The sequence below is a fragment of the Vombatus ursinus genome, unplaced genomic scaffold (genome assembly GCF_900497805.2).
Source record: "Vombatus ursinus unplaced genomic scaffold, bare-nosed wombat genome assembly UNPS02014793.1, whole genome shotgun sequence".
Classification (NCBI taxonomy): domain Eukaryota; kingdom Metazoa; phylum Chordata; class Mammalia; order Diprotodontia; family Vombatidae; genus Vombatus; species Vombatus ursinus.
In genome coordinates this window covers 14,718,771-14,790,859 of record NW_020954571.1, presented here as the reverse complement: position 1 = coordinate 14,790,859, position 72,089 = coordinate 14,718,771, and the positions used below count along the sequence as shown (strand labels likewise).

Below are 72,089 nucleotides of genomic sequence, written 5' to 3'. Positions count from 1 at the left end.
CTCTTCCAAAAAGACTTTTGTTTTTGGACCAATTCATCTTCCCCTTTGAGCTTTCCATGTGGGTATTTTGACATTGTTGTCCTCTTCTGAGTTTGTGTTTTGATCTTCCCTGTTGCCATAGTAGTTTTCTATGGTCAGGGATCTTTTCTGTTTTGTTTTGTTTGTTTGTTTGTTTTTTAACTCATTTTTAGCCTATTTTGTGACTTTTAAAATTGAGCTCTGCTCCTGGGGCTTAGGGGCCATTGTCCTAAGCTTCTTGTGCTGGGGGCCAGAGGACTGGTCACTGACTTTCTGCACCAGGGCCCGAGTGCTGGCAGCTTATCCACTGTGCTGGAGTGGACTGGCCTAGTCACACCTGTTGTGCTGAAGGTTCCCGGACTGGCAGTTTGCCTTCTTTGCTAAGGCTGGAGGCCTCACAGCTGGCCTGCTGTACTACTAGCCTGCTGAGCCAGGACTGATGGGCCTTGGTTGCTGATCTGTGCTGTGGCTAAGAGTCTCTTGCTGGCTTGCCCAGACACTACCTGTGTTGGGGTGCACTCCCCTTTCACCCAAGTAAGACAGAACTTTTCTGAAGTCCTTCTAAGTTGCCTTACACTGGAAAATTGTTTTGCTCTGTCTTTTTGTAGGTTCTGTCACTCTAGAATCCATTTAAAGGCTTGATTTAACTTTGTTTCTGAGGGAAATCAAGGAGAGCTCAGGCACCTTCCTGGCTTTTGTCTGCCATCTTGGCTCTGCCTCCTTCCAGTCTTTTAGCACCTTATTCCCTCCCATGTTCTCTGCGATCCAGTAACTCTGGCTTCTGATGGTCCTCTTACAAGATGCCCCATCTCCTGACTTTGAGCATTTTCTCTGGCTGTCCCTCATTCCTGGAATGCTCTCCCTCTTCACTGATGACTTCTGCCTTCCTTGGCTTCCTTCAAGTGTTAGGAAAATCTCCCCTTGTAAGAAGCCTTTCCCTGTCTTCCTGTCTCCTTATCTTTCCTCTGAGATTACTCCCAATTTTTACCTGTCTGTAAAGCTTTTTTGTACATAGTTGTTTGTATGTTGTCTCCTCCATTAGACGGTGGCTCCTTGAAGCAGAGACTGTTTTTTAAACTTTTCTTTGCATCTCCGGTGCTTAGCACTGTGCCTGGTACATATTGTTGTTGTTTTAAGTCATTTTTCAATCATGTCCTACTCACCATTACCCCATTTGGGGTTTTCTTGGCAGGGATACTTCAGTGGTTTGCCATTTCCTTCTTCAGCTCATTTTACAGATGAGGAAACTGAGGCAAGTGGAGTTAAGTGACTTGCCCAGGGTCACACAGGTAGTAAGTTTTTGAGGCCAGATTTGAACTCATGAATTTGAGGCTTCCTGACTTCAGGCCTGGCACTCTATCCACTGCCCTACCAAGCTGCCCCCTGGTACACAGGAGAGCTTAATAAATGTTTGCAGACTGACTAGTTGACTACCTTTCTAGTCCTATTTCTATATTCTCTACCCTCCAGCCAAATTGAACTACTATCCATCCCCTGATCATAGCCTGCAAATCCTACCAGTGGGCCTTTGCACATGCTATTCCCTAAGCTTAGAATGTCTTCCCTCCCCGTACTTGCTCATTGGATTCTTAGCCATCTTTCAAAGCTCGATTCAAATGCTGCTTCCTTCATGAAGCTTTCCCTGATCCTCACTGCCAGGAATGTTTCTCTCGAAGACCTTACAATACTTTGTTTGCTTCCATGGAATATTGTGCATTATAGCTTTCTGTGTTGGTGTGCCTATGATCTCCAAGATGGTAGGGAACCTATCTGGTCTAAACTCTAGTTCCCCCAGAACTGTGCTGGTGCTGAGCACAAGTCACTTAATAAACATTTTTTTGATTGGCTGATTTCTTTTTTGATAGCCAGATGATTTCTGGCAAGTTGGCCTTCAGAGTGATGTCAAATCCAATTGATAAACATATCCTGGACAGCTACTATGGACAAGGCTGGTCTATACCATGCAGGTTACAGTTGAGTTCTTGCCATTAAAGAGTTTTTAGTTTGGATGAGAAGATGTCTTACAAGTGAGTAGGGATGTTTCTTCCCCTTCCCCCCAACTCTTCACCCATCCAAACCTGCCAAGGAGGAAGTTTCCTGGAACTACAAAATCACATTTATTCATTCATCCATCCATCCATCTATCCATCCATCCAACATTTATTAAGAGATTTTTTGTGTGCAGAGTATTGTCCTAGGAACCAGAGGAGATACAGAGTTTAGATCTTATTTATAAACAAGTATTTCATAATGTGCCAGACTTCAGCTCTGGGGAGATAAAAAAATAGAAAAAAGTAACATCAAAACAACGGTTCCTGTCTTCAAGGACCTCATAGTCTATGGGGAAACAATATATAAGTGGGTATGTGTGAATATAAGTAAGTTATAAGTCTATATACATATAAATGTGGGAGGTGGAATACTGTGTACAAGAACTGACAATTAGGCCTTTTTGACTGAATCATAGAGTGCATGAAGGGGAGTTACATGATGATCTTGGAAAGATAGGCTGGGGCCAGACTGTGAGGGGCTTTGAATGGCAAAGAGAGTTGAGTTGAGTTCATGACCCCAAGGAACTCAAAACATTGTGGATGCCAGACTGTGGCAGCCTGCCTTGTCAGCCCATCATTCTGCCAGAAATTCGTCATATATCTTCACTTCTTCAGTTAACTGGTTTTGATTCAAATTAAAGAACAGTTCCTTCTTGTTAAGCTGCTCTCTCCCTCCCCACTGAGGGGCTCCCATATCAGCCAGCATGACGGAGCTAATAAGGGTTTTTGTGGGCATAGCTTTTTTTTTTTGGGGCAATTGGGGTTAAGTGACTTGCCCAGGGTCACACAGCTAGTAAGTGTCAAGTGTTTGGTCTGAGGCCAGATTTGAACTCAGGTCCTCTTGACTTCAGGGCCAGTGCTTTATCCACTGTGCCACCTAGCTGCACCGACACAGCTTTTTGAATGGAGAGGCTGCCTAAGGGCCTTGGGTGAGGAGAGTCAGAGCAGAGAAGAAGGAAAGGAACCTGTCAAGGAATGAAAGGGAATGAGTTGGAGGTGGGGGAGATAATTCCCAAATAAATTTTATCTATTTCCCAGTTTTGTGACCTGTGTGGCCTCTGCCACAGAATCAGATCAATGTAGCTCATGATGCTGAGAAGTTCTATGGTGATCTTAGAACACTGTGAGTCAGCTGGAAGGGGCCTTAGAACAGAGAACGTCAGAGCAAGAAGTAAGGGTATGCTGGAGCCAGCTAGAACAGGCTCATGAGAGCCAATTGTTAAATTTTCAGCATGAGCATTTATATCTTAGAAATCAGCAAACACCAAAAATTATGGCTTGATTTGTTTTTTTTAAATTATCTATACTTAAAGTGATGGAAATAACTAATATGAAAATGTTTTGCATGATTTCACATGTATAATTGATATATTGCTTACCTTCCCAGTGGGTGGGGAGAGGTACAGGATGTGGGGAGAGAATATAGAACTCAAAATTTTAAAAGAAGTTAAACATAAATAAATAATAAATATTAAAAAAGAAAATTAGAGGAGAAATAGATAAACTGGAAACTCAAAAGACTTCAGAAATGATAAATAAAACTAAAATCTAGTTTCTTTAAAATAACAAATAAAATTGATAAATCTTTTTTTAAGTGATAGAAAAATATTAATAATGTGAAATAAACCTAAGTGTATTATGAGTACATTTTTTTCCTCAAAGAAGCTGATTGTTAAATATTTACAAGAACACTTCTGGCTGGAGGACCCTTAGAACATAATGTCATACTGAAAAAGATGTTAGAAGAGGGTATATAAAATGTTGGCAGGAATTTAGGGACCATTTACCTCCCTCTTCTTTTTTTTTTTCTTTTTTGGTGAGGCAATTGGGGTTAAGTGACTTGCCAAAGGTCACACAGCTAGTGTCTGAGGGCAGATTTGAACTCAGGTTCTCCTGACTCCAAGGGTAGAGCTCTATCTAGTGAGCTACATAGCTGCCCCACTCTTCATTTTTACCAACAAGGAAACAGGGGCCCAGAGGGGAAGTGTCTTGGCTGAGGTGGCCCTCAGGGTCCTGGTTTCCTGGCAGGTAATTTTCCTAAGACAGAGTCCTTTCCATCCCACCACGGCTGTCTCTCCAGAGTCCAGACACTAGCTTTCTTCCATGACTTGGCTGGGGTGGGCTGTCCTCCTTCATTATGGAAGTTCCTTTGAATCTCTAAAGGCTGAGATAGAGTCTGCTTTGGGAGGCAGGTAACCTGCTCCTGGGAGCGGACAGAGAAGAGGCTGCTCATATCATGTCAGTTCCCTCTGCTGGCTTCTTCTCAGAATGCAGCTGACTGACCTGGGATTGCCATTCCTTTCTTTGGTTGAGGAAGCCTTCTTGCTACAGTCATAGACAGGGGGTCTGAATCACAAATTTAGCTCCCAGGTCAGAGGCGTACTCCTCTCTCCATCCTGGCATTGTGCTGTAATAAGCATGTTGGCCTGAGGGATCTGACAGCCTGTCCCCATGTATTGTTCTCACCTCCAACCAGGTACAGCCCTCAAATCACTTCATGAAGTCTTTGGGGCTCTGTCTCTCCCTTCAACCTGTGACCTTTCTCTTTCACTGCCCCCCCCCCAACCAGGATTAGTCTGAACTTCCTTAGGAACTTGTTCATCACTGTCCCTTAGGTTGACCACTTAAGAGTAAGGCAGGATGGTGGTGGTACCTGACATACAGCAGGTATTCAATAAATGTATTTTGGATAAACTTGCTGTTCCCTATACTTTAATCCTTCCTTCCATCCATCTGAATCTTACTTCAATGCCTAGATTAAGCCACATGTCCTTACAACTCCTCCAAAATGCTTTGCTGATCACCACAGCTCACACTGACCTTTCCTTCCTCTGAGATCCTAATCTTCTTCAAGCCCTTCCAGTGCTACCCCCTTCATTAAAGTCTTCCTTGAACCACCCAGGAATCTCCCTTCAAATTCATATCATTTACTTTTATCAAGGAGTTGACACATACTACTCATGACTTAGTATTAGATATTTTTTCATACGTACGTGAATGAGTTCTGCTTTCTGAATGAGACAGAGCCAGGACCATACCGCATTTACTACCTTTGTGTCTACCTTGATCCCTGAGCATAAGGTCTTTTTATACAGTAGAGGCCTCAGCAAATATTTGCTGATTGGTTGAGAAAGAACATGTATTGGACAAACAGTTCAAGAACAAAGAGTTATTCAAATTCATCTATCTATTCATCGAGAGGTGACTGAGAACTTCAATTAAAAAACAAGGACATTTTGACAGCTACATTTCAATAAACTAGTTTCCTTTGCAATCGTATGTATTTTATTTTATGCATTTAAAATATGCATAAAAATTATGCATAGAAACATGATTCTGAGGAGGGGTCCATGCCAGAGAAATCATGGAGCACCACAGTACTCGAGCACCTACCTGAGAAGCTTCTGCCTAGAACTTAATGCAAACTGAATTTAAAAGTGGGCTGTATTCCCCCTACCTTTTTTGGAGAGTCAGTCATTAAAACATTTACTGGCACACTACTGCTTCTCTCCTGCACTTTTTCTGTTGCTCTGTATAGATCTTATCCCCTTTACTAGACTGAGATATCTGAGAGGTCAGGGATACAGGAGTCTTAATTCTTTTTTTTTTTGCCTTTTAAAAAAATTTTAGTATTTTATTTTCCCCCAATCATATATAACAACCAGTTTTCAACATTATTTTAAAAAATTTTTGAGGTCCAAATTCTCTCCCTCCCTCCCCACCCCCCTCATTGAGAATTCAAGTAATTTGATATAGGTTATACATGTGTAATCATGCAAAACATATTTCCATATTAGTCATGTTGTAAAAGAAAACATACACCAAAAAAAACCCCAAGACAAATAAAGTAAAAAAAAAAAAAACATTCTTTAATCTACATTTTGACTCCATCAGTTCTTTCCTTGGGGATGGATAGTATTTTTCATCATAAGTCCTTGGATCATAAGTTGTCTCAGATCATTGTACTGCTGAGAATAGCTAAGTTAGTCACAGTCGATCATCTTAGAGTATTGCTGTTACTTTGTACAATGTTCCAGGAGTCTTAATTCTTCTACTGAATGAATGGTTCAATCCATTTTCTCCACAGTCTTGTGGAAAACCAGAAGCTAGGTTCTGGAAACTTTACCCTCTAAGTTTTCCCCACCTTTCCCCACTTTCCCCTTCTCTTCCCCCTCCCCCAGTTCTGGAACAATCAATCAATAAGCATTTTAATAATTGCCTGCTATGATCCGAAACTGTTCTAATCACTGAGGATACAAGGATAAAGAATGCAGCAATATCTAATCCTAAAGAGTTCACATTCTTGTTGTTCAGTCGCGTCCAACTCTTCATAATCCTATTTCAGATTTTTCTTGGCAAAGATGTTTAAGTGCTTTGCCATTTCCTTCTCCAGTTTATTTTACAGATGAAGAACTGAGGCAAACAGGGATAAGTGACTTGCCCAGGGTTACCCAGCTAGTAAGTATCTAAGGCTGGATTTGAACTCAGGAAGATAAGTCTTCCTGACTCTGAGCCTACACTCTATCCACTGTGCCATCTAGCTGTGCCACATTCTAACCATGATCAAATCAGCTCTGCCATTGTTCCTGGAAGGTGTGTGCCAATCTACTCTAAGCATTTACAATATCCAAAATATTGCCTTTTAGAATGTTTGCTCCTTGAGGGCAGGGCCTGCCTTTGCTTTTTCTCTTGATGCTTAACAGTAGAAACATTGACCCTTTGGGATGGAAGAAAGTTCTAAGATAGTCTCATTTGTGGTGGCAAAAAACTTCAAACAAATAGATACCCAAACAAATTGTGGCACACAACTGTAATAGGATATTAAATACTGCAAGAAACAATGAATTTGATGAATACAGGGAAGACTTATATGAACTGATGCAAAGTGAGATAATCAGGAAAACAATATTAAAAATGACCACAATGATATAAATGGAAAGAACAACATCCCCATAGAAACTGAGTGCTGTGAAATTATAATGACCAAGAAGAGATATGAAAAAATGTACCTCCCTCACTTTTTTTTTTTTTGCAGAGATGGAGGACTATGGGTCTGGACTATTGCATTCATTGTCAGACTTCACTGACATACTAGTTAGTTTTGTTAAACTAATTTTAAAAATTCTCTTTCCTATATTTCGTTGTAATAATAATAATGATGATGATAGCCAACATTGTATAGCACTTACTATGTGTCATGACACTGTTGCTAAGTGGTTTACAATTATCTCATTTGGTCCTCACAACAACTCTGGGAGATAGGTGCTATTATTATCCCCATTTTACAGATGAAGAAACTGAGGCAAACAGGGGTTAAGTGACTGACCCAGGGTCACATGACTAGTAACAAGGGATGGTGCACTAGGTGGGGAGAAAGGAAGGATATATTTGGAAATGAAGGTAAAGTAAAAACAAAAAATAAAAATAATACAGATGAAAAAACTTAACAATCCTTAGGGGTTCTTAACCTTTTTTGTCATGGGCCCCTTTGACAGTATGGCAAATCTAATACTACTGTGGTTTGTTGTCTATATTTATAGTGGAAGGAAATGATAAAGTTCAGTTGGAGGCTAATGAAAAGAGAAATGCAATTTTTTTCCCGTCCAAGTTCATGGATCCCCTAAAATCTATCTGTCGATTTTATGGATCCTAGGTTAAGAACCCTTGATCTAGATGAGTCCTTCTTTCCTTCTCCCATTACTCTCTTTTTACATGGGAGGAAACTGAGACCCAGGGAGGAAAAAGATGCCCAAATCATGGTCGTCTGGTGATAGAGACATGCCTGGCCCCGGGGTTTTCTAATACCCAGTCTAGTGTTTTTCCCCTCCACTACACCTTGATAAACCGGGTGGAGATTTGGGGGAGAACTAGACCAGGAAGCTTTGCTGGAGGAGACAGCTTTTGAAATGTGGGGAAATTGCCCCTTCCTTGTTTGGGTATGTGAGGGTTATCAGATGGGCTTGTTTGTTTCAATAGTACCCAGCCACATTCTCCCAGCCAGAGTCATCTGTGAGGCTCCTGGTCTGCCTGGTAATTGGTAGTTTTGGGCAATACTGGTTAGCTTGTTTGGGAAATGCCCTATTCTTAAAGCAAAATCATCAGGGTTCAGCCCCTTGGGGTTAGGGGTGGAGAAGTAAGTGGTGGGTCACAGCCTCCCAGTAAACTCGGAGGCACCAAACACACTACAGAATTAAAATACTAGGTAGTTGGGATGCTATAATTGGTTGTAATTCCTGTGCTGGACATAATAATAGGTTGTACAAGTGATACAGCTGAAAATGATAGGGGAGAATTCAGTAAATCATTTTCCCGGATGACATTGTGTCCCCACCTTTGCCAGGACAATGTGATGGGACCTGGGAACCCACCCATCTCCAGCCAGAGTGTTTAGAACTGGAAGGACCTTAGGAGTCATCCAGGCCAAACCCCTCATTTTATTGGTGAGGGAGCTGAGGAGGAAGTGACTTACACTAGGTAACACAGTGCATAAATAGCAGGGTCAGGATTGAACCCGAGGATTTGAACTTTCAACTCCTAAGCTAGTGCTCTTTCCACTCTCCCATGCTGACTTGGGCTGTGTCAGGTCGTCTGCAGCGTGGCCCCCTATTACTTCCCCAACCTTACTGCCCACAATCCTGCACGCCCTCTGCTCCAGTCAGATTGTTCTGTTCTTTGTTTCCTGTCCACACTTCCAAGGCACCTTTTTTCCTCTGTGGGCCTTGGTCTCCTCATCATAAAATAGAGGAGGATGTTAGACTGGATGGTTTTTTTTTTTTTAAGGCAATTGGGGTTAAGTGACTTGCCTAGGGTCACACAGCTAGTGTCAAGTGTTTGGTCTGAGGTCACATTTGAACTCAGGTCCTCCTAACTTCAGGGCCCGTGCTCTATTCACTGCTCCACCTAGCTGCCCCTAGACTAGATGGTTTTTTAAGGAACCTTCCATTCCATTCTCCATGTTGCACCTCCTCTTCCACCTTTAATGCTCTCAATCTCCCTTTCTTTGTCTCTCTGAATTCTGACTTTCCTTCAACGCCTAGTGAGGGCACAGCTCCTACAGGAAGCCTTCCCTCTGCAGTTCAGTGTTTGGTGGCCTCCCTTCTGAACTCCCATCATCTGTGCCACTCACTGCACAGGACTGATGATGCTAATTACCTATCTGCTCATGTAGATGCTTTATTTTAAGAGAGCCATTGTGGGGTCAGGGAAGGCCCTGAGGTGGGCATCAACTTAGGTTCTGATGCAATCAAGACCTTCGAGTTTGAGGAACACAAAGAAATCTGAGAAGATATAGAGTAGAACCTGAAGAGTGGATTACACACTCAGCTCAGTCCTATGAAGAAGAATGTATGAACATGAAAAATCCTGAAAAAGTGTAATGATGTTTTACCTGTTGAAATGAATTAAACCAAATGTTTAAATTATTTAAATGAATTATTACTTAAGTGAATAATTAATTTAAATGAATGTTCTAAGCTACCAAACAACTGGCCATCCAGTCTTTACTTGAAGACCTCCACTGATTGAGACTTAGACCTCCCACCCCACCAGACCCATTCAATATTTGGGTAGCTCTAATGTTATGAAGTTCTTCATTCTATTGAGTAAAAAAACCTCTTTCCTATGACATGACATTGGTTCTACCCTGCGAGGGAGAGCAGAACATTCTGCTCAGGGAAACGGGGCAGTGGTGTTAATGGTGAAGAGGACTGAAATGCTGGCAAGCAGGTTTGGGGCAGGTGCGGGGCGGGGACGGAACTGCTGCTTTCCAAAGAAATTCGTTACACGCACAACTCTCCCACCTCTGTACTCCAAACACATACATGCCTCTTTACCGCCACATCTCTCTCATAACCCCACACCCCCTAATGCAGTCACTCCTATACAAAGAGCAGCGCCCTCTCCCCAACAAACTCCAAAGCAAGGTCATACACAAATGAGTATGTTGCACGTCACCCCACACTCGTGTTCCTTGATTCCATTTTATTGCTGTCCATTCTGAAGCCTTCTCCTAGACTGGAGGTGGGGAACCTGTGGCCTTGGGGCCACATGTGGCCCCCTCTGGCTCTATTCTTCCCTACTCCTTTGGTGGTTTCTCCATATCCTTGAGAATATTTCTTCCCCCTCCCCCCACCAATTGGTTTTCCAGAATCCCTTACTATTTGTGGTTGTTTCTCACTCTTCCCTCATTATTTCTTTGGGTAGAAAGAACATTGGCTTTGGAGTTAGAGGACCTGGGTTCAAATTCTACCTCTGATGCTAAATACCTGTGTGACCTCAGACAAGTCACTTGAACCTTCCTCTGCCTCAGTTTCCTTATCTGTGGAAAGTTGGATTAGATGAGGTCTCTTCTAATTCTAGATCTATGATCCTACACTCCCTTTTCCCACCCAAATCAGGTAATTAAACTCACAGAAACTGATTGTGCTAAAGATGTGTCCATTATTCATACAGGGCCTTGTTCTTGAACTCTTTCACATGGATGAATGTTTTCTCTGACCAGACTGTGTGTGTTTTGAAAGCAGACACTATTCCATCGTTATCATTAATTCAGTCTGACCTTGGGCAAGTCTATCTAGGTCTCAGTTTCTTTCTCTAAAATCAAAACATTGTTATAGATAATATCTAAGGTCCCTTCTAGTCCTAATACCCAATGTACTATTTTTTGCTCCCACCTTCTCTTACCAGATGGGCAAGCAAAATAGCTCTGGGAGGCACCTTTGCTCACAGGAAGTCACTAGAAATAAGGCCCATCCTATCCCCAATCCCACCAAATTTTCCCATTTTCCTAAGCTTCCATCTCTCCTCCTCTACTCCAATCTCATATAACACTGGAGATAACTGTCACTCTGAATAATTTTACTTTTTTTTTAAAGAAAGGAGTGGAGTAGGGGATAAAAAAAAGTCTTATAAAGGAGTAGAGCAAAAAACAGGTTACCTGCATGTACTTGTCCTCATTCCACATATTTTTGGTCCTCAAACCCCTGCCCCACTACCTTTTCTAGGCCATAACATCCTGGTCCCCCACCCTTACTAGTGCTTATCCCCTCATGGGTAACCATATCTCAGGTACTTGAACTCTGCCCCACGGGCAGCTGAGAAATACCTCTGACTCTCAATTCTGGGAAGTTTGGCAGAGGCCCTAGATCTGCCACCTGTCCCTCTAGCTACACGCTTAAGGAACAGAATGCTCAAGGCTTGGCCATGTGTATTGTTTGTGCAGAGCAGAAAGAGCACATGTATATGGAAGACAAGTACGAGGGGCACCTGGTACTTTTTGGACGTGCCTCATAATCATTCTTTAAAAAGCAGGGTAAGTGATTTGGGGGGAGCTGATACCTTGGACCCTATTCTGATCAATAAGGAGGTGGTTGCTAAAGTAGAAATGATAGAAACATTAGGGGCAAAGGACTATTCCATCTTAGAATTTGTGATTGAGGAGAAGAGGAAAGACAGGGATACTCTGATACACACAATTGATTTTGGAAGAGTAAATTTCAGAGGGCTTCAGAAAAGTGATAAGTAGGATCCAATGGTCTAAAATTCGTCATGAGAAGTCAGCCCAAGAGGAAAAGGAAGCTCCCAAGAATGAAATTCTGAAGCTACAATTAGACAAAAATTCTGAGCAGTAAGAAAGGGGGAAATGTATTTGGAGACTAATGTGGATATACAGGGAACTCATTGGCTCACTTAGATTTTCACCCATTGACTGAAGAAGTTTTTATTGGAAAAAAAAGGGAGGGGACTCCCAGAAATCCTAGAGTAACTTACTCCCAAAGAGCCCACAATATAAATTCTCAGTGTCAACTCGTTTCAAGAATAACAGTTCCTGTTGCTTAGGCTCTCTCTGAGTCTTATCTCTGCTTGTTGTATTTTCTAGGGCCTACCTGTGCCCAGATAGTGGAAGCTTCAGCCATTGTTCCTGGCTGCTCCTAACCAGTGCTCTCTTGGCATTGCTTTCTGGCTCCATTGTCTGGCAAGGTGAGGGAAAACAACCTTAACAATGCCCTTGTCTGCTGAGAGTTATGGCTTTCTCTCCAATGTGTCCCAGCTCTAGTGATGCTTGTGCTCACAAGGGATTCCCTTTTTACTTACTCAGGTTGTAAATGGATATGTACAGAGATAGAAGCAAGGGTGAGTTTCACAGGATGAATGCATAAGTCTGGCCCAGGCCTCTAAAGAAGGGAGGAAAGAGCATTTATTAAGTACCTCCTATGTACCAGGAGCTTTACAAAAACTATCTCATTTGATCCTTACAACAACCTTGGGAGGCAGTTCTGACTTTACCTAAGTACACAATTCCACAGACCTCTACTTACAGCAGTTTTTATGTAATGCAAATTTGCCAGCCAACACGGGGAAAGGAAGGAGGTAGGAAAGAAGGGGGCCATGCTCCAGTTGGTGAAGGGAGCTGAGAACACGGAAGCAAGAGCAGGAGGAAGAATGGGAAGGGGCTGGGGCCAGCCATGTGGTGGCCTGGCCTACGAGAGAGCAAGAACATGGGGATGGGAGGGAGGCAGACATGTAAGGGCCAGACACCGGTACAGATAGGAGAGGATGGGCAACATGTTGGCGACAGGGACAAACGTGCGGTACTGCGGTTTGGACAGAGGGATGACAGACATGCAGGGGCAGGACACACGGGGGAGTGGCGATGAGGTGGGCGGAGCAGGGTGAAGGTCTCCTCTCTTGTAGTCTCAAGCCAAGTCCACAACCTGTGGAAGCGGAGGCAATTTCTCCGCCTCCTCAAGCCTGTTCTTCTGCTTTTACTTGGAGGGCATTTTATTTTTTGGGGGGTGGGGTTCTTTTGGTGCTGAATGGTAGGCTGGATGAGTGGAGGGGCAGGAGGAGGAGAAGGGGGGGGAGAGAGAGAGAGAGAGAGAGAGAGAGAGAGAGAGCAAGCAGTACTGTACAGTAAGGTTAACATAAGTGGTATTGTGGAATGCAGATTTCTTTCAGAATTCCTCATGTAAAGTCAAACGTGTGTTACACAAATTCACATAAAGCAAGAACTGTCTGTATTATTCCTCAATTACAGTTTAGGAAACTGAGGCAGACAGAGGTTAAGTGACTTGCCCAGGGTCACATAACTAATAAGTGTCTAAGGTCAGATTTGAACTCAGGTACTTCTAACTCTGGGCCCAGTGCTGTACCCATTACAATACCTAACTGCCTTATCTAAGAAGAGCATCAGGAGTGCTAACAGAATGAGCTGAGGGAGATGGGCAAGAACAGCTAAAAACAGCCAAAACTTGTGTTGTAGGGAACAGGAGGTTCCAAGAAAAGACATGACAGCTACTTGGGAAGGACAGGATGATAACAGCAAGCAATGGAGACCAGGGAGGAGGACCTCTAACTTGTAAGGTTCTCAGCCCAGTACTGGTTAGCTGAAAGTTAAAACCCAAACTAATTAAGACAATGGCAAGAGAACACCAACCAGACCTAAATCAGCTCAAGTCATCGGGTCATAACCAACTATACACCAGGGCACCGAAAAACCTGGCAAATGTGATTATTGAACTGCTGTTACTGAACTTTAAGAGGACAGGACAGGTCTCAAATATCTGCACACAAACGCATGAATAATGGGTAATTAAAATGGTGAACTGGAGATCCTAATGTAAGGAGGCACATTCCACCCGATAGTACAATAGTAATTATGTGTAATACTATTTCTGTGATGATTTGGGGTATAATCACCCCAGAATGTAATGTGGAAGTGGAAAGGCATTTGAATAAATTAAAGACATCCAGAATAAAATAATGCATTCTGCTGATTGCTAGTTCCTCAAGACTGGTGGTGGCGGTGCTGGTGGTTGTTCTTTGTGGGGAAAGAGGACCAAAATGACACCACTATGTTGGGTCAAGGTACAGTGTGTTTGACTGTGACTGATCAGTAAGCTCAAAAGGTTCTACCACAGGTTGGGTATAAATAGTCCTTATGAACATTTGGAGGGGAGATATCTCTACATCTGCACATCTCATGTTTCTTTTGAGATAATGCAATTCTGCTTTATAGAGCACAGCACCTTTTTTGATGTGGACCCACCATGCTGGGCAAATGAAGACAAATGAAGATCGATTTTTTAAAAAAGGGAGAGGGTAGAGTCTATGAACTACAAACCAGTGAAATTTACTTTAATTAACAGCAAAGTTCCACAATGGATTATTACAGGAATGGTTTGTGAGCATACAGAAAGGGAAGCAATGTAAGAAGCAGCACAACTTTAACAAGATTTTTTAACACGTTCTCAGACTAATCAGAGCGGCATCATGTCATGTAGTTGTTCAATCATTCAGTTGTGTCTGACTCTTCATGACCCAATGGACCATAGCATGGCAGGCCCTCCTCCATATCCTGATATCTCCACAATACTGGACTTAGAATCAGGAAGACATGGGTTCAAATCCTGCTGCTGATATTGGCTCTATGACCACAGGCAAGTTTACCCTCTGAGCCTTAAGCAACTAAGATTGTAAGTTATTGATGAGTTGCGATTTGTACCCCAATGAAATTACAGGTCCTCAATGTAGATAAGGGTAATGTTGTAGATATGGTTTGTCTGGAGTTTAACAAAGCATTTGATGAAGTTTCTCATGCTCTCCTTATGGACCACAGGGAGAGATGTGGCTTAGGTTATAGTACAATGGGGTAGATTTAGAACTGGTTGAATGAATGGATCAAAAGAATGATCATTAATGTCAACTCGGAGAGAGGGCTAGAGTGAATGCCCTGGAGATTTGGCCTTGGGTTTATGGTGCTTAACACTTTTATAAGTGGTTTGGATGAAGACATAGATGACATCTTCATCCCATTTGTAGATAACATTAAGCTCGGGAAGGTAGTTAACACATTGGACCACAGAATCAGAATCTGAAATTTTTGGCTAGAATGATGGTCTGGATCTACTAAGATTAAATTTAACAGGAATAAATATAAAGCCCTCCACTTGGATTTAAAAATCAACTTCACACACAATAGGGGTGGTGTAGCTGGATAAAATTTGTGTGAAAAAGATCAGGGGTGGGGGGAGGTTTAGTGGACCACTGCGCAACATGGCAGCCAACGATGCTGATCTGAAGTTGTTTTTCTAAAATCATCATATCTAGAACAGGAGAGGTGAGAGTCCTGCTGCTCTCTGTCCTGGTCATATCACATTGTGTTAAGTTCTAAATCCCACATTTTAAGAGGGACATTGATAAACTGGAGGTTTTCCAGAGGAGGACAACTAGGGTGGGGAAGGGAATGGAAACCACACCACATGGGGATCAACTGAAAGAACTGGAAATATTTAACTCGGGGAAGACTTAGGGACGATATGACAACTGCCTCTTCCCTGAAATATTTGAAGGGCTCTCACATGGAAGAGGAATTGGACCCATTCTCTGTGGCTCTTTGCTCATAGGGCGCAACTAGAAGTAACAGGCAGACATTGCAAGGTGGTTCATTTCAACCCAATGTAAGGAAGAACTTCAGGACAATTAGGACTATGCCAAAAGGGGATGGGCTGCCTTGGGAGCAGTAGATTTCTCCCTCGGTAGAGGACTTTGAGGAAAGTCTGGATGGCCATTTGTTGGGGATGCTGCAGAAGGGATTTCTATAGAGGGATGGGTTGAACCAGCTGGACTTCCAGGTTCCTCACAGCTCTTGAGATTCTGAACTTTCCAATTCTGACATTGTATCTTTTAAGGTTCCTTCAGGCTTTAACAATCTATGTCTGAAAGTCTCTTCAAGGTCTTTATTTCCCCTAAGGTTATCTTCCACCTCTCCTACGCTCCAATGTCTACAGTTGTAGAGTCTTTCTTGTTAAATACGGAGATGAGTGAATGTCATGAGTGTGCAAACAGAGGGCAGGGGGCATCTCCTGGGTGGTATTAACAGAGAAAGCCAGCCCTAGAAAGTGATGATGGTTTTTGGACTAATCTGAACTAATTAGATACTAGTCTGAGTGAAGGTTTCTCTCTCTCCACCTGTGTTTATTTCTTGTCCTCTTCTGGTTGGCTTATCTGTTTGTTTTTCTGACATTGGGCCATAAGGCTGATGGTTCAGTTAGGCAGAAGCAGTACCTCTTTCTATCATTTCCATAGCCCCATGAATGGGAAAAACAAAAAGGGAATGTCAACTATAATGTCACACCCCCAAACACCCTCAACTTGGAGACAACCCATGGCCTCCTTCCATGAATGGAGACAAAATTTCCTCTCCTTCCCTCCTTCTTTATGGGAAGAGCTCCCCATATAGAGACGTGGGATCTGTTTCTCGCTCTGCCACAAAAGACACTTCTTTTCCCTAGACCTATTTCCCCAAATGGAGAGGTTGGACAAGATCAGTTTTACCCTTTGAAGGTCTTCTCCATCTCTGACTTTTTGTGTTCTAAGGTCTCCTCCAGCTTTCACTTCCTATGTTCTAAGTCTTTCTTCAGCCAGGAGGCTACAGCCCATCAAACAGATTTATAGAAATCTGAGAGAGTGGAAGAAAACCTAGAGTATGGGGGCAGCCAGTGGGGACAGATCTCTGGGTTTTTTTTTTTTAACTCTACCCACGCTTGGTAATAGAGAAGATTATGAGAAGCACACTCCTCTGAAGGCATGAGAGTGGGACGTCCTTCAACATTGCTGTTGTATGGCATTTTTTATTACTGTCATTCGATGTATGGAGTTGTATGTAGTGGCAGGTTATATCCCACAAACCCTCACACCTGAGGTCGAAGCAGGAATAGCACAAACACTCATCTCAAGATGGCAAATAGTCCAAACATCCTCTTCTTCCATGCCAGGGAGAGGAAAGATACAGTGGAATGAGCCCTCAACTTGGGATCTGCAGATTTGGGTCTGAATCCTGCTTCTGCCACCAACTAGCTGTGTGACCATAGGCAAGCTGCTTAATCTTGCTGACTGTCAATTTCTCTACCTGTAAAATGGGGATAAAAATCCCTACCTTGTTACCCTCATGGGGTTGCTGAAAGCATCCAATAAGACAATGGATGTGAAAGCCCTTTGTAAGCTATAAGCAGTAATGAGCTTGGGAGACTGTAAGGCATTGTATCAAAATTAGGGGGACTATTATTATTATTTTTACCCTGAAAGTTCAATGGTCAAGTAGAGTGCAAATCAAAGACAGGAGAGGCTTAGAAGAAGAACAGAGGAGGCAGCCATGGCCTGAGGAGGAATTATCTGCTGGGGAATGTGCAAAAGTGAAGTGGGTGCATCTTCTGCAGACCCCACCTGAGTGTGTGTGTGTGAAAGAGAGAGAGAGAGTATATGAAAAAGGGTGTATATGTGTGTATTGGAGAAAGAATATGTACGGGTGTGAGTGTGTATGTGAGAAAGAATGTGCTTGTGTGTGTGTGTGCGCGCGCGTGCATTTGTGTATATTGAGAAGGGAAGGTGTGTGAGCAGCCTGGGTCTTGGGTGAGTTTGCCAGGCAGGACAGCCCTGGCTGAGTGACATGGCTACTTCCAGAAGCCCTTGACCCCAGTCTATCCAGGTGGAAGGGAAGCTGGATAGCAGATAGCTCCAGCCTCCTCATTCGGTCACATCGACAGACAGGAAGGCCTTGATTGCTGGGAACTTGCTGCAGGAGAAGTCAATGAGTAGCTGTTTGGTGCCACTCCTAAGGGGAGTGATCTCAAACTTGAAGTTGGAGCGCTCCTTCGGGCGCAGGGATGGCACCCTAAAGGGAAGAGGGAAGCAACAAGCATGAGGAGAGGTCAGAAGAAAAGAGAACAAGTCGCCCCAATCTCATCTAACCCCGGTGACACAGCTTTGGCCAAAGAGTGCTGTACGAAGAGAGACCTCTGTTGGAAATCAGGGGACTTGGATTCTGGTCTTAACTCTGCCAGTGCAGCCACGTGACCTTGGACATGTCACTTCACCTCTATGGCCTCAGTTTTCTCCTCAATTCTTCCTCCCAAATAGTCTATGTGGTCTCTGAGGTCCCTTCCAGTTCTGATGTCTTATATTCTATGATTTAAGTTCTCATGGCTAGTAGGTAAAGGTCTGCAGGGTTGGGGACACTCAGGTGACATCCCTGAAGGGCCCAGTTAGGAGCAAGACTTGGTGACAGCCTCTTGAGTCACTGACTTAGAGCTGGAAGGCTCTCAGAAGTCACCTTATCCAAACCCTCACTAAGTGCATGAATTTCCTCCACTTTTGGGAAAACAAATCAAAAATCCTCTAGTGATGAGGAACTTGCTGCTTTTAGGGACCATTCATTTCATTGCAAGAATGTTAGGAAATCTCTTGTGCGGTGAGCTAAAGTCTCCTTTCCCACTGGTCCTGGGAGAGCCTGCTGGGGCTGGGCAGAACAAACCTAACAGCTGTACACAGAAGCCCCGAACCGAGAGTGAGCCTGAAGGACACCTCAAGTATCCTGTTACAGGACCCTCTTCCTCCAGTCACCCTTGAACTTAGAGGTATCGTAGAGATGATCATATTATTATACATATCTTACAGGTCCATATTCTTCAGAGGAGGAAACTGAGGACCAGAAAAAAGAAGGGACCCAGTCCTATGGAGAACTCTCCGTGTTTGTTTATGTGCCAGAACCTCAGGCCTTTGTGAGGGCCCATCCAATGGTGTTACCTCCTTGTCCTCTCCCTCCTACCTTTGCCCCACAGGCTACAACCCCTTGGTCCCCATAGCAACTGGCAGGGATAGGGTGAAGATGGGAGAAGAGGTGTAAAACACAGGCCTCAATTCGTCACCCCCTAAGGATGGCACTGACTCTGAGTTTCGGGAACTACGTGGGCCCCCCAATCACATTAGATTGAATCAAACCAGCTTCCTGAATCACACCAGTCCTAGCCCAGGGCTGAGGCCCCCAGAACTTACCTAATCTTGAGGCTGCCCCGCATGAGACCACTGCCTTCCACCGTGAGCACACAGTTATTCACCGGTTCATCCAGGGGGTTGGCAAACAGAACCTGCACATTGACAGGGGTCTTCACTCTGGCCTGGTCCAGTAACTGTGGAGAAAAGATGTAGATTACATTATAGCATTGTCTTTCAAGCCCAACCAGTACCTGCTCCTCTGTACCTAACCTAGAAGGCAGTGGGGAGTGGATGGTGTAAGATGCAGTAGAGTGTTGGGGAAATGAGTAGGAGCCAGGAAACCTGGCTTTATAATACCAGCTCTACCACTGACTCACAGATTTAGAAACTTGGGAAATTAGAGCAGGAAGGGCTCTCAGAGGTCATTTAGACCAGAGACCCAGTGAGACCCAGGGGCAACTTACTTGTAATTGGAAATAATTTAATAACCTAATGATAACTGGGTAACATTTAACAAAATAAATTTTAAAATACAATACAATATACATAATGTTAATATGAAGTTTCTAAGTTTCATGGGGGCTTCTGGGATCTTTAGTGGTTTTGTTTCTATTTGAGTTTGATACCAATGAGCTAGACCAATGGATGAGGGAACTGAGGCCCAGAGAGGAGAACTGACTTCTCCAAGGTCACCTGGAGACAGTGACAGAACCAGGAAAAGAACTCAGGACACCTAGGTTCCTAGGTTAGGGTTCTTTCCATTGTGCTCCACTTCCTCTCCCGATTTGACTCTGGGAAAAATACTTGAACATTGACTCAAAAAAATTGGAAGTAAGTTAATATTATTTTGCAATAATATATAATAATAATAATCTTTTAACATAACGTGTGAGTTTAAATTATTCAAACAGACCAGTGACCTCAATGCCATGGCCAATCTAACCCACGCCTGACTACATTATGCGTTCATGTCACTGCTTTTCTCCCAGTTTGCTAGAGGGATGCCCCAATATGCAGGGGCCTCCCTCAATTTTTCCTGACACTTTGTTGGTAATAGTGGAATACAGAGGCTTATTCCTCACTCTCATTATCTGACTATACATTTTTTATTGGGCCTTTCTTCAATAACATCCTTTACTCTGGCTTTTACTTGACATTTCCTTATTTATCATGTATTGCAGCCAGCTCGCAGCCCCCCTCCCACCCTCCATGCCCTTCTCTACTGCTCATGGTGGGGCCCTCATTTCAAATACTCTTCAGAGACTGTAGCGTTCCATAGTCTCCCCCTGGAGACTACTGGTATGAAAAATATGGGCCTTTGTTTATGGGAGAACTTTGGGGTCATTAAAAGAGCACTGCAATTTCCCCAAATTTACCACTTTTCTATTTTGTTCAATACTGTGCCTGCCTTAATGTTTCGCTATGCTGTCCGTTCAAGCTATTCACACTGATGGATGAGTGTCGGAGGTCATCCATCCAGCTGCATGTCATAATCTGGACAGAAAGCCTTCTTTCTTCACTTGGATTTTCCCAGTGCAGATGGACAGGCCAAACTGCCTGGAGTGGTTACAGATCTCTTCCAGGAAGCTGTGCAGTGTTCTGGAGTAAGAAGAAACTAGCAGAGAAATGCTCTATCTTCCTCATTTCCCCTGGGAGGCTGGTGGGGCAGGGATCATTCCAATTAAAGGGGGATGATAAAATGATAACATCCTTGGAATATATAGTTTGCCTCTGGAGAACAGCAGGGGTAACATAGTGAAAAACAGTATTTGGAGTCTGAGGTTCAAATCTCATCTCAGTTACTTGCTACTGGATCACTTTAGATAAGTCACTTAATTTCTCTGATCCTAAATCTCATTGGTGAAATGGGACTTCAAATCCGGTGATACTACTCTGAAACAGACATGCCTCATGAGTGTGTGCCAGAGACGGTTCATTTGTTACCCCATCAAGCTCTCTTTTAAAGCCATCTGTGGTTAGAGGGGAGTCCTCTGTACAATGGTACAGCACAGACTGGTCAGAGCTGGGGAAGAGTTCTCAGGCCGTTCAGGAGGCAGCTTGGAAGGATCCTGGCCTCAGACCCAAGGCTGTGCACAGGTTGACGTGCCTGATGGAAACCCAGCTTCTTTTCTCTCCAGTCCTCCTCCCTCCTGGCTGATCTCTTCCCCTCATCTGAGGCTGGCGTCCCCTATGGTGGACAACTATATATTCCAAGGATGTTGTCATTTTATCATCCCCCTTTAATTGGGATGATTCCTGCCCCACCAGCCTCCCAGGGGCATGAGGAAGATAGAGCATTTCTCTGCTAGTTGCATCTTACTCCAGAACACTGCACAGCTTCCTGGAAGAGATCTGTAACCACTCCAGGCAGTTTGGCCTGCCCATCCACACTGGAAAAAACAAGTGAAGAAAGAAGGCTTTCTGTCCAGATTACGACATGACTCCGGCGGCTTCGTAGTTGAGCTGCCCATGTGTCTGTTGGCTACCAGGCTCTACTGTAGATATTGGCAGTGGAGAGACTGGCTCCACGTGCCTCTCCTCTGCAATGGCTGTTAGACTCCAGAGGCAGGGCCTTGAGACCTTCTGTGCCTCAGTGCTCTCCGGACAGGAGAGGAAGAGGCCCTCTGGGAGCCATGCAAAGTCCCAGTACTGCCACTGCCTAAGAAGGAGACCCTACAGAAGATGCTGCTTCCTCGGGTCTCTTGGTCTCAGATTCATTTGTAAAGGAGTGGACATGCCTTGTTACCTCATACGACTGGATCCTTCTGAGGATCCAAGAAGATAATAGATGCAATTAATCCATATTAATGCATTTTAACAATAAAGGATAATGCGTGCATTTTATAAATTGTAAAGCCCCACACATGTCTTAAAAATTTAGTATTCTCACGGAATTTAGAGCTGGAAGGACCTCAGAGGCCCTCTAATCTAACCTCTTCATTTGATGGCTGAGGAAACAGGCTCAGAGCATCACCGATCTGGGGCTGGAAGGGACCTCAGATGCCCTCTAGTTAAACTCCCTCATTTTATAGGGAAGGAAACGGAGGCCCTGGGAGACTGTGACCTGCCCAAGGTCACACAAGTAGTGTGGAGCATAAATGGATTTCAAACCCAGGTTCTGTGCGTTTGACTCTGCTCAGTGCTCAGTAGCTCCATGCTACCATTTTAATATCTCTTTCTACTGTAAGTAGCTGGTGAGATATATGGGTTGGGGAGAATAGGTGAGATCCTCGGAGAGGAAACCCCAGTTCAAGCCAGAGAATCCCCCATCAGAACGAGGACTCAGCCTTAGACAATCTCAGAGCCTCTTGTGGGCCAGCATCCCCTGAGGGAGACGGGGCACTAGCCTGCCTTGTGCAGGAGGATGAGTAGTCAGGAAGGGAGCAAGCTTCTGAAAAGCTGGCAACTGTTTCCCAACCAGGGTACAGTGTTACTCTGGTGGAATCTGAAGACATCCTTCACTGGCTGTGTTGTCCTGGCTTCCTTCATTCCCCCTTTATTGTGTGTCTCCAGTGTGATCTGAGAGGTTCACAGATGTGTCTTAAACCAAAAAAAGTTGACAAATGTTGGGACATAGGAAAAGGGGAAGGTAAAAAGGGAGTGTGACTATTTATCTTATTGGGCATGTGAATATGGCACCAGAGAAACAGTCTGGTACAAACCCCTGGCTTGAGACACTGCTAGGTCCGAGGCAGGGGTCATATTTGCACCAAGTTCCCTGGCTTTGTGTATATTTAGGAAGGATCTTCTTCTTTGAAAGAACTGAGGGGTTGTGGGTATGGCAGTGGTTTCAGCATCTTCAAGATATGGCTATACTAGGGGCAGCTACGTAGAGCAATGGATAAAGCTCTGGCCTTGGAGTCAGGAGGACCTGAGCTCAAATATGGACTCAGATACTTCATACTTACTAGCTGTGTGACCTTGGGCAAGTCACTTAACCCCAACTGCCTCATCAAAAAGCAAAAAAAAAAAAAAAAGATATGGCTATACTAATTTCAAAGTAATGAGTGTGTATGAATATTGGTGAGGGTCCCCTCACCTTTAACCTTTATTCACAGGGTCTCTCCCCTTTAGTACCCCCACATCCTCCAGCCTACAGCAGGAGCATCCTACCTCCAGAGTAATGGCAGGGTTGTCCAAGATGACATCTCTCTCCACTACGACCTCGGCTTCATCTGTAACTTGACACACAGCAGTGATGCGGATCATGTTGTCTGCCGTCAAGAAGTTTTCATATTGAGCGTATGTGAGCTTCAATGGGTATTCCATCTCTGGAAGGAGAATTCCAAAATGAGTGTGAGTTTTCAAAGGAGGTGAATGTGAAGCTGGCTTACTCTGGGGAAATGTTTTCTGGCCAATACTTGGGTGATTTCCCTCTTAGTTAATTGCTGATAAAAATACTTCCTTTCTTGTGGATGATGGGATGGCCACACATTTGGCTAACAGCTGCCCTGGGATTAGGATAAGACATCCACCATAAAGAAGTTGGCCACACTCCCAGGAGGCCAGACTTATATAAGGGAGAGTTTTCAAGAGCTAAGGCACTGCCATTCCCTCCCTTTCCTAGAGAAGAATGAAGGACATGTAAGTCCCCAGGGCCCAGGCATGTTTGGGCCAGGAGGGCTGCACAACTTGTGAGTGATGCTCTCCTTCCTACCCTCACTTGCCAGAATCACAGAAAGTGGCTGGAGCCACAGGCTACATTTGAGTTCAACAGGAAAACTCACTTGAGCCAGGAAGGCATATCTCAAACTCAAAGCAAACTTTGAGGGTGCCAAGTTAAGGAGAGGTATGGAGCCTAAACCAGGAGTTTCTGTACTGGTTTCAGACCCTTCCACCTGCCTACTGGTTTCACTGCAAAGTTTAGGGTGGATGTGGGTCTGTGCTCTTCACCGTCCTCCTTTATAGGAGGACTCTGGGGCATTCTGTCCACTTGGGTAATACCAATGGCACAGGTTTATGTATTGCTTTATGGTCCCAAGATGCTTCACATACAACACTGCATTGGACTGTCACAACAACCCTGTGAGGCAGGCAGTGCAGGGGTTATTATTCTCATTTTATAGACAAGGAAACAGACTTGGAGAGAAATAATTTGCTTGTGGTTGCATAGTAAGATCTAGACATCTGGGTAGTAAAGGGTAGAGACCCTGTGAGTGAGGGTTAAAGGTGAGGGGACACTCACCAATACACGTAGACACATAGTAACATAGTGAGTTAATGGCAGAGACAGGTGTCAAACCTAGGTGTACTGAGTCCTAGTCCAGTGCTCTTGGCTTCATACTTTGTTTCCATTTCCCCCAGAGGAGAAGAGAGTTCAGGTTTCTTCCTTTCCTTTTTCTCCTCCTCCCCACCCTATTTGGATGGTAAAGACACTCCTGGGCCTCTACCAGGGTCTGACCTCTCTGGGGCCTGTCTGACCCATGTCTCTCACCCCAAGTACTCTCTGTAAACAGAGCTCCAATGTCCCATAGCTGCTCTGCAAAGGTTCTGTATGTCAATCACACAATCCCCAAAGTCAGACTAGACAGGCCCATGCCTGAGAGAGGCAAAGAGACAAATGATCGTCTCAGACCTGGCCTCTGAGGCCATCTGTGCAATGAAGGAATTAAATTAGATGATCTCAATTGTCCTTTACAGTTCTGACATTCTAGAGTTCTATGGCAACAGCTCCCTACTCAGTGCCCCTCCCCACCTCTAGTCTCCAATCTAGCCTGCCAAGCCAAACTTCCTAAAGTACCTTCCTCCTCTGTTTGAGAATATTCAATGACTTCAAAAGCACTATTCCCCTGCTTACAGGTGAAGTGCAAAGTCCTAAACCTGGCATTTAAAACCCTTTATAATCCGGTCCCAGCCAGCCTACCTGGGAGGCTGCTCAGAGGCATAAGATGAAAAGAGTGCCAGGCCTGAAGTCAGGAAAACCTCAATTTAAATCCAACCTCAGGCATTAGTTTTATGACCCTGGACAAGTCACTTTACTGCCATTTGCCTCAGTTTCCTCATCTGTAAACTGGGAAAAATAAAGGTACTTATCTCTTAGGGTTGGTGTGAGGATGAAATGAGATCTCTGAACTTCAGTTTCCCCACTTGTAAAATGGAGATAATAAGTAATATTACAACAACAAAATCATCAACGTAGTATCTACATCACAGATGGAGATGGTTGTGGTTGTGGAGAAAAATGTCATTTCTTTAAACCTTAAAACACTATTTTTTGTTATTATTATAATGTTTGCCACTCGGAGAAGGTATAAGGGAAGGGCTGTTGTTATTATAGTTTTTTCCCAACCAGAACCCACGGAAGAGGGAAAGTTGTAGTTCTGGTTCGGCAGAGGACCCTGGAGCTCAGGAATTGCTCTGTAATATACAACCCAACTTTGAGAAAATCTTTTATCCAAGAACCTCAAAGAACTTAGGCCACTTCCCAGACTGCCCCAGTCTCTTCCCACCAGTGACCTGGATTCTGGCCCTGGTCTCTTGGTGCTGATAGGTTGGTTTCTGCCTGATTTTGCTAGGCCCAGAAGTATAATCTGGATTATTAACATTTACACCATCACTTTCTTAAATCTAGACAAAAAAAGCAAATAACCCCCCCCCGGTTTGTAACATTTGAAGATTTGCAAGGTGTAAATGCTCACCCTGAAAATTTAACAAATGGCTCTTGAGAGCTGGCACACACTGGCTCTAACCCCTTGCCTGCCCACTCCACACCTTGCGGGTGTGTGTGCCTTCCCTTCCTTCAGCCCTCTGTGTGTCTGCAGGCCCCATTAGAACAGAAGTTCCTGGAGGGCAGGCTTTGTCTTGCTTGCTTGAATTTATATCCCAAGAGCTTAGTACAGTGCCTAGCACATAGTAAGTGCTTAATAAATGTTTTGTCTATCTATGAATGAATAAAACATTTATTAAGTGGTTACTATGTGCAAAGTGCTCGGCTAAGTGCTGGGAATATAAATAGAAAAGTAAGACAGTCCCTGATTTTAGGATGCTCAAACTCTAATGGGGGAGACAACACATGGATCTATCTATCTATCATTATTTTATCCTTCCCGGCTTGTCCCCTCTCTCCCTCTTCACTCATCTGGCCAGTTTGGAATCCTTTGGGTCTCTTCTTGACTGCACTATGTGCTGCTACAGCCAGCTCCTATTATTTTCCATACTGCAGTGTGGAATCAATCAATAAGCATTCAATAAACCTTTATTAAGTACCTACTATGTGCCAGGCATAGTTCTAGGTCCAGGGGATACAAAGACAAAAGTGAAGCAGTTCCTGCTCTCAGGGACCTTCCATTCCATTGAGAGGGACAACATTTCCACCTTCTTTGTAACAGTATTAACTCAGTGACTTTGGGCAAGTCAATTGCCCCCTCTGAGCCACAGGTTTGATAACTGTGCAGCGGGGGCAATAATCTCTGCCGTGCCTACCTTCTTTGTAGGGCTGTCATAATACCTAGAGCTAATGTACATCTGAGAATTCTGTCAACTGTATATTGTGGTAGAAGAGGGAATTATGAAGGAAAGAGCTCACAAATTACCTTCTTGAGGGTCCAGAGAAGCTGTGATGGAGTCCTTCCACACCTCGTGTACCAGAGTCCCATTGTATACAATGGTCCAGGCTGTCATGTTCACTGAGACAGTCTTCCAGTCGTCACTCAGGTTTTTGAGCTGCAGGTTCACGTTGACCTCTTTCCCCACTTCCAGAGGGCCATTGACCTTGAACTTCCCAGAGATGCTGGGTGGCTTGGCTTCTTGGTTTTCTGCCCCAGCTGCTGTGGGGCCAAATGCCCCAGAATTGGGCTTCAGTTTCTGCAGAGCCTGCTTGAACACCTCCCTCTCCTCCTTGGAACCTGTGCAAAGGGGGAGGGAGAAGGTGTTGGAGGGAGTCTAAGGTGTTTGGAGGCGGCATTATAATAGTGGCAAGAGCACCAGACTGCAGGGTTTGAAGTCCAGTCTTGCCTTTGTTATTGATCTGCAGGGTGAGTTGCTTCCCTTCCCCAAGGAGTCTCAGTATCCTCACCCGTAAAACAGGGAAGTTAGACTCCTGGTCGATCTCTACTTAGCTTCCTTTTAGCTTTAAGATTCTAAGTTTGACTCGTTTCAATCCATAAATATTTATGAAGTATCTACTACAAGGCACTAGGGACACAAACATCAGTACAAAACAGATGCTATTCTTAAGGAACTTATGATCTCAGGACAACTCTAGGCCTGACACTCTATGTTCTAGGGTCCACTCCAGCTCTAACAACCTATATTTTAGGTTGTAACTGTCTGTGACTGTGAGCCAATGTAAAGCCCCAATCCCTTACACTGTCATACAAAATAAGGCATCTCAATGGAAAGACGGAAGATGGAATTATTGGCCCGCCCCTAATCTCCTCCTGTGTTGGCCCCAGGAAGGTTCAGCTCCAGCTTTCAAGGGAGAATAGTCAATAAGATTACCAGAGCAGCCAGTTCCTTGAAGTGTTGGTTCCTCTTGGCTTTTTCCCATCCTTCAGTCAAGATGCAGGCTGAACAACTGGGGCCAAGCGCTAGGCTGGTAACTGTATTTTTGTGCCCAAGCTGTGTGCAGAAAGAGGCTCCTACTGGGGCTGGGGCAACGTAGGTCAGCTGCTGGGGTTTGCCCAATGATCTGGACTTCCTACTCCTGTTTTCAGTCTTTAGCATTTTTGATATGCAAAATGCTTAGCAGCTACTTTTACGAGCTACTCCTTGGGGCAAAGTTAGCGTCATTAGGTGAGGAAATTGAGGCTGACTGGTCAAATGACTCGGCTTCATGTCACGTAGGGGCTGGGCTGTGGCAGAGCCCAGAACCCAGGTTAGGTCACCTGGATGCCACTGGGTCATTTTCCCCCTTAAAGGGTCCAGTAAGGGGGTAGAAGTAGCCAATCCAAGCTGCATGGGGCCAGTCGGGGAAAAAGCAGTGGACCAACAGCCAGGTCCTGGATCTGCCAATGACTCTTGTGTGACCTTGGGTAAATCATTTCACATTTCTGAGTTTCAGTTTTCTCATCTGTTAAATGGGGTTAATAATACCTGCCTTGCCTACATCATAGGGCTCTTGTGAGGCAAAAATAAGAGGCTGTATATGAAAACTTACATGCAAATGCTTCCCTTTGTAACTACACTTTATAAAGTGGTTGTTACAATTAAGTTGTGGTCTATTTGTTAAATAGTTCTTTTGTTTCTAGTCTCACCTTTTATTCTAGGCTTTTTGCATTAACATGACATTAACTTGGAATGAGTCAACTCTCACATTTACCTCTTAGGTCACATGGGACATTTATTTGCTGAGACCTATTTTCATTCTGAACTCTTAGGCACTTCCAGAGGGAAGTTCTTTGTGACTGTGGACTGGGGGACAGTCTCTACCCTTGGTTATAGAGTCTCTTCAGAATAGTGACATAAAGCTGATGTAGTTGTGATTGTAGGTGGGGATGGAGCAGGCAGTGTCTGTATGCAAAGGAATCTTCTTCCTGGCACTGATTAAGCCCATGACTATTTCCTACATAAGAACCATAAAACAGAGAATATCAGAGCTGGAAGAGACCTTAGAAAAGATGATGTTAGCTCCAAAAGGGACCTTACAGGTCATCTACTCCAACCCTCTCATTTTATGGATGAGAAAACTGAAGTCTGAAGAGAATAACTTTATCTAAAGTCATGCAAGGAGTTGATAGCACAGCCAGGGTGAGACCTCAGCCACCTGACTGCCAGTCTACTATTCTTTTCATTATACTCTCTTGTCTGTATTTTGAATCAGTGTGTGTTAGGGATGGGAGCAATTGTTTGTGTAAGGGTAGGAGGCTATCTGGAGTTAGGCAGGAGAGAGGAAGAATCAAAACTGCTGTGTTAATCCTCTGAATTGGGATCAGCAAACAGGAAGTTTTGGGCATTAACTGTAGGGATAAGCTAAGCTGGCAGGGGTTGTGGATGGGCCCAAAGCAGTCTTAGAAAGGGAAGAGGGAGAGGGAGTAGAAAGAAATGGAAGAAGAGGACAAAATCTAGAGAAAGGAGGGAAAGAAAGATAAAAAGGAGTTAATAAAAAATATACGCCTAGGAATCCAGAGACCTTGATTTTAGTCCTGGCTTTATTACTAATAAGCTGGGTGACCTTAGGCAAGTCACCTCTCTGGGCCTCAGTTTTCCTATCTGTGGAATTCGAGAGTTGGATTATATTACATCTCTAAAGTTCTTTTCAGTCAGAACCTTATACATTCTATGTTCTCAGGTCTATTCTGTGTTCCTTTTAGTTCTGATATTATGTGGTCTATGTCTTCAGTGACATTTTAAAATTCTACAGTGTAAGGTATCTCCCAGCAATGACATTCTTTTTCTAGGCTCTAAGGAACTTTCGATGATTGCGTCCATTCTGTGCTTTAAGATTCCTTCTTGCTCTGACACAGACTGTAGTCTAGGATTCTACATGGATTATTTCAGGTGCCATTCTGTGAAGCCAGTGCCATAACTCATTCAGTTAGGAAATATTTACTAAGGTCTGTTGGGGACAGAGCTCTCTGCTAGGTACAACGACAAAGACGACCAAACATGGTCACTGATATTTTGAGGAGATAGTCACGGTCTAGACGGCCTTAATTTTTTCCCCTACTTTTCTTGCTTCCCTTCATAACACCATCTCCTGGCTTACTTTTCAGTGATTGTTGCTTGTAGGCATCATGGCCTTCTTTAGAGACAAGCCCCCCCCCCTTTTTGAGGTTGTTCAGATTATGTCACTTCACTGCTGAAAACTAAACAGGCTCCCTACTGCCTACAGGACACAACCCAAACACAATCTGGCACCTGAGGGCATCTACCACCTGGCTTCCCTTGGCCTTCCTGCCCCATTGTTACCTTCCAAACTGACAATTTGTTCTCCCTTTCTTAACATGGCCTGGATGCTTTTGTTCCCATTGATCCATATGCTAGAAAGCCTTATCTTTGACATTCAAAATCCTACTTACCTTTTAAGACCACCTCTTCCACGAAGCTTTTCCCGATCTTCCTGATTACTGCCATCTCTGTATCTCCATGATACTTTATACCTTGCTGACACTCATTTCACACTCCCTAAGAGAATCATTTGCAGACTTGGCTTCTACCTCCCCTAGCCAGCAAGCTTGAGGAGAACAGAGACCATGCCTTATTCATCTCTCTATCCCTTAGGACATCAAATACCAGGAGCTATCCAGAGCAGATGCTTATATATAGTTGCTAAATGAGTGAATGAGAGAGAATGAGTCCTGCCACGTTTGGAATCACAGGGCATGAGATGGATGGCCCTCTTCCTGGGCGTGACAGCCCTGTCTCTGGACCAGGGACCTCACCTTCAGCATATTTGTATTTGTCTGTGACATCCATGCGGGAATTGCTGCCCACGGCCTTTGTGCTGATGAACCTGCCCACAGAGCTAGTTTTGGAGGAGGTTTGTTTTTTGCTGTTATCAGAGTTGATAATCCAGGTGATCTGGTCAGCATTCACTTCCGAAAACACAAAGGGCATATCAAAGTCCAGGTTCACATCACCTTGCCGGATGGCAATGACAGAAGCAGGACCACACTGGAATATTCCTAGGGCACAAGGAGTCAGACAGAGCATGAAGATGCAGCCCAGGCATCCCCACCCCTGTGCCATTCCCTGCACCCTGAGAAGGCCCTTCAATTATGTCTATGTCCTTCCTTTTTCTCCTCTGCCTCTCCAGATCCCATCTGTCTCTCAAGAACCAGATCAAGTCCTACTCTTCCATGAAGTCTTCCTTGAACACCTCATCTCTAAAGGATTGCTCCCTCTTCTCACCTCTGATAGACTATACTGTCTGTACCACTCACTGAATTTTTGTCATACGCTTCCCAGGAGTGTTAGACTGAGGCCAGGAGCTCCTCAGGGACACAGACCATGCTTTCTGTTCTAATATTTGCTACCATATTGTAGCAGAGTTAAAGTGAGGCCTGGCAGGGCCAGGCTTCTACCCTTTGATGAGCACAGGCCCTAATTCTTATTTAAGAAGTGCCAGAACAGGAAGAAGGGTCATTAATTTGGGTGGGCCTACAGGACTGCATTAAAGAATGATCAGTGTGACACACAGGCTATAATAAAAAGCTAGGAACATTTTTGTTAAAGTATCAAACGATCAGTAGACTGAGGGCAAGGAACACATCCTATCTGAATTTTGTATCTTCTTTGGCCCCAGTAAGGCATTCTACATATAGCAAGCTCTTCAGAAATCTTTTCCCAATTGAATCCTTTACTATTAGGAAAAGTCAAAGCTGAGACAAGGCATTTATTTCTGGGCCATGTAATTCCGTGACTGAAACAGCAACAGACTTGCTGTCAGAAGACTTGAGGTCAAATCTTGAATTTCTTACTTACTATTTATGTAACTTTGGTTAACTCATGTCACCTTTCTGGGCCTCTGTTGCCTCAAAGGTAAAATGAGAGAATTGGATGACATGATATCCAAAGTCCCTTTCAATTCTAAGTCTTAGGATCCTATGAAAAGTGAATGACCTCTACTTTGTGGAATTGCTGAGTGCCTTAGTCCCGTGGAGAATTCAAAAGGAGATGACATGACCTCTGACCTCATGGAGCTCATTGTCTACACAGGGACCTGAGCCTCACAACAACGAGAAATTATGAGTCACACCAGGTTATGTGTGATCAGGGCCCAATGAGAAGTTAAAAAAATGAAGAGCTATTCAAGTCTATATAAAGAGGAACTTCTTTACAACCAAAGCTGTTAAATCCAAAGAATGGGCTGCTTTGGGAAGCAGTGAGCTTTCCACTGCTGGACGTCTTTAAGTTAAAGCTGAATGATGTGTCATCAGGGTTGTTATAGACAGGGCTGGACTAGTTAACCAATGAATTCTTTTCTAATCATAAAAATTTTGTGATCCGCTGAGTTCAAAAATGGGAAGGAGAGATCAATAAGGCCAGTGGCAGGGCCTTGAAAGATGGGTAGAATCTAGATCCACAGAGAGAAGGGGTGGGGGCATTACAGACACTGAGAAAAGATATGGAAACAGGAGAACAGAAGGCATGCTTGCATTTGGGATGGCATGATGGCCACTCTGGAACAGAGGATCTGAGTTTGACAAAAATGGGAGATAAAATTGGTACGTAGGCAGTGAGGATGGATTATGAAATTTAGACTTCATCCTGAGGGAAGAAGGGAGCCAATAAAAGTTTTTGGGCAGGGAATGACATATTGAAAGCAGTATTTTAGGAAGTTTCTCCCCGGCAAATGTTAAATCCCAGGATGGCTTCCTGAAACGTGTATCATGGCATGGGGTAGCTAGCTACCTTCCCCGCCTTTAAGTGGTATGGGGTCAGAGAATACAAATCCATTTTATTATCGGTCAAAACCAAACAGAATAAGAAAGCTAAATTTGCTAGGGAAAATATAATCTCAAAGACAAAGAAATAACTTTGATACCATTTGTATCATCCTCCCCATTTCTCTCCATTAGTCAAGGATATAAAAATTTAGCTGAACCATGACCAATCCAAGAACCAAGAAAAGTCAGACCAACTTAATCTTAGTAGATTACCTTGACTCTTCTCCTGCGGAGTTGCATCCAATACTTGCCATCCATTATATTGTGAGCTCAAGTCAATTCGAACAAACCAGGCTTCATTCCAGACATGAAAGTTCCTGAATAACCAGATCATAGTTAACTTAGATCATTAGGGTCAGGTCAACTAGCCCAATCCTCTTGTTTTACAGATGAAGGAAACAGTTGTTGTAGTAGAACTATTTCAGTAGCAGTTATTTACCACATGAACTTGAAAAGGAGATATTTCTCCCATAATGCAAAGAAAATCTGATCACTTGAGGGGCTTTCAAGTATGGGTTATAAACTAGATGGCCTGTGAAGCACCCCTGAGATTCTGTGATTCTGCTGCAGTGAATTCCAAAGCTATAAAGACCTGGAGTTGATCTGGAACCTCAAAGTAGCTCTGTCCATCTCTGCTCAACTCCCAGATTTGGAACGGAGAATAATTTCATTCAATCAACCAATATTTACTGAGCTTTCACACAAAGTCCTAGGCTCTGCATAGTTGAAGACAAAGATATACACCCCTGCTCCCCAGGAGTCTGATCTAGTGCAAAGAACACTGGACTTAGAAGGAGGGTTCAATTTCGGCCTCCTTCACTTACTACCTGATTGACCTCAGGCAAGTTTATTTTCCCTTCCTGAGTCTCAGATTCCTCATCTCTAAAACAGGGATAATGATATTTGTCCAGCTTTCCTTACAGGAATGTTATGAGGACTGAATGTGTTAATGGGTATGAAATCACTTTTGAAAAGCGCTACACAAATGTTACGTGACTACTTCTATTAGCAGAGATGATGATAATTTTAATAGAGAGAATAGGCATATACAAAGATAACTATACAATCCAATAGACTGTATGTCAACTCTCCCCAAGACAATAACTATCACAAGGGCTCAGGGAAGGGAGGGAGCACTGTGGCTTGGGATGGTCAGGGAAGGATTCTTGGAGATTCAACTTGACCATGGGATCACAGACCTGGAAGGGACCTCAGAGGTCATCTAGTCCAACTCCCTCACTTTACAGACGAGGAAGTTGAGTCCCAGTGAGGTTAAATGACCTGCCAAGGGTCAAACAGTGCTATCTACAATCCGAACCTAGCCACTGCATTCAATCAGTCCTCAGAATCTGACACACAGTAGGCACTCATAAATGTTTACTGAATTGAATTAGAGCTCTGCCTCTAGGCTGGGAGTTGGGATCAAGCCCTTGGGACAAAACTGCTTTTGCAAAGGGGTGTTTATCTGTAAGGGTCTTCATTCACCAAGCATTTGTTAAGCATTTACTATGTGCCAGGCACTTTGCTAGGTGCCTCGGATATAAAACTACAAATGAAACTAGTCTTTGCCCTTCAGGAGCTTACATTTTACTGGGGGAATGCAACACGTATACAAGTAAGTAAATACAAAGTTGTATGAGAGAACCTTGATAATGGATATGGGGACCAGGAAAGGTTTTGTGTAGGAGATGACATCTGAGCTAAGCCTGAAAAGAAGCTAAGGATCCTAAGAAGTAGAAGTGAGGAGGGAGTACATTTTAGGCATGATACTTTATATAGTTTTAAGGTCTGTAAAGGGCTTTGCAAGTATTATCTCACTTTATCCTCACAACATTCTTGGGAGGTAGGCCATGTGAGTTGGACAGATGATCACTGAACCAATGAAAATTAATGAGACCACATAAAAGGTAGAGTATAGAGAAAGAAGAGGGCCCAGATCAGACCCTTGGGAGCCACTCACAATTAGATGCTGAACTTGAATGATGAATCATCAAAGGAGTCCCAGAAGGAACATTCAGATAGACAGGAGGAAAACTAGGAGGAAACTGTCATAGAAATCCAGGGACCACCCAGGGGATAGTAAGCAGTGTCTAATGCTGCAAAGAGGTCAAGAAAGATGAGGACTGAGAAAAAAAGTTGGGTTTAGCAATTAAGAGTCTTGGCCTGAAAGGGAAATGTTGAGGTTGAGTTGATAGGTAGCAATTTCTGCTCTGTTACCCATGGATAAGAAATTAAAGTAATATTCTGTGAGAACTCGGACTATTCTTGGCAGATACTTTGCTATTTTGGGCTCAAAAAACTCACAGAAACTGGAGTTGGAAGGGACCTAAGCATACAAAATATTAGAATATAGAAAGCAAAAAAGCAAACCTGGCATGGATAGATCTTAGACCATAAAATGTGAGGGCTAGAAGGGATCTCAGAGGTCATCCAGTTCAATCAAGACCTAGAGGGGTGAAGTTACTTGTCTAAGGTCACACCATTTTTCAGTTCCATATTCTATTACTATACCAGACTGGCTCCAGTATGTACATTCTTATCTCAGTGAGTAGCTCAGAAAGCAATTCCTGTTTCACAGGTTCTGTGACTATGGAAATAGTAACAAGTCAGGGGTGGGAAACATTTGTAGGGAAAGTTTACAGGGAAAGTCATAGCAGGCAAATTTCCATCATTCCAGACTGGAAGTATAGAACATGCCATTTCTCTATTTTACAGTAAGGCAAGTCACTTCATTTCTTTGGGCCTCAGTTTCCTCATGGGCCTCAGTTTCCTCATCTGTACAGTGAATAATAGGGAAAGACTGCATAATCTACGGTCCTTTCCAGATCTGACAGTCAATATTCTAAGGGTCTGACCGTCAGTGTTTTATGGTTGATGACCTTACAAATGAACTAGAGGTCTCATAGGTCATGGACTAATTTCCTAAATTTCTATTCCTTAAAGGGTACCTGACAGCATTCTGTCCTGGGGGAGGGGAATATCTCCCAGGTCTGTAGCCTATGTTGCACTGACAGACACCCAGGAATGTGTTCTCTGGGAAGCAGGGCTTTAAGAAAGACCAGGTGAGGTGAGTATTCATCTTTGAAGGTATGAAGCTGGGGGTGGAAGGGGGCTGAGGTGGCTGGCTGATGGGTCAGAGGTGTGAAGGTACCTGATTGAGTCTGAGCTAAGGTATGAGGATACTTGTCCAATCTGCCTAAAGCAGCCTGTTCCTGCCCTTTCTTTTCTCCCAGGGATTAGGTTGTGCAGCATTCTACAGAACATGGCATGACCTGGAGCACTTACTGCTTCTACCATTCATGGCAAGCTGCATTTTTGTAAAAAATAACACCTGCTCTCTCTCCAACTGGATTATAAGTGCCTTAAGGGCAGAGTGTGTCTTGTTCATCTTTTAACTTCAACACACTCAATGTCCTCCAACTTTTATCACCTAATATACACAGTGGGTGTTCAAAAAATGTTTGTTGTTTATGATTGGGTTGATGTTATCAGGAATAACATAAGCCTTGAAAATATTTTATTGTTAGATAGTTGGTCAGGGGGAGATGGGGGAGAAAGATAAAGAGTTAGAATAAATAGCCATTCAGGTGCCTTCTGAGTCTGACCCTCTATTATCCTATGAGTCTAAGAAAAAAGGATTTTTTCCCTCAGGTACTCAGTACCAGGGGAAACATTTAAGGGCTACCAGGACAAAATAGAAACAGTGCTGGGTTCAGAGTCAGGGGACCTGGGTTCAAGTCCATGCCCTCTTATATATGACCAGGGTGGCCTCGGAAAAGTTGCTAATAAGGGGGTTGGACCAGATGACCTCTGAGATCCCTTTTAATTCTTAATCTATGATTCTTGGAATAGCCCCAATCCTGCCTCAATGAGCCCGGAGCTGGGCTTCCAAAGAGCTCCTTAAGTACAGGAAATATGCAATCCAGTTTGTGGATTTAGAAAACCAAGGCGACTCAGAGACAAATGAAACGTACACAAAGACACGTACACATAACAGAAACATCAAGGTAAAAGTTAACCACAGCCTAAACTGTTTCAGCTGATTTGGTTATGCTCACTGACCGGGCTGGGCCTGAGGCTTCATTTATGTTAGCAGACAAAGGAGTCACAGAAAAGCCCTGGGGAAGTAGATACTGAGTGGAAGACTCTCTCTGCCATCTGGTGTCAAACTATGGGATGAACTCCGTGGTCTAAAAATGAGATTCAACCCTTTAGCTGTTGCTCTGTATTTGAGGACTGTTAAGGCTGGAAGGGCCCTGAAAGATCATCTGGCCCAACTGGAGCTCATTTTAGAAATGAGAAAACTGTAGTGAGAATTAGAGAAGGCATTTGCTCAAGGTTATACATGAAGCAAATGGGTTCCTAATTCTCAGTCAAGTACTTTTTCCACTTCTAGGGTTCCACCCTTGGACAAATATATTTCCTACCTCCTCACAATCAAAAAAAAATTTGGCTTTGACTTGAAGTCTGTTTGGGTATGTTGGGGCTGTTCTATTTTCTGACTTGGGTGTTTGGTGGGGGCAGGGGAAGGAAGGCTCAAATTTAAGAAAAGTTCTTTGAGGAACACTAAAGTTTCATCTGAGGGACTGACACCTTGTGTTGGCTCAATATTGCTTTGCTTCTGATCTGACCAGCAAGATGGACACAATAGGGTGCCCTCCCAAAGGGAGGTCAGAATGGGGTATTCTGACCATCTTGGCATCATGAAATATGGACTGGTCTGCCCTGTGGTGATCACCTTGCTCAGGATACAGTTCAGCAAGGTGTACCAGTGATTTTGGCTAAAGAGGGGGTGACTCCTTTCCCACCAGCCCTGTGATCAGATGCCACTGATGCCAACTGGAGATAACTGGGAGAAGGCCAGTGACAGACCATGATTACAACTTACTATACTGTGATTTATAGGTCCTTGAGATAATATCAGCTAATCAGGGAAGGGGGAACTCTGTGCAATAATGGATCAGAAAATCACTTTGGGTTCTATGGTATCACAGAATCATAAGAGGTGAATGGGAATTTGAGGCTTCTAACTTATACATGATCATGAATCCCTTCAATTATATATACACCATGGGTATTATAGCTTACTTAAGTATTATTAGCTTACATAACAAATCAGTTTATCCTCTTGTTAGATGGTTCTGTTTGTCCTTGGAATAGTGAATTCTTATTATACTGAGCCAAAATCTGAGACCCTGAAACATCCCCTTACTGGTTCCAGTTCTGCCTTCTAGAGCCACCGAGAAATAAGCCTGCTTCCTCATTCCCATGATAGTGTCAGATAGCTGAAGACAACAATTACATTCCCACCCAAGTCTTCTCCAGGCTAAATACCCCAGATTCCTTCAACTGATCCTCATATTTAGGGGGTGGCTAGGTGGCACGGTAGATAGAGCAGCTGGGCCTGGATTTGGGAACACTTGAGTTCAAATCTGGCTTCATATGATCCTAGGCAAGTCACCTAACCCCTCTTTGCCTCATTTTCCTCATCTGTAAAATGGTGATAATAATAGCACCTACCTCCCTGAGGATCAGATGACATAATAATTGCAAAGCACTTAGCACAGTGTCTGGTGCACAGTAAGTGCTATAGAAATGGCAGCTATCATTACATGTCATGATTCTGAGGCCCCTCCCCATCCTGACCATTCTCCTTTCTTTGACCTGTTCCAGCTTGTTGATGAACTTTCTGAAATGTGGTGCCAGATGGATTCTGACCAAAAATAGAGTTGCATTAATATAGTTTAGGATAAAATCAAGATTATTTATTACCTGTTCTTCACAGGATTCCACTAAACACGAATAGTATTTGTATTGTGCTATAAATTCTTGCAAAGACAGGTCCTAATTACCTACCAAGCCTAAATGACTCTAGGCCTTCTTTCCCCTGATAGTGCTGGGATTAAGAGAAAGAGGGTGTGGCTTCCCTGGGAGGAGCAGCTGCTGGGAGGGAAGAGACCTCTAGAGAATCAGAATTTTTAAGATGACTTTAGAGATCATTTGATCCATTCCCCCCAATTTATATAGGAGGAAACTGAACCCTAGAGGGTAAATGACTTGCCAGGGGCACAGAGCCAGGTAATGGCACAATTAGGGTAGGACCCACATCTTCTGATCTTTAGTTTCCACTACCCCTGGCAAATAAGAGAAGGGGGTGGGGATCAGATCCCACAGCTTTCTGTTTAGTATTCACATAGACTGGGGGGAGGAGTAGCGGGGGGGGGGGCACACGCACTGAGGGATCTTCAGGCTGCTTCTGGAGGAACATCCTGACATAAGCCCTGGCCTCCTACAGGGTTGATGCAGAGTCGGGGGCTATACGGCTACATGCAGAGCTGCTCTGCTGGTATATCTGGATGGGCTAGGCAGGTGTGGGGGTTAGGGGACTGATGTGAAATTCCGCCCAGAGCTTCCCACTGCAACCCTCATAGACTTCTTAAGGCATTTAAAATGGCATCAGGTGGCAGAGCAGAATTCTGCAAAGAGAACTGGAACTCAGGAGGTCTAGGTTCTAGGTTTGGTTCTGCCACTTTGCTAGTTGTATCTTGGGCAAATAACTCAACCTCTGTGAGCCTCAGGTTTTTCCTAAGTAGACTGAAAGGTCTGGATTAGATATCTCCAGGAAACCTTCCAGTTTTAACCTTCTCTATTCTGTGCTCCCTTTAAGCTCTGAAATGTTCCAAGGTCCCAGCAATTTAATACATGTTGGCTCTGAGGTCGTTTTCAGCTCTGATATTCTATTTTCTAGATTAGCTCCCAGTTTTAAGTTCTAAGAACTCTTCTAAGCAAAGTTTTTACAATTTTAAAACTGTCTGCACTAAGTGAAATTTCTAAAATACATTTTTCTTTTGATTAGGCTTGATTCCAAAGAGTGAGCAACCATTGTGATAGCGGGTTTTCTGAGTAACCTGTTACCAAAACACTACATTGTGTGTTCCATTCTGTCAGATCATGTGCTGAAATAGGTCAGAATGGTTTCCTCTTAGAGGCGTCATCAGTCTGTCTGTCATTGACAGTCTGCGTTTCTCCTCCTCCCTCTGTAACCCTTCACCCCACATGTAGAGCTGAGTCATTGAGGAACAATACATCAAGGAGATGTCTGAGTTTTGTGGAGTTGGTACAGAGGACAGGAGAGGTGCTTACCAAATGCTGTCGCTCCCTCTGTCTAGGGGGTTTCCTAGAGCGTCATAGTAGACATCGATGGTCAGGTTGCGGTCCGTGTCGTGGGCTGAGTTAAAGTTGGTGATCACCCGGGAAGGAATCCCCAAACACCGAAGCACTGGAAGTCAAAAACCAGGGAGACAGCTTAGATGATGCTGACGCCGACACCGACGATGGTGGTGACGATCTCCATGTATATAGTGTTTTACTGTTTACAGAAGCATTTCCTCACAATAATCTTACGGGCTAGGTTGGTGGTGCAGTGGAGTCAGGAGATCTGGGCTTGAATACAGGTCCGACACTTGGTTATGTAGCTGTTGGCAGCTCAGCTCAGTTCTCTGAACCACAGCTCCCTCAGCTATAAAACGGGGCCAACAGCGCTCATGCCACAGGGCTGCTGGGAGGAAGGCGCCCGGTAAGCCTTACAGCACCATTTCTCACCTCTATGCCCCCAGGCTCTGCAGTTTCATCCCCTGTGAGTGCAGGTCACAACCTCCCTATAATTTAGCAGAGGGTTACTAAGTGTTGCTGTGGTCTGGCCAACCGCATGATTCTCTCCACATTTAGTTACATTACTCTTTGGATAAGTCTATTATTTTCCCCCTTTCTATAGGTAATAAGAAGATGATAACAATAACTTACATTTATATAGCAGTTTAAGGCTCATTGAACTCACAGCAGCCCTGGTAGGCAGGTGGTACAATATGATTATCCTCATTCTACTGAGTCTCAGTGATGTTAAATTCACAAAGGGAATTTAACAAAGTCAGAACTGGAACCCAAGACTCCTGACTCCTAATTCAGGGATGGGAGTTGGGGACAAGCTTTTGAGAGTGAGTTCACTACTCTGTACTGACCCAGCCAGGCTGCATTTCCCCCAGGGTACCTGTATTCAGGGTCCCAGCAAAGACCCAACATTGGCCAAAGCGGACAGGCTGGAAACGATTTTTCTTCCATTGCTTCAGGATCTCCACACTGCCATTCCAGTTCCTAGGGTCCATGCCACCAGTGTAATCTCCACTCCAGTTCCCAGATAACACACCATTATCATCATTGCCATTGATCTGAAAAACACCTGTGTCCAGTCAGTTCCCCATGTGGAGAGGAGGAAAGGTGGCAATGTGTGGAGAGTGGATGAGGAGAGGAAGAAGTCTTAGAAGAGAAGGAGAAGAGCTCAGTATGGCGTAGAGCAGAGGTGCCCAAACTTATTTGGCCTACAGCCTCTTTTTCAAAAAAAATTACTCAGTGTCCCCCTGGAAATCAAACTTGCTTTAACCCTTTAATTTTTTTAAAAAATTTGCATCATTTCAAAAAATACATAACATTTTTTTAAAAAAATGACACATCTTAAATTTAATAATTTATTGTAAATTTGTGGTTTTTTCCTGCACTGAAATTCTGATGATGCAATATTGTGTCATGTAACCATGTAGTATCATATTGTAAACAAGTCATTACACACACATATTCCTGCCCATGCATGCTGTACTTCCCAATAGTGCATGACATGCTTGCCTGCCAACACTTGCTTGTTAAGACCTCTTGGTGGACTTGACCACTGATTGGTTTATAACTTGCATTTTGTGTGTTTATTTGGAAAATAATGTAATCACTACGATATTAACTCTGTTACACAACAGTTAAAACACGTATGAATGGTTTTTCAAAATTTTCTTCTCTTCTTATGTTTCCATTACCCCCTTATTTTTATTCAACACCCCCCAATTGTTCTCGAGGCTATTATGGCCCCCACTCCATGGTTCTAGGGCCCCCAGGGGGTGGTACTGCCCACTTTGGGAACCTCTGAAAAATAGTGCCTTGGGAATCAAGACACCTCAACTCTCTGCATGGGTTTGGGCCAGTCACTTTCACTCTCTGAGCTTCAGTTTCTACCTCTATAGACTTTGACGTTCTCCGTATTACCCTGACTCTTTATGAATTAGCAATAGCATGGGAAATTTTATGTCAATTTTTTAATTTAAATCTATTAAAATCTTTCTGTATTAAAGGTATTTCCTATAAACAACCTATTGTTGGATTTTAATACATTTTGTAACCATTTCTTTTTGTCAAGCAGTTCAGTTAATTTACACTTAACGCTATAATCGTTAAATCTATTTTTCCCTTTCATCTTTTTTTTTTTTTTTTTTTTGCTGAAGCAATTGGGGTTAAGTGACTTGCCCAGGGTCACACAGCTAGTAAGTGTCAAGTGTCTGAGGCCGGATTTGAACTCAGGTCCTCCTGACTGCAAGGCCAGAGCTCTATCCACTGCACCACCTAGCTGCCCCCCTCTCATTCTTTATTAAATTATTTTTAGATTTGCTGGAAGGGAATATTCTTGTTGTTACTATTATTAACCAAACTTGTCAAAACCATTAAAATAAATTTCCTCTGTCTTATACTACTAATCATATTCATGCAAAAGTCTTTTAATTTCACATAATCAAAATTATGTATTTTATCTTTTGTGATCCATTTCTAGTTAAAAATTCTCTTCCTAACCATAGTTGTAAAATATATCTTATTTCACTTTATTCTAACTTCTTTATGGTGAAACCTTTTATATTTAGGTCATATTTCTATTTTGAGCTTATCTGTGATGTATGGTATAAAATGATGGTCTAAACTTATTTTCTAGGGCAAGTAGGTGGGGCAGTGGATAAAGCTGGGCCAGAAGTCAGAAAGACTCATCTTCCTGAGTTAAATCTAGCCTTGTCTAACTTACTAGCTGTGTGACCCTTGGCAAGTCACTTAACCCAGTTTACCTCAGTTTCCTCATCTTTAAAATCAACTGGAGAAGGAAATGGCAAAACCCCAAACAGGATCATGAAGTGTTAGATATGACTGAACAACAACAAACCTAATTTCTGCCATACTGCTTCCCACTTTTCCTGGCAGTGCTTGCCAGATAGGGAGTTCTTCCATACGTAGTTTATATTCTTGGGTTTAATGAGTTATTGAAATAGACGGATTTGTTTATATATTATGTGCCATTGATATGCTTTTTTCTTGTTTAATTTTTTTTACTAGTACCAGTTTTACAATATAAAGTCTTTACAATATAAAGTCTGGAAGTATTATTCTCTCTTCATTCTTCTTTTTAAATTTTATTTCAATTAAGATTCTGTACCTTTTGTTACTCCAAATGAATTGTTATTATTTTGTACGGCTCTACAGACTCCTTTGTTAGTTTCATTAACACAGCACTAATTTTTAAATTAATTTAGGTAATGCTGTCATTTTATTATATTCGTATAGCTTAACCACGAGCAGTGACTATCTCTTCAATTACTTGTCATTCTTTATTCTCTTAAAGAGTGCTTTGTGATTGTATATCTATATCTATATCTTGAGTGTTTCTTAGTAGACTGACTCCCAGATAGTTTGCATATTTTGTAGTTATTTTGAATGGGCTTTCTTTCTATTATTTCCTCTGGATTTTGTTACTGCTATACTATTAAAGATACAGATTTTTAAAAACTCTACTTCACTTTTTTCAGAGAAGAGACTTATTCTGAAATGTTTTCGCTTTTATAAAATGACGGGGGTGAACTAAGCTTTGACAGTTAATGTTTCAAGGCCTCTTCCAGCAGCTAATGTCTATGATTCTATTTAGAACAAGCAGCCCAGAGATTAGTGCTCCCCTGATTGCAGTTGGGCAAATCTTACAAAAAAAATCTTACACCCTGCCTCTCATTTTGATGGGGCCATCATTTGAGATCATAAGATATGTTTATAGACAGGCCGAGATGAAAGATTTCGCCATCTATCCCCATCTGCTGAATCACCAGGGTCCCAGCATGGAAAGTAGTAATCAGCTGGGTTACCCTGGGGCTGTGCATGTGGTAATTAGTGCAGTGCACCCAGCCCAGCCCAGCTGTGAGTTTGAGAGGGATCATCTCCAAGGTGTAGCTCAGGAAACTCTGGGGAGATAAAGCAGTTTGCCTGAGGGGCTAGGAATGAGTCAGCAGCAGCAGCTGAAGCCCAACTTGGAGAATGTGCAGGCTGCAGGCTTCAGCTTTTCTGCACAAATCTCCCCTGATCTTTGGTTTGTTTTACTTTTTTTTTTTTTGGGCTAGGCAATGGGGTTAAGTGACTTGCCCAGGGTCACGCAGCTAGTATGTGACTATGTGTCTGAGGTCGGATTTGAACTCAGGTCCTCTGAATCCAGGGCCGGTGCTCTATCCACTGCTCCACCTAGCTGCCCCTCCCCTGATCTTTGGCTTGGCTTTCAGTGCTCTCGCTTCTTCTGAAACCTCAGCTTTCAAAGTCTCACCTGCCCTCTGAAGCCTTCTTTGACCACCTTAAATGTCTATTGATTTTTAGAATATCCAAGTTATAAAGGGGCAGCTGGGGCATAGCAAGGAGAATGCCAGAAAACAAAGTGTTTTCTGGAGGAAGGAAGCCACTTAATAAACGCTGTTGCTTCTTAATGCCGAGAATACAGAATTATATGCTTCCAGTGGCAGGTGACCTTAGGGGTCATGTAGTCCAATCCCCTCCTTTCACAGGTAAGAAATCTGAGGCCCAAAGCAGTTGAGTGACTTGTCCAAGGTCACACTGCTGTGATTCAAACCCAGTTCTTCTCATTCCAAATCCAGAGATCTTTCTACCTCACCATGATGCCCTGACTTCCCCCCTGTCATTGACTAAGCTTTATGTTAGGTATGTCCCTTCTTTGTTACAGGTCTCCGTCATGTCCTCTTGTAAAATGAGGATGCTGAGTGAGCCGATTTCTAAGGTCTCTGACTTTGGAACAGTCAATGAATTAGGGGCACCTAGGTGGTGCAATGGATAGAGCACTAGCCTTGGAGTCAGGAGGATCTGAGTTCAAATCTGACCTTAAATACTTACTAGCTGTGTGACCCTGGACAAATCACTTAACTCCAATTGGATCCAAAAGTCTATGAATTATTTGAAGAGACTTTAGTGACAAAGATAGACAGAATACAGGGCTTCTGGCTAAGCGTTTTGAAGACAGTAGTCTCCAGAAAGTGGGAGGGCAAAGTGGGGATTTTGTGGTGATGTTCTGAAGGCTCATCAGTAGAGATGCTGGCATCCTAGACCAGAGAGGCAGGGTTTCTGACCTGGATCTAAGAAGTCATTTCAATGAACTTTTTAAAATGTTAAAAGTTAAAAAGTTCAAAGTCAGAGAGATTGCTTTACCTTTTAACCTTTTGGCTAAGTCAATTCACCAGCCAACTGGGCTAATTAACAAGATGAAAGGTAAAGAGATTTCTAGTTAATTAACTAGGTGACAGGTGACAAGTTAAAGCCATCCCTTTGACTTTGAACTTTTAAATGTTTGTAGGGAGCCAAGTGGTACAATAGAAGGTGCCCCACTGAGAGTGAGGAGCCCTGGACTGCAGCTCTGACTGTGCTTGTAATTCTGGGTTTGACCTTGGGTGGATCACTTCCTTTCTCTGGGCTGCAGCTTTCCCACATGTAAGACAAAAGTGATGAACCACTGAGCTCAAAGATACTCTCCAGTTCTAACATTCTGTGATGCTCAGATTCTTTAACTTCTATCACGAAGGCCGAACCAGTTCCAAGATACCAGGCCACTCTCACAGGAAGAGTGGAGAAGCTAGAGGTGCCTTGATGAAGCTTCCTGAGGACAGGGCTATACCAGAAATGTGCTCTTGTAGAGCCCCCACTACAGCCTCCTGGGACAGACTGGAACTGGGAACTCTATCCATCCTTAGAGGCCCAGCTCCCATAACACTTCATCCAAGAAAATTCCTCTGAGCCCACCTGCCCCCTATCACCAAACATACGCAATCAAATGCTTTCCCATGAATACTTAGGACAACTGGTCTGTTATCACCATGTATTTTGCAGAAGGGTTACTTTTTGTCTATGTCTCATCTCTTTTATTGGATTATAAGCTCAACAGGGATGGTACAAGAGAAAGAACATTGGATTTGGAAGACCTGAGTTTTCTTTTTTTTTTCTTTTTCCTCTAGGCAATTGGGGTTAAGTGACTTGCCCAGGGGCACACAGCTAGTGAGTGTTATGTGTCTGAGGTACGATTTGAACTCAGGTCCTCCTGATTTCAGGGCCGGTGTTCTATTCACTCCGCCACCTAGCTGCCCCTGAATCTTAGTTTTCTAATTATTATCTATGTAACCTTGGGAAAGTCAATGAACCTCTCTGGGGCTCAGTTTCCCCATATGTAAAATGAACTTTGTAACATCTCAGGTCCCTTCCAACGCTCCATCCTGTCATGTGCTAGGGTAGGGGGTGTGTGTCTTTTTCTTAGTATCTCACCTATAGCCTGGGATAGTACAGAATAGTTGTTTAATAAATGCTTGCTTGCTTGCCTGATGAATGAATGAAGGCTTTTGCAGGATGTGGCAGAGCTGGGGCCAGGATAAGAACAGTTCACATCTCTAAAGCTTTTTGTGGTTTAAAATGCACTTTCCTCACAATAATACCTAAGAGGGAGGAGATATAAGGATTGCTATCCTTATTTTATAGATTAGGAAATTAAAGCTCAGAAGGGGAAGTCATTTGCCCAGGATCACCCAACCAGTGAGTATTAGAGCTGGAAATGGAATCCAAGTCTTCTGATTCCAAGAACAGGCACTTTCCAGAGCCTCCAGCTGGAGGCAGCTAGGTGACACGGAAGACAGAGTGCTGGGCCTAGAGTTAGGAAACCCTGAGTTCAAATGCAGCCTCAGTTGTGTGACCCTAGATGAGTCACTTAATTTCTGTCTGACTCATTTTCCTCAACTGCAAAATAGGGATAACATTTGTAAAGTGCTTGGCACAATGCTTGGCTCATAGTAGGTGCTGTATAAATGCATATTCCCTTCCCTTCCCCATGCCATGTGGAACATTGGAGGAATGTCCTAATGTCCTCTCTCCTTTCTCTTAGGCTGGGTTCTTGCTTTTAACACTACTAGACTTTGTAGACTAAACCCTGCCTTGCTTTCTGGGCCTCCTGGGCAGAGGCCCTGGCCACACTGACCATAAAGCCAGAAGAAGAAGAACTATGAACCAGCGTCAGAGTTAGAATTGTCTAGGACCTCAGTTACGGGCTGGATAATACTTTTCTTACCATGCCACTCAGTACTCGACCAATGTATTTAGGGTCATTTCTTCTGGCCACATCAGTGATGGGGTCACGGCGAAAGTTGAGGCTCCTGTCCAGGATCATGAGGGAAATGTTCAGAATGTCTTCTTCATACTGTTCAGAGACAGAAGCCTGGGGTTACTACTCGATATGTAACTTGTAATGAGGGAAGGAAAGAGCCCTCAGGGAGGGCCACAAGGTAAGCTCCAGGCTCTCTGCTGGCACCCATGCAGGAGCAGCCAAATGATGCTCTTCTTGTCTCCTCCTTGAGCTGACTCACCCAAAATGTAGGAGAAAAGTGTCCCGGGTTCCAAATCTGCCACTAACTTGTGTAGCTTTACAGAGGGGACTTGATCTCTTGGTTGGACTAGATAATACCCAAGGTTTCTTCCAGCTCTAAATCCTATGACCCTATTAAAAAATCTGAGATAATTTAGGGGTTCAGGCTGGAGGATGGGTTTGCGCTGCTGTGTAAGAATTTGAAAGACATGAAGCAGTAGCTATCCATACCACCAGAAAGCCAGCCAGTATACTAATTTATTACAATGCTGTCATCAAATCTAAAGTCATTGAGGCTATCAGAGAACCACTGAATATTATAGTTAGAAGTAGCCTTAGAATATAAAGCTTAAAATATTAGACTTAGAAGGGCCCTTAGATCACTCATAGCCCTAGAGCTAAAGGTGACCAAAAGCCAGATGATCCAAAGTCCTCCTTTTTGATTGATTAGGAATCTGAGACCCAAAGAGAGGGGCCATCCCCAGAACTCACCCCATAGACCTTTATCAGTCTGTACAATTGATTAATTGCCCCTGGGTCACCTCCCCCCACCCCAGGGTCCTGTTGTCTTTCCAACCCTCTCTTTCCAACCCCTGAGAGGATGAGGGTCAGACTATGTCCTCTCCCACAGAGACAGAACCTGTGGTCAGACTGTCCTCTTCAGTGATGCTGTCCACTGGACCCTCCCGAACTGTTTTTGTCCTAGGTGAAAACAGTTCTAGTCATGGCTCTGAACACTAGTCATAGAATGCTAAAGCTAGAAGGGACCTTCTACACAGATCCTACATTTAGAGCTGGAAGGGACCTTCAGGACCTACAGCCTAGTCTAACCCTTTCATTTTACAGAATGGTGAGTTAGAAAAGTCCTTATACTACAGAATGTCAGAGTTGGAGAGTACCTTAGAAAAGAAAGGGTTTTAAGCTCTTAATATGTATTAATAAAAGTAAATAAGGTATTCATTAAAAGCTAAGAACTGCACTAAGACTTTTGGGACACCTTGTAGAATATTAAAGGTGAAGAGACCTTAAAACAAAGAATGCTAGAGCCAGAAAAGATCTTAGAGATAATATCCAACCCCTAGAGACACATAGGTAGCACAGTGGATAGAGCATGGGGCCTAGAGACGGGAAGATCTGAGTTTGAATCTGGTCTCAGACACTAGCTACGTGACCCTGGGCAAATCACTTAACCCTGTTTGCCTCAGTTGCCTCATTTATAAAATGAGCTGGAGAAGGAAATGGCAAAGCACTCCAAGACCTTCATCAAGAAAACCCCAAACGGGGTCATGAAGAGTTAGACGTGACTAAAACAACTCAACAACAAAAGTCCAACCCCCTTATTTGAACCTTAGGCTCAGGGGAAGAAAGTGACTTGGTCAAGTGACTGGTGGGTCCAACTACAAAGTGTATCAAGTACATTTTTCCAAGCCAGGAAAACTCAGTCTCACAGTGTAGTAGAGGTAGAAAGAGGGGAGAAGACCAAAGCAGGAGCTTGGAGCTTTGAATGAGAGTGGGAGCCAATAAGATCTGGATGTATTTTTTAGTCAAATGACTAACCCACAAGAATATATACAAATGATAATCCAACTTATTCTGGTTTTTTTTTTTGATTGGGCAATGGGGGTTAAGTGACTTGCCTAGGGTCACGCAGTTACTAAGTGTTATGTGTCTGAGGCCGGATTTGAACTCAGGTCCTCCTGAATCCAGGGCCAGTACTCTATCCACTGCGCCACCTAGCTGCTCCCCCCCCCCCCAACTTATTCTTTGAAGTCAATCACTCCGGAAATTTGTATGCAAACCTTTGGCTGCTTCATTATTAATTTACCTGTCCATAATTCCAGCCAACCATGCTGATTCGATTTGTGCTCCCTACGAATATGACACCGGCATCTTCCTCCACATACTCTTCTCTCTCTGCGTTATTCATCATGAACACACCATCCGCTGGAAAACCCAAAAAAGGAAATGTTTGAGGTGGAAAAGAATTAGACAGGACCCTTTTCATCTTACACTCCTTCCAGACAGTCCTCTGTGCCAGGGCTGTCTCAGGGGAGGCCCTGCTCTGGCCTCACTGACACAGAGTCTCTGAATTGGAAGAGACCCCAGATGTCCTCTAGTCCAAGAATCCTTAACCTGAGGTCCTGTGGATAGATTCTAGTAAGTCCATGAACTTGTATGGGGGAAAAAATTACATCTTTATATTCACTAACCTCTTCCTGACATTTAGCATTTCCTTTGATTGTGATTTTAAAAACCAAACAACTAGTATTCTGTGAGGGGGGTTCATTGGCTTTACCAGACTGCCAAAGGGGTCTATGACCCCGTGCAGATGAAGCTTGCTCTAGTCCAACTCATATCTGAATAGGAATCAGTTCCATAACATCCTGACAAGTATCTAGCATCTGCTTAGAGACCTCCAGTGAAGTAAAGTGTGCTACTTTCGGCTAGCTCTAATCACTGACAAGTTTTTCTTTACATTAAGCTTAAATTATGCTCCTCTGCATCTTCCAACCTTTGTTTCTGACTCTGCCCTTTACAGCCAATTCATACAGAGCTAATCCCTTCTTCACATGACAGGTCTAGGCTTGATCCTTCTGACTACCTGTTCATGCTCTGGAAACAGTGAATGCACGTGGGAAGTGTGGTTGAAGAAAGGTTCTGCTGCCAACCAGCTCTAAATCCTATGACTAAAATAAACAGTGATACTTTAGAAGTTCAAGCCGAAGAGATGAAATAACTGTGCTGCAGTATTGAGAATTTGGAAGATGTGCAACAGTAGCTGTCTACACCACCAGGAAGCCATTCGGTATTACTAGTTTACTGAAATGCTGTCATCAAATCTAAAGGCATTGATGACACTGTCAGAGAACTACTGAATATTAAATCACTGTCTTGTTGACTTACTGGGACAGAAATATTATTGATGTATAGAGTCCTTGTGCTAGAACTCACCTTTGAAAGTCTCTGACCCACTGCCCTGACTCCAATGAGTATCACTGAACTTTAGAGATATAACAAGCCTTCGACAGAACAGAGCTGTATAGAGTTGCAAGAGACATCACAACGTAGAGCAGAGATTTCAGAGCTGGAAGGGACCTTAAAGCATGGAAGGCAGAACATTACAGCTAGAAATGACCTCAAAACATACAATGGCAGAACTAGAAAAAACACAGAACACACAATGTTTGAGTTGAAAGGATATTTAGGATGTAAAATATTACGACCAGAAGAAGCCTTTGAAATGACTTAGCCCAAGCCCCTCATGGAGAAAGTGAGGCCCAGAGATAGGAAGCAAAGTGCCCCGATGACCCCAAGGCAGTGGAAGAGCTAACATTAAGACCTAGCTTTCCTGCCTCCTGGGCCAGGGCTCTTTCCAGTGTGCCCTTTTTCTTGTGTGGGCAGTGAGCTACACCTGGAGTGGGAGCCCAGTGGTAGGGAATGACCTGGTCTGGAGGCTGGCTCCTACCTTGCAGCCAGGGGTTAAACAGCAGAACCCACGTCCCCAGAGTTGTGGAGGTGCTTCCACCTTGAGAGGCAATCTGAATGCTGAGTGTATATCGACCAATAGGGGCATTGGCTGGACTGGAGATGGCGACGATCACAGAGCCGTCGCTGTTGTTGGACGAGAGTACTGCACTCCAAGAGCTGCCACTGGACCCAGTAGACAAAGGAATCACGGCTTTGGTCCGGGCTGATTCGGAGGGGTTTGGACCTTTCCAGAAACAACAGAGAACAATGGAATCCATGTAGCATATATGAACAAGGAGTTAGGATAGAGTAAGTGAAACTGAACATTGTCATAGCCAGAGTCAGGCTGAGTCACTGAAGAAGTCATAGACTATCACAGCGGGAAGGGATCTTGGAATGTTATGTCTAATATCTCTCATTTTCTAGATGAGGAAATTGAGGCACAGAGAAGGAACCAGAGATAAGAACCCAGGTCATATAATTCCCAGGAAAACTCTCTGAACTGCTGCTGCCCCTAAAAGTCACCAAATTAGATAATTTTAGAGCTTGAAGGGACAGCTAGGTGGTACAATGGAGTCAGGAATACCTGAATTCAAATCCAGCCTCAGACACTTACTAGGTGTGTGACCCTGGGCAAGTCACTGAGCTCCATTTGCCTCAGTGTCTTCATCTGTCAAATGAGCTGGAGAAGGAAATGGCAAACTACTGCAGTATCTCTACTAAGAAAAACCCCAATGGGGTCATGAAGAGTCAGACACAACTGAAACAATGAACAAGAACAGAGCTTGAAGGGATCTTAGTCATTATCCAGCACAGACCTAGAGAAGTCACACAGAGCCTAGATCTCTTGCATCCTGGTCCAGGGCTCTTTCTACTACATCACGCGTCTTCATCCTAATCATACCATGCTAAAGCAGTAAACTTAATACAATTTATTCAGTGTCCGCTGCATGGAGAGCATTATGCTAGACCCCGGGAGAAAGAGAAAAAAAAAAAAAAAAAGAATTCCGTTACCTGTTGAGGCTGTGAAAGTCAGCCTCTCCCCAGAGGCAATGGGTCTGTTGAAGGACAACTTCAACTTAAAGGGCTGGCCCCTCCTTGTGATCAGCTCATTAAGGTAGTACTTGTCTGTGTGATGGGCATATTTGTTAGCTTGCATCTGCCAGTCGAAGCCCGAGAGTTGCAAAGCTGTGAAAGGATAAAGAAGAAGCTGCAGACTTTGGGGTCTTTCACAGAATAACAATCAGGCAATCAACATTTGTGAATCACCTACAAGGTGCTGTGCTAAGCACTGGGGAGACAAAAAGAGGGAAAAGACAGTCCCTGCCCTCAAGGAGCTTACAATCTAATGAAGGAGACAACATGCAAACAAATATAGACAAAGTAAGCTACATACAGGATAAATAGGAAATAATGAACAGAGGCAGAGGCAGTGGAATTAAGAAGTGTTGGGGAAGGTTTCCTGTAGAAGGTATTAGTTGAGATTTAAAGGAAGCCAGGGAGGTCACTAGGTGTTGCAGAGGAGGGAGAACATTCCAGGAATAAGGGACAACCAGAGAAAATGCCCGGGGCTGAGAGACAGAATGTCTTGTTCATGGAACACCAGGAGCCCAGGGTCACTGAATCAAAGAGTACATGTTGGGGAATAGGATATAAGAAGACTAAAAAGGTAGGAGTGGGCTAGGAGATGAAGGGCTCTGAATGCCAAACAGAGCTGTATTTGATCCTGGAGGCTAATGAAGGAGCTAGAGAACCTGGGACACTCAAGCTGGGGGCCACAGGCTACAGAGGAGAGGTGGAACTGGGAGCATTCAATCATGCATGCCTTTATGCATTCAACAGACATTACTAAGCAAATACTGTGGGCAGCCAGGTCGCACAGTGGATAGAGTACTGGGCCTGGAGTCAGGAAGAATCATCTTATTGAGTTCAAATCCAGCCTCAATACACTTACTAGCTGTGTGACCCTGGGCAACTCACTTAACCTTGGTTGCCTCAGTTTTCCTCATCTGTAAAATGAACTAGAGAAGGAAATAACTACTTCGGTATCTTTGCCAAGAAAACCCCAAATGGGGTCAAGAAGAGTCAGACACAACTGAAAAATGATTGAACAACAAATAGGCCCAGTGGTGGCATCCAAAAATAATTCTCCTTTCTCCAGCACTTTTTGGCTTACAAAATACTGTCCATACAAGACTCCATTGAGGTAGGCAGTATCAGTATTATGATCCAATTTACAGAAGAGGAAACCTGGGTTCAGAGAAAGTGACTTAGGCTGGTAGGAATTAGAACTGGGGTAGGGGGATGGTGTCAGACCTCAGGGATCATCTAGTCTAACTATCTCATTTTATGGACTTGTCTATGGTCACGGGTCTGGTTCAAGATTTCAAGGAAAAGGGACACAGCCACACTGTCCACAATGAAGGAGTCCTTTACTTCACTTTACTGCTGCCCCGGGTCTCAATCTCCACAGGATCACAGAGCTGGGATGGGGCCTGAGAAGGCCATTAAGTCTGACACCTCATTTTGCAGATGAGGAAACAGAAGCACAGAGGGATCAAGTGACCTACCTGGGTTCACAGTGCTAGTTAAGTGCCTAAGGAGAAATCTGAACCCAGGTCTTTCCTTCTCTCTAAGTCCATGCTGCCTCGCACTAGTTATGGTACTAAGGAGTCAAGTTGTACACACAACAGCCCCACCCCCACCCCACCCCCATCCCAGGGCTTGCAACTAAGAGGTGAGATGAGATAGAAATCCAAATAACAATAGTGTAAATTAATAATAATAATAATAATAGCTAACATTTATATAGAGCTCCCTGTGTTCGAGGCATTATGCTAAGCGCTTTACAATTATTATCTCATTTGGTCCTGACAACAACTCTGGGAGGTAGGCGCTGTTGTTATCTCCATTTTACAGATGAAGAAATGGAGGCAATCATGGGTTAAGTGACTTGCACTGGGTCACAGAGTTATTATCTGAGGTTGGATTTGGACTAAGGTGTTCCTGACTCCAGGCCTGGTGCTCTTATCCACTATACCACTTAGCTGCTAATAATAATAATAGCAGCTAACATTTATATAGCACTTACTGTATGCCAGGCACTATGCTAAGCACTTTACAAATATTACCTCATTTGATCCTCGAAAACGCTGGGAGGTAGGTGCTGTTATTATCCCGTTGTTTTAGATGAGGATACTGAGGTCGAAGTTAAGTGACTTGCCCAGGGTCTGGGGTCAGAATTGAATGAACTAGGGTTTTCCTGACTCCAGGCCCAGTGCTCTATCCATCAAGCCACCTGGTTGCACATGGCTCCTCTGTGGTCAAATGAGATATTTCTGGCCATATTTCCTGGGCTTAGCTGAGCCGTTGAGTACCCTGTGGGCAGGGACTGTGGCCCGTTCTTAGATGTGTTCCCAAGGACTAAGCACAGGGCTGTGCACATGTGAAGGGTGTGACGTGACCCTCACGAGGATGTGTGACCATCTCCAGGCTTGATGCTGCACCCTAAGGACTTGCAGCTGAAATCTCCCTGAGGTGCGGCCACCTCCACTAGAGTTCAAGCTCCTTGACAGCAGGGCCTATCTGACTTTACTATTTGCATCCCCAGTGCTCTGCACATAGTTATAAGTGCTTTATAACTGGTTTATTCTTTCACTCATTCAATCAATAACTATTTGCTGAATTGAGCTGAACAGCAGCAATTTCTCTTTCTGTCAGGTTGGACAAAGAAAGAGATTGATGAAAGGTGTGCCTCCTCCCTGCCCCACGGGGCATTATAAAATTTCAATTTATGTCTCAGGTTATTCTGGTCTTTTTCTTTCTTTCTGAAAGTGCAGGCGAGTTGTTTGTGTCTCTGATGAAGGAACTTGGATTAGGGAAAAGGGTGTCTAAAGTAGCTCCAGCCCCTCCCTGACTCCACCCACCAGGAATACAGCCCTAGGCAGGTAGTGCTGTAAGCAGGGAGGAGAAGACTCCAAGGATGGGGAGGACCCCTGGTTGCTCAAAGACTATGAGTTCAATCAATTAAATTCATTTCAATTCAGGGTTATAGGCCTCTAAGCTCCATGTTCTAGGCAGGGCCATCTCTAACAATGAGGATGATGCCAGCACACACTTATATATCCCTTGAAAATACTCATCATAACCCTTTGAGGTAATAACACGTTATGATTCTCATTTTATAGATGAGGAAACTAAGGTGAAAAATGCACAGTAAAATGATGTTCAAGGTCACACAGACACCAAGTATTGAAGCTGGGCCTTCAAATCCGGTTTCCTAACTACAAGTCCAATGTCCTTTCTACTATATTGCATGTACTAAGTACCCAAGGCCACCCACAGGGAGCAAAGGAACAAATTTTGCTGTGAACTATTTCTCTCCATCAATATTATTTGTATGTCTGTGAAACCAGGTTAAAGTGAAAAACACCAAAGATGGCCTTAGACAGGACCATCTGTTTGCAGTCCATCTCCTGGCTCATTCTTGGGTGTCCAGCTTATATCTAAAGTTGCTTTATGTGTTTAAGTTATGAACCCATGACTCTGACTTGCTGCCCAGCAGGATGAAATGCATCCAGGGAAGGGTGCTCAGGACCCTAGTGGACAGAATTCTCCCATTTAACCTCTTTAGTTTTCCTTCTTTAGCCAAAAAAGAGGTATTTTCACTTCATAGACCTTATAATGTCAGAGCTGAAATTGCCATTAGAACATAGAATGTCATTGTTGGAAGAGACCTCAAAACAGAACACAGAAATTCAGAGCTGAAAGGGCCTTAGAGCATAAAATGTTAACAAATGGAAAGTTTCATTCCATTTAAATACATATTTATTAATCTACTAAGTACTGGGTACTATGGATAAAAAGATAGAAAATTACACCCTTCCTAAGGGAGCTTACAGTCTACTGTGGAGCTATGCCATGTACCCAGATAAATATAATGCAACATAGATTTTGATGATGGCAAAGGAGAGATCCAGAATGCTGTAGGACAATTTAAGAAGGAAGAGAATATTTATGGCACAGAATATACAGTGTTAGAAGTGCGGGGGAGACACGAGAGACCATTTAATCCAACTCCTCATTTTATACTGTGAGATTCAGAGAAGGGATTGTCTTGGTCCCAGCTGCACAGCTAGTAAGGAAGAGGTACCAGGACCTAGGTCTCCTGAACAGCCTGACACCAGCTGCCTCCAGGGAGGATGAATGCATGGAGGGAAAGGCCTTCTTACTAACAGCCTCCAGATCGCACTGGAAATCTAGAAAAAGGGAGGAGGCAAAGGCTATGGATTGATTTCTCTACCTATTTCCTCAGTCCCTACCAGCAGTCAGCTTAAGGGCTCTGTTCCCTTCTTCCTGTCAGGGAAGAGAGCACCAGTTCTTATTTCATTTCTCTGTGAGCACCATTTCCCCAGGTGTTGAGGCTCATACTGGCAGGGTTTTGGGTGCTGAGGGGAAGACAGATAATCTCTCTGAGACAAATACAGAGAAGCATAGAAGCCAGGAGGCTTGTAAAGACAGTGGGGTGGGGAGGGAGATAGCTCCTTACTAATGAAAGAGGAATTCTCCAGAAATTTCTCTTGGTATGGAGTCTAAGATTGATCTAGTGAGTAAATCTTTTAATAAGCCAAAGCTGGAAGACAGGTCCACAAAAGATTCATCAGCACCTGGTAGAGTGGGAATGATTCCCATTTCAGGTCATATGAGGCAAATCCTGCCCCAGATGGGGGGGAGTGGTTTCTGTCCCAGGTGAAAGGCCTTGGGGTGAGGGGAGTGGAGGAGGTGGCTCCTCTTCTTAGCCTAATAACAGAGTAACTAGATGCATAAGACATTAGCCATCTAGGACTATTTCTCAGATATGCTTGACTTAGTGGGCCTAACTCTAGCCTGGGTGGTTGTTCCTGTATGTTGAGGGAAAGTCTAACAAAGAAACCCTGGTTCCTAAAGGTTTAGAGTGAGATCTAGGGTCCTCCTATTGTTTATGTAGAAGGAAATGTCAAGCTGCTCCTTTTCACAGAAATCCACTGATAGAAAGGGCCTTAGAAGATAGAATGTCAGAGTTGGAAGGGACTTTGGAACACAGATTGTCAGAGCTGGAAGGTGCCCTTAGAACACACAAGGCCAGAGGGGGAAGGGACCTTAGAACATAGAATGTCAGGAGTAAAAGGCACTTCAAACTCCATCTGGTCCAATTCCCACATGAACTAGAGTCCTCTCTACAATATACCCAATAAATGGTCAGCCAACCTTTGCTTGAAGACCCTCAACTCCCACAGCAAACCATTCCAATTTGGCTTAGCTACAAATGTCAGGAAGTTTACATCAAGGATAAATTTGCCTTTTTGAAACTTCCACCCATAATTCCTACTTCTTTTCCCAGGGATCAATTATATAGAAGGCCAGTGAACACAGAACATAGAGCTGAAAGGGGTATTAGAGGTGTCTCATCTAGTTTAACCTCATTTTGCAAAAAAGAAAATAGGCCCAAGTTAAAACGCAGATTCATAAGCAAGTTAGTGGTAGAGTTAGGGCATGAACCCAGTTTTCTTGATTACCTATCTCTAGGAAACATGCTTTTAAGATGAAAGCTGGTAGAATACTATTGTGCTATAAGAAATGCTGAGCAGGTGGACTTCAGAAAAACCTGGAAAGACTTATATGGACGGATGCTGAGTGAAGTGAACACAACAGGAGAACATTGTACACAGCAACAGACACATTGTGTGATGACTAACTTTGATAGACTTAGCTCTTCTCAGCAATACAAGGCTCTAAGACAACTCCAAAAGACTCATGATGGAAAATGCTATCCACATCCAGAGAAAGAACTATGGAGTCTGAATGCAGATTGAAGCATACTATTTGCTCTCTTTGTTGTTGTTTATATTGTTTCTTCTTTCTTGTGGTTCCTCCCATTGGTTCTAATTCTTCTTTACAACATGACTAATGTACAAATATGTTTAATATGAATGTATACATAGAGCTTAGATCAGATTGCACGCCATCTTGGGGAGGCGGAAGAGGGAGAAAATTTAAAACTCAAAACTCAAAAGCTTATGGAAGTGAATGTTGAAAACTAAAAACAAATAAATAAATTTAAAAAAAGATGAAAGCTGGGATCCCCAGCTGTATCCAGAAGCTAAAAATCAACAACTAGAGGGATTCCATGACCCTTGGCCTCCCCTAGGTAAAGGTTAGTCAGGCAGGTCAGGAGAAACCCTTGATCAATCACTGTTCTCTGACTTCCAGGTGGCTTGGGGGACAGCAAAAGTTGCTTAAATAAATGATATGTCCTTTTTTTTTCTGAGACAAAGGTTGTCTTGTGCCTAACTTCTGACTGGTTTATGGAAGCTGTAGGAAAGGCAGGATCCCAGAGTTATCTTACAAGGAAGCAGCCTGCCCAAACCTCATCCCTCACCCCGATCACTGGAGGAATCCAGAGGTCAATCACAGAAGTTTCTCTCATATCTATGAGGACTTACGAAATATCAGACCCAGACCCTTGGAAATTTGACTAATACTAGTTCACATGTCTATAGTACTTGACATTTTACAAAACACTGTCCTCATAACAACCCTATGAGGTAAGTCATAGAAGTATTACTATTCCCATTTTATAAATAAAGAAACTAAGGCTGCTAGAAATTGACTTGTCTAGTTACTAGCATGGCTGAGGCTTTAAATCTAGTGTTCTTTTGACTGTTATATGATGCCTAACATCCATGTGCTCAATTCGCTCTCAACACTTAACCAAAGACTGAGCCACAGAAACCTCTGGGCACTTGGCCTCTGAAGATTTAGATAGGCCCCGATGTTAGGCCATGTAGAAGATATAAGAACCTTTTCTAATGTGATTTTCAGCCAGCTTTTAATTAAACAGTCAGAGCTCATCCTTTAGTCTCATGCAGAAATTACTTTCAACCATATCACAATTTCCAAGAATTTATTTTTAATTTTTCTCTTTCAGGAAAATTACTGGGATTTCTGGACCAGTAATATTCCCCTTCCCCCTGCTCCCTTTCTTGTTCTGGTACAAGTAATTGCTTCTGAAACATCCTTTTGGTCCTAAAGAATGTGATGTGACTGTATAAATCATTTCCCCACCCAGGCTTTCATTTGTACAATGGGGATAATAATACCCGCACTACCTTCTTCATGGGAATTCACTGAGGAAAATACTTTGTCAAGCGTAAAGTGCCAAAGGAATGCCATTGTTTTATTATTATTACTAAGGTCATTGGTGCTTAGCATAGTGCCTAGAACATAGCACATGTTTAATAAATCCTACCCTTCTTTCTTTCTTCCTCAATGTATTCTGAACACATTAAGTGATATTAAATAGGATAGTCTACAAACAACATGAATTGTGCAGTATTACTGTGATACAAATGTCATGTTACCTTAGACTATGCTCTCAGAAGGCTAGGACCACACCCTGGGGATGTTTGGTACAGATGTTCCAGGCTTTTAGAACTATGTGGTTTTTCTGTATGTCTATGCTATCATCCCTGACTGCATCTAATAGAGAGAGATGAAATCACACACACACACACACACACACACACTTATGTATATCTATTTATTCCAGCTTGGCTTTGGGACAGCACGACCTAAGAAACAGACCACCGGCTGCTGGTCTGAGAATGAAAAGACTGGGATTCTAATCCCAGTCCTGCTACAAAATAGTGTCACTCTATGCAAATCATTTTGCTATTCTGTAAAATGAGCTAACATTCTATGTCCAAAAGTTGAGAAAACTTGTTCAAAGCTGGATGAAAATGACCTGAGAGCTTAACTAGATGCCTCCCCCAGAATCACAGAGCCTTAAGAGTTGGATAGGACCTTGGTGGCCAATTAGCACAACCAGTACCTGAATAAGAATACCCTCTATTGCTTCCCCAAGTGGTTGTTCAGCCTTTACTTAAAGATATCCAGTGATAGGGAACCCAGTACCTCCTGGGGCAGTCTATTCCATTTTTGGATCATTTGGATCATTCTAATTGTTAGAAGATTTTCCTTATACTAAGCCCAAGTTTGCATCTGAATTAGTGAAGTCCTGAGCTTTTAATAAGGGGTCAGGTGGAGAAGATAAAACAAACAAACAACCCCCCCCCCCAAAAGCAACAAAACTGCACTAAGACCTTTGGGACACCCTGTATCAGTCCCAGAGTCCCAGTACTCTAAAACTCAGCTTAGAGGAGCTTCTAACAGTGATGTAAAAAAATCCCCCAAATCAAAAAAAAAAAAAAAAACCCACTGCCACCTACTCCCATCTCCTTTTCTCCCTAGGCAAGCTGTGCACACCTCAGACAGTGTCTATAATTGGCATTTGGGTAATATATGACAACCCCAGCCCTAAAATGAAAATCACATGATAAATGTATTGCAAAAATGTTGCAACAAGTAAACGCCACTATGCGCTCCCAAACACCCATCCCGCCAGTCTCAAGCAGAAGTTTGATGTGGACCCCTCTTCCGGATGAAGGGCAATCATTAGGAGAGGATCCCTGGACTGATCTAATCCATGTGCAATGCAGGTTTGCCTGGAATGCTGTTTTGGTGATTATGTTTCCATGGGCTGAGATGAGAAGCACAGGCATTTTGTTTCACCCAAGCCAGAGAAATTCCTATTCCCTGGTCTTACAAAATGACAGAACTGGAAGGGACATCAGGGGCATCTAGTCAGTCCAGCTTCAACCCGAGTAGGATGGAGCCGCCTGTAACATTCCAAACACGCAGCTGTCCAGCTTCTGAAGACCTCCGGTGAGGAGGAGGAACCCACTCATTCTTGAGGTGGCTCTAGTTTCACATTGTTCTAATTGCTCTAATTTTTAAAAATAATTAACTTATTTTTAGTTTTCAATATCCACTTCCTTAAGATTCTGAGTTTTAAATTTTCTCCTCCTCCCTCTCTTCCCCCCTCCCCAAGATGGCATACATAGATTGCTCTAATTTTTAAGAATATTTTCCTTATATTAAGAGTTGTAATATTCTATGCTTATTTCTTCATTCATTTTATCCATTCATTCTCTCAACAAGCATTAAGAGCTTACTACTGGGGATACAAAGACAGTTCTAGGAGGCCAAGACTAGGAGGGAGGATGTAACAGGAGATGGAATGTCATGTGTGGGGAATGGCAAGTGGGTTGATTTGGCAGGGTATGTACCGTACACAAAATGGAGTAAAAGAAATGCAGTCTAGAAGCAGACTGTGATGGGTTTTAAAAGCCAAATAGAAGAATTTTTATTTTATCTTAGAGGCAAAGGGAAGCCACTGGGGCTTTTTGAGCATGATAATAACTAATAGTAACACTGGATAACACTTTCTATGAGCCAGGCACTGTGCTTAGCACTTTACCATTACTATCTTAATTGATCCTCACAAGAACCCCAGGAAGTAGTTGCTAGTATTATTCCCATTTTTACAGATGAGGAAACTGAGGCAGAGAGAGGTTTAAGTGACTTGCCCAGGGTCACAGAACTAGTAAGTGACTGAGGTTGGATTTGAACTCAGGTATTTCTGACTCCAGGCCCAGAGGTCTATCCACTGAGCCACCTAGCTGCCCTCCAGGTATGAGAGTGACATGATCAGACTTATGCTAAGGTCCCTTTCATTAGGTTCATTTCCATAAGGCTATGTGATTATAAGCGCCTGCCCTGCAAAGGCCACTCTGTCAAAGGAAATGTGCTCCCTGCATAGAACAGCATGAGATCTGTGTAATTTGTACTCCTCCAGCCCTATGCTTCACAAACCATAAAGTGGCTAGGGCCTGGCTCCCACATCTGGCTGAATAATTTCCCTTGGCAAGCTTTCTTGCAGGTTTCACCACCATTCATGAGATTTTTAAGAGTTTGACTCATGCCTTGTATGGGTTTGGCTTGGCTATCACCCACCCTGGCTTAGCTGCAGCACACAATAATTAGCCTGCTGGAGAGCAGAAGAGCTGTCTAATAAACGCCTGAATCCTTGACAGCCATCGTCACACCGAAGTTGTTGCCTTTCTTCTCTTTTTTTCTTAATTTCTTTCTCTTCCTTTCTCATTCTTTATTTCTTCTCTCTTTCTGGTTTTGTTGTTTCCTCTCTCCCTTTACCCTACCTCCCTCCTCCTCCTTTCTTCCTTCTTGTACTTCTTCTTCTCCTTCCCTCCCTCTCCTTCTCTCTGTCTCACTTTGTCTCTGTCTCTGTCTCTCTCTGTCTCTCTTTGTCTCTGTCTCTGTCCCTCTCTCTTGCTCCCTTTCTTTCCCTAGCCCAGGAGCTATTTGTAAAAACAAGGATAATCTTGCACTATCACCTGCTCTTTCTGCTACTGGGAGTTTTGACATCACCAAATCACTTTCAAGCCAGGCTGCGGAATGCTTCCCGATGTTAGTTTACTTAAGTACATTCCTATAGTGCAGATGTTTTTTTTTCAATCAACTTAGTTACGATAGCTGTTCTCCTAGAAACAGGGACTGTCAGAGCTAGGAAGGTCCTTAGAACACTGAAAAACAATGCCAGAGAAGGAAGGGATCTTAGAGGAGAAAATGTTAAAGCTAAGAGGGGCTGTACAAACTATCTATAGTCTAAAACTCTATTTTACAGATGAAGAAATTGAAGTCCAGAGGAGGAAACTGACTTGCTCAAGGTCATTCAGTGAGTGTCAGAATAGGGACTAGAACCCAGGTCCTCCGACCCTCAGTCCTTCCACATCACACTGAATTCGAGGTGGTTGTTACTGACACCTCAGAAATATCATCACTGTTGAAAAATGCTAGGAGGCAAGTACTACTTAGAAAAGATGACTAGAATCTAAGATATTCCAAGGAGGCAAAACTGTTCTTTATAAATGGACATGCCTCATAACTGCTCAACAAATGCCCGCCATTCTCAGATCCATCCCAAACACACACACATATCTGCTGCTTTGGAGATCAGAGCCTCAGAACATGCCTTGCAACCCATGTGATAGTGAACCTTGGTGAACCCTTTCAAAAAACTGACCTTATCCACGAATCACAAATAACAAACTCACATTTCTATGGCACTGTATGGTTTCCAAATACTTTCTTAGCAATAACCCTGAGGTAGATAGTACCACTATTATTGTCCCCATTTTATAGTAAGAAATTGAGGCTCAGAAAGGTTAATGTTAGTGGAGGAGTCCAGTCTTGGGAGCCCAGTTCTTTGGATTCCAAATCCAAGGTCCTTTCCACTATGCCATGCTGCCTTTCCAAGATGAATTGGTGAATTAGAGCCCCCAAAGAAACCCTCCTGGATCAGACTGAAAAAGGTGGCTGCCTCCCTAGCAATTATCCATTGGAGAAGTTTTCATCACACTTACCCGCCATGTCTCTCCAGATTCTGCTTCTCCTCTGTGCTCCTCTTGGAATGGTTGAGGTACTGTGCCAGGGGACAGGGTTGCTCCTGATTGTCTTACCATTTATAGAAGCCGCTCCTACACACACCAATTAGAATTATAACCAGATGGGTGAGGCACCAGGTCATTCCTGTAGTGCCTGTAGCCTTCACTTACGACATACCTATCACCCACAGGAAGGCCACTATACTTAAAAAAGATACAAAAAGTAACTGGGAGAAAAGGCAGAGAGGAGGGGTCAGACAGCTGGACTTTTTTTTTCTTTTTAAAGAAAGAAAAGTGATTTCAGGATCTGAATCCTAGGATTTAGTGTGTAACACCCTCTTCTTCTCTATAAAGGTCCTTCCCAGGCCTGCGGCAAGGGGCCAAACAGTGCATAAGTAAACCTTGCAAACCAGAAAAGGCAAAGACCTCTTTCCTGTATACTTATGCATAGGAACACAAGATCCTAAGAACAGGAAAGGCACTTAGAAATTAGCTTGTTCAATTCCCTCACTGAGTAAGTAGGGAAATCAGTTCTAGGAAGGGAAGTGAATGTGCATAGTCAAATAGTAGGTGGATGGAAGGGACCAGGACCAGCAGGATCCCAGCTTTCCAGGCCAAGGGCTCTTTCCACTGAATCAGATTAGGTTTTTATTGATAAAAGGGCCATAATTCTACAATGGTCATTCTTAGAGAATCAGGATGGCCTAGTAGTTAGACAGCAAGCTTTAAAGTCAGCAAGACCTGAGTTCAAGTCCTACCTCTGACACATACAAGCAATATACAATGCAATACAATACATACAATACAATATACAAGCAATACATACAATAACCTGGGTGAGTCCCTTAACATCTCAGTGTCCCCAGATAACCCTCTAAAACTAAGCTGCAGAACGATCAGAATGACCTCCCTGTGAGTTCCCTGAACTAATGAATGTAGTTTTTTTTTTTTTTTAAGTTTATTCTTTCAGGATGTTGCATGTCCTTTCTTTGCAGTCCGGTGGTAAACACTCCTGCTCATCAGCCCCTACTAGAGAACAGGAAGACTTGAACTGACAGTGAGATTTCTCCTGCTCCATGTGGAGAACACATGACCTTGCCAGGTCAGAAGTTACAATAAAAATGTATATCCTAGCATAGAAATCTAGGCTGCCCTACTGGAAAATCGAAGGGGAAGGGGTTAAGAGAAGGTGGTGGGGAGAGATAGAAGGGAGGGCAGATTAGGGGAAGGGGTATTCAGAATGCATGCCATCTCAGGGTAGGAGGAGGGACGAGATTGGGGAGAAAATTTGGAACTCAAAATCTTGTGGAAGTGAATATTGAAATCTAAAAATAAATAAATTTTAAACAAAGAAAAAAGTATATCCTACTATGTTATATAATTGGAAGGGACTTTAAAACATGAATGTCATGGCAGGCTAGCAGAAATATTAGGACGTCGAATGTCAGAGCTGGAAGGGACCTTACATCACTACAAATGCCCAGACCTAGAAGAGATTTTAGAACAGACTATTGGAATTAGAAGGGACTACAGAACATAGAAGGTTGGAGCTGGAAGGAACCTCAGATGTCAGAGCTGGAAGGAATCTCAGAGCAGAGGATGACATAGATGAAAGTGATTTCATAACACAGAATACAGAATGTCAGAGCTGGATGGGTTTTACAAATAATCTGACCAACCTCAGCTGACAGAGGAGGAAAGTGATGCATGGAGAAGCGAGGAGACTTGCTCTAGTTCACAAAGTTAGGCAGTAACAGGTAAGAACTGAACTCAGATCACCTTTTCCTAGTTCTCAGATCTAGCTGCTGGCTGGTGACTTGGTCCAGTTACAATAGAATGCTCTGCACACACACACAAGACAGAGCGTGGCCCTGTGTTTGTCCAGGCAGATGGCCAGGGAGATAGTATGGGTTGGCATGGGAGCACAGGGTGTCTGGGCTCAATGGAGCACAGTTCACTGGGGTGCCCTTTGGAGGCTCCAGGGAAGCAACAACTTGAGAAAAAGATCCTGGGGAAGTTGTGGTTCTCTTAGGAAACACATACTTATTGTACCTATATATTTTGCTGAGAAACCACAGGTGTTCAGGAAGAAATGTCTTCATACATATAGTACATGCAGCACTATGGTTATTAAGTGTTTCATAGGTATTACTCATAGAATCTCAGACTCCCTCTTTTGAAGGAGGACGATACAGCTATGACAGGCCAAGTGGGTTACCTGGAGTCATAGTATGATTCAGTGGCAGAACCAGAATTCAAAACTTGGTCCAAGGTTCTTCCCGCTACTCCACTGAGGGACCTAACATGTAGGACCTGCCCAATCGGTCCTTCTGGAGAGCTGCCTTTATTGGGGAGGGTTTGTAGTTGAACCCTATAACCTGAGAATGAGCTTTCCTCACTCCTACCAGATTAGACCTCAGCTCTGATTCTCTGCTCTCAGTTAGCTTCCTGTGTAATTAATGAGCAAGCAGAGATTCTGGGTCACAATGAGAATGCACATCTCCTGGGCTCCAGTATCATGAGTCCCTTTAATATCTCTAACCCAGGATTGCCCCATCATAGGGAACCAGAGCCCAGGCCTACAGGCTGACAACTGTAATTGGCACAGGGTTGTGTCACAATTTCAGGGTAAATGATTTTAAATTCAAAGGTGGAGTCAGCTGTCTGTGAGCTTCATGGATTTCCTGCTTGGCCACACTCCATAACAGAGACATTAGAAAAACCAGATAGATTGAGATTAATGTGGGTTTTTTTAAGGAGATGTCAATTAATCACTTATACTTTTCCCTCTCTAATTGAGAAACTGAGCCTTTTCAGTGGCTTCCTCAGCAAGTATAATTACTAAAAAGGGAACTATTCGGCTACAGATCTTTTCCTTTTACCCTCTTGCTGAGCTGAGTCCAATATGAAGGCAAGGCTTGGCCTACAGCTAGGAAGGAACAGCAGGGGCCTTGTTATCCATGATGATAATGACAGTTCATATTTATACAGCATATTAAGATTTATAAAGTTTGTCACAACTATCCAAGAAGGAGGTTGTATAAGTATTATTACCCATTTTACAGATGAGGAAACTGAGGCTGAGAGGTTAACAGATTTGCCTGTGATAATTCAGCTAGCAGCCATCCTGGCCACAATTCTAACCTAGTTTACTGAATCCAAATCCATTGGTTTTTCTACTGTACTAGGCTGCCTTGGTGAAGGGTTATCTCCTCTCCTAAAAAAAAAAAACCCTTCAGTTGCTTTCTGTTAAATTATATAAGTCCATACTCCAACTGGGCATTTAAATCCCTCCACAACTGGGTCCAAATCTAACATCTATCCATTCATCCACCAAACGTTTATTAAGCATCTACTATGTGTAATATAGCACCCCTGACTTCAAGGAGCTTATAGTATGGTAGGAAATCATTCACATACATAAACAGAGGCATGCATACATACAAATATAATACTTAAATGCTTCAAGAATCTATGATTTATTAAGCATAAATACTCCCACCAATGACCAATCAATAAAGAAGCATTAATAAGAACTTACTATGTGCCAAGCATTGTGCAAAGGGCCAAGGATACAACGACAAAGCAAAAACAGTCCCTGCCCTCAAGGAGCTTGCCTTCTAAAGTTGCAAAATGTGAACCTGCCATCAGTAAGTGACCAAAAGTTGTTTTGGTCCCCAAATTCATCACTCTGCAGTCAATCTGGTGACAAATTTTTCCAAAATTAGCTAGTTTGACCTTCAGACAACAAACAACTGTCACTGAGTCTACTGTATTAGTCTAGGAGACATTGTTCTTTTAAGGTTCAGGAAAGATGCTATTTGGCACAAACACCATAAGGGGTAAATGATTTAATGGAGAAAATAGAAAAAAGAAACAAAGGTATCTGGGACCCACCAATTATGTAGCCACTTGCATGATGCAGGTTTGTGCACCGTTTGAGCAAACTGGGTCAAGACTGAGTGGCTTGCTTCACCCACTGTGTTGCATAGTTCCATTACAGCTTTACTGCAAGAACTATCCACAAGAGCAGTGCTGACTAATCCCCATCTCTAGTTGCAGTAGTGATTGGTCAATTTCTAAGGGACGGCCCACTGTGAGCTACATGCTCCCATGCTAACTTTATGATAGGCCTGTGCCAGGATCCTCATTGTTCAGGTGTTTCAGTCACATCTGACTCTTTGTGAACCTATTTTGGGTTTTCTTGGCAAAGACACTAGAGTGCTTTGCCATTTCCTTCTCCAGCTCATTTTACAGATGAGGAACTGAGGCAAACTGGGCTAAGTGACTTGTCCAGGGTCACACAGCAAGTAAATGTCTGAGGCTGGATTTGAACTCAGGTCTTCCTGACTCCAGGCCCAGTGCTATATCCCTTACTTGACCTAGCTGCCTGCCATGATTCTTAGGTACATGCGATGATCCCCAAGCTAGTGAATAGGAATGGACTACTTTCATTCTTTTCTCTAGATAGTCAGAAGGATATATGTATAAATCAGTACTTTTCACTGGTGCTGAATAAGAGGATATACATAAGTAAAAAGACAATGTAGGATGGAATAAAAAACATGAATAAAATATGAGGTAACATTATAGAAGATACATTAATTTGCTTTGCTGGTTCATTCTCAGAACCACGTCTTCTTGTTTTTTTTAATTTATATCCCCAGAACTTAACTCTATACTTTACATATGGTAAGTACTTAATAATACTTAATACTTTTTAATTCATTCATGGGGGCTAATGACATGAAATATCCAACTACATAAAAGATATTTGATATATATTTATTTTTATATAATGTAATAGAAATATGATGGAATATAAGAACGAATTATAGAATAGGATATGCATCTACGTAATAATATATGGAAACCTGATGTTACCACAAAATAAGAAAAAGAAAAAAGAACAAACATCTATTAATCACTCCAAAGGTTTACTGATCACTTCTTTTAATCAAATTTATTTTTATTGATGCCTTTTGTTTTTACATTACATTCATTTCTGAATATAATTTTCTCCTATCTAGAGAGACTTCCCTTATAACAAAGATTAAAAAGAAGTGGGAAAAAATTTCAGCAAAATTAACTAACACACTGACTGTGCCTGAGAGTATGTGTAATATTCCATACTCATAGTCCCCTACTTGTATAAAGAAGGGAGGGAGGTGAATTTTTTCCTCTTGTCCAGGGCGAAGTTTGGTCATTATACTTACACAGCATTTTCCCTAATTATTTGTTGACCAATCACAGGTGCAATAAACCTAAGCTTGGTCTAAGTACCTAACTTTGCCCTACCACCACACCCACATGCAAAGCCTTTCCAGCGTGGTAGGATCTGCCAGAGCCTGCACTTCACAGTTATATCCTCTGAGAGCACAGGCTCATCTTCCTGACATGATGAGGCACTGAAGGCAACTTCAGAAGAAAATAAATGTAATACAAATTAGAACCTGTTAAGTACATAAAGTATTAAGTCCTCTGAGGTCAAATGAAGGAGAAATCACTTCCAGCTGGACAGGATCAGGGGAAGCTTACGGGAGCATGTTAAGTCTTCAAAGATGGGCAGAATGTTAATAGGTGAAAATGGAGAGAATAGCATTGTAGGTGCAGGGAATACTGAGTAAAGGCATGAATGAAGAAAAGCATGGCACATGTTCAGGACATAGCAAATGGCCCAGTTCAGCAGCATTGTGGACAGGAACATATGTTGGGAGGACTAGTGAGGGATCAAGATAAGACCAGACTATAGAGGGCCTTGAATGCTAGGCTAACTTTTCTAACTTTTTTTCCTACTATTTCCTTAAAGACAGGTAGCTAGGTAATGCAGTGGATAGAGTTCTGGGACTGGAGTAGGGAAGACCCAAGTTCAAATCTGGCCTCAGACACTTACTAGCTATGTGACCCTGGACAAGTTGCTTAACCCTGTTAGCTACAGTTCCTCAACTGTGAAATGGGGAAACACTGGAGAAGGAACTGGCAAACCACTCCAGTATCTTTGCCAAGAAAATCCAGAGTCAGATACAACTGAATGACTGAACAACTCCCTTAAAGAAACTGTTTTGGCCAAACTGGTCCATTTATCAAAAGACACATCTTGCTCACTTCTGCCTTTGCTCAAGATGGCTCCTTGTCCACAATGCACTCGCCACTCTTTTCCACTTAGCTAGGCTCAGCTCTTCTTTTCCTAACTAGCCTGGCTCACAGGGCTGTTTCTTTCCTCTGAACTCCAATGGCAATTACTGCCTATACTACTTATTAAAATACTTATTGTATGTTGCTTTGCATTGTTAGCTATCTTTTTACTTATTTCTCCTATTTCTTCAGGTATAATGTAAGCTGTGGGAGGACAAAGGCTGTATATTTTATATTACTGTAGCCTGCATATTACCTAGCACTGAGAGACTTGTATACAGTAGGCATTCAATTTCTGTTGCTATCACTTCTGAAGACTTTGGGCAAACCATTTTCCCTCTGTGGGCCTCAGTTTACCTAGCCGTAAAATGAAGGAGTTGATGACGTCATCTGAATACAAACTGAAGCATACTATTTTTCTCTTTTTCCCTTTTTTTGTTTTTGTTTGAATTTTCTTGCACAAAATGACACATGGAAATGTTTTACATGACTGCACAGATTGCTTACTATCTCAGGGAAGGATACAATTTAGAACTCAAAACTTATAAAGAAAACAACAAATATTAAAAATTGTTTTTAAATGTAACTGGAGAAAAATTAATTAAAAAAATAAGGGGCAGCTAGGTGGTACAGTGGATAGAGCACCAGGCCTGGAGTCAGGAGGACCTGAGTTCAAATCCGGCCTCAGACCAGACACTTGATACTAGCTGTGTGACCCTGGGTAAGTCACTTAACCCCGATTGCCTTACCAAAAACCAACAAACAAATAAAAAAAAATAAGGAAATTGAACTAGTTGGTCTCTTCAGATTTGAATGCTCTGTTCGAAAGGTCTTTCCAGCTCCTATATTCAAGCACTGAGTCTATGCTATGAGATTCTATATTCTGTGGTTTCCTTTGATTTTATGAATCTGTGAATCAATAATGACAAAGTATACAGTGTCCCAAAAGTCTTAGTGTAGATTTAAGCATTAACACCTTAAAATTGCACTAAGATTTCTGGGACACCACGTATATGTAAAGCACTTTGCAAACCTTAAAGCACTATATTAAATGTTGGCTATTATTATGAATACATCAGTGATTCTGGGCTGATTGAAGTCTCAGTGAGAGTAGAATCCACCAAGAAAGTAGAAATGAAATGTAATGGCCCCTGACTAGGTGGGTAGAGTGGGCAACTGGAAAGGGCACTAATTTCTGAAGTTAGGGGATCTGGGTTCAAATCTTATCTGTGTGATGGTGGGTAAGCCACTTACCTTCCCTGGTCCTCAGTTTCCTCATATGTAAATGAGAGTGTTAGACAGGTGGGCATTGAGGTCCTTTCCAGCTCTGGGTCTAAGATCCTAGGATGTTTGGGCTAAGGGTTGCTCTTTCATCCATTTCATATTTTTAATCATCTTCCCTTGTAAAAGTTTTCCTATTAAATCCACACATTCATAACCACCCATCAATTTCTCTCTCCAACTAGCCTTGCATCCCTCTAGTTAGAATTGTTAAACATTGCCTTTGTCCTCTAAATTAGAAGTTCTTAAACTGGGATCCATGAACTTATTTTAAAACATTTTGGTAACTGCTTTTCAATATAATTAGTTTCTTTTGTGATAATATATATTTTATCTTATGCATTTAAAAACATGATTCTGAGAAGGGGTCCATCAGCATCACCATACTGCCTAAGGGGTCTCTGCCACAAACATAGTTAAAATCCCCTGCTCTAGTGCCTGGGTTACAATCACCCTACTTCAGGACCATCACCAACCAGCATAGGATGTCTAGCTCTTTGCTGGACATTCCCCTACCCATCAGTTACTTATAAAACTATCTGAGATACCTTTCAAATATTCAAACGGATCTGTGATCTCATACGTGTGTTTCCCCCAGTGATTCAGCCTGTAATGTATCCATGTATGCCTATCCTGTGGGACTCTTGTCCATATTTTTCCATGTTTCCCAAAGGGGAGTACACCCAATGTACTAAGTATCTTCCTTGTTTCTCTTGTCATTGGGAGGGTACTGATGAGAAATGAAGGTGGTATCTATCAGTCATCCTTCACTCTTACCATATGACAAACCCACCTGTGTTTCACTAACAGTTTTTTTGGATGACACGCTTTATACTACTTCCTTTTTGTAATTTCTTGCTTGTGATGTGTTGCAGAGTGCAGCTGGAATGTGGTCCATCCTGCTGGGACTCAGGTGCACAGCAAGGCCAGAAAAAAACTTCATGAAATAGGTGGCACTTGAACTGGACCACAAAGAAAGGTATTTCATTCAACAGGCAGTGTCTGGACAAGAAAACGTGGGTAGTCTATTCCAAACATAGGGTATGTTATGAGCAAAGGTCTGGAGATGAGAGAAGGCATATAAAATGCATGGGATGATAAGTAGCCCAGTTTGACTGGAACAGAAGAGGGCATAAAACCTTTGAAAGAATATTGAAGTCAGACTGAAATCTGACTGTAGAGGGTTTTGAATGCTAGAAAAGTTTATATTCTATCCTGTAGGCCAATGCCAAAGGTTTCTGATAAAATATATCTCTGAATATAATGTGCTAAGTTCCATGGGATAGGTACAAAGTGTGTGTGGCAGGAGGGCACAGAGGGTGGTGATGGTGGTGAAGGATGATCAGGGTTGGAGAAAAAGCTTTATTTATTTATTTTAACATTCATTTTTAAATTTTGAGTTCACTTTCTCTCCTTTCCTCTAGTCCCTCCTCTAATCATTGAGAAATCAAGCAATATGATACCTATTGTATATGTGAAGTCATGTAAAACATATTTCTATATTTGCCATGTTGTAAAAAAAAAAAGCAAGAAAAATAAAGTAAAAAAATATGCTTCAATTTGCACTCAGAATTCATCATTTCTCTTTTTGAATGTGGAAAGCATTTTTTTGTCATGGGTCCTTTGGAATTATCTTGAATCTATGAATTGAACAGAGCAGCTAAATCTTTTATAGCTGATCATCATTACAACATTGCTGGTACTGTGCACAATGTTCTCCTGGTTCCACTCACTTCACTTTGTATCAGTTCACATAAGTCTTCCCAGGTTTTTCTGAACCCATTTTGCTCATCATTTCTTATAACAAAACAGTATTCCATCACAATCATCTACCACAACTTGTTTAGTCATTGCCCAATTGATGAGCATCCCTTGATTTCCAATTCTTTGCCACCACAAAAAAGTTGGTAAAAATATTTTTGAACACATATCTCCTTTCTCTTTTAGGAGAGAAAGCTTTACTGAGGTGGTGGTTTTTGAGTTGGGCTTTGAAGTGTGGATAGGATGTTTACAGAGATGGCAGGGACAGTATTATAGGCGTAGATAACATGAACAAAAGCACAGAAAGGCAGAAAAAATGGCATGTTGTGGGGAGATAGCAAGGAGACCATTCTGATAGAACTTTGACTATTGAAGATGGGCTGGGGGAGGAGGATGATATTTCAGACAAAGGGAACAG

General features: G+C 42.9%; 1 protein-coding gene across 1 annotated transcript; it reads right to left on the bottom strand.

Moving 5' to 3' along the window:
• Window positions 1-16,557: 16,557 nt before the first annotated feature.
• On the bottom strand, window positions 16,558-62,580 carry TGM3 (transglutaminase 3). The gene is made up of 13 exons (XM_027869685.1): window positions 62,474-62,580; window positions 51,168-51,341; window positions 50,152-50,397; window positions 48,511-48,629; window positions 46,392-46,520; window positions 40,215-40,392; window positions 39,311-39,446; window positions 32,381-32,484; window positions 30,161-30,403; window positions 26,372-26,683; window positions 22,953-23,110; window positions 18,900-19,033; window positions 16,558-17,739 (listed from the first exon to the last, which is right to left on the bottom strand). Exons 1-13 carry the CDS (start codon window positions 62,478-62,480, stop codon window positions 17,592-17,594), a joined length of 2,088 nt encoding a protein of 695 aa, XP_027725486.1. The 5' UTR covers window positions 62,481-62,580; the 3' UTR covers window positions 16,558-17,591.
• Window positions 62,581-72,089: the final 9,509 nt, after the last annotated feature.

Coding starts and splice junctions, on each gene's coding strand:
- TGM3 (XM_027869685.1), bottom strand. Junction 26,684..30,160: donor CAAATACAAATATGCTGAAG/GTGAGGTCCCTG, acceptor CCCTTTGCACAG/GTTCCAAGGAGGAGAGGGAG. Junction 23,111..26,371: donor TTCTCTGGACCCTCAAGAAG/GTAATTTGTGAG, acceptor TTCTCCTTCCAG/AGATGGAATACCCATTGAAG.